The 68,839-nt window shown below is 42.8% G+C and overlaps 2 protein-coding genes across 2 annotated transcripts; both read right to left on the bottom strand.

Annotated features, from left to right (window-relative positions):
* Positions 1–21,805: 21,805 nt before the first annotated feature.
* On the bottom strand, positions 21,806–44,262 carry LOC128713302 (serine/threonine-protein kinase N). Its single transcript, XM_053808163.1, has 12 exons — positions 44,167–44,262; positions 42,786–43,107; positions 41,487–41,944; positions 26,464–27,523; positions 25,930–26,114; positions 24,580–25,035; positions 22,935–23,576; positions 22,670–22,859; positions 22,426–22,607; positions 22,245–22,352; positions 22,031–22,171; positions 21,806–21,949 (listed from the first exon to the last, which is right to left on the bottom strand). Exons 1-12 carry the CDS (start codon positions 44,260–44,262, stop codon positions 21,806–21,808), a joined length of 3,984 nt encoding a protein of 1,327 aa, XP_053664138.1.
* On the bottom strand, positions 28,576–31,709 carry LOC128711587 (uncharacterized). The gene is made up of 5 exons (XM_053806469.1): positions 31,248–31,709; positions 30,428–30,628; positions 30,173–30,349; positions 29,662–30,085; positions 28,576–29,600 (listed from the first exon to the last, which is right to left on the bottom strand). The coding sequence occupies exons 1-5, from the start codon at positions 31,707–31,709 to the stop codon at positions 28,576–28,578; spliced, it is 2,289 nt and encodes a 762-aa protein (XP_053662444.1).
* Positions 44,263–68,839: the final 24,577 nt, after the last annotated feature.

The following is a 68,839-nucleotide window of genomic DNA, read 5'->3' as shown; positions in this document are numbered from 1 at the left end:
GACCACCCCGGACACCCCTATACCTATAGGCCCTATGGCCCCCAACACCCCATGCACCTATAGGCCCTTTGGCCCCGACCACCCGGACACCCCTATACCTATAGGCCCTATGGCCCCCAACACCCCATGCACCTATAGGCCCTTTGGCCCCGACCACCCGGACACCCCTATACCTATAGGCCCTATGGCCCCCAACACCCCATGCACCTATAGGCCCTTTGGCCCCGACCACCCGGACACCCCTATACCTATAGGCCCTATGGCCCCCAACACCCCATGCACCTATAGGCCCTTTGGCCCCGACCACCCGGACACCCCTATACCTATAGGCCCTATGGCCCCCAACACCCCATGCACCTATAGGCCCTTTGGCCCCGACCACCCGGACACCCCTATACCTATAGGCCCTATGGCCCCCAACACCCCATGCACCTATAGGCCCTTTGGCCCCGACCACCCGGACACCCCTATACCTATAGGCCCTATGGCCCCCAACACCCCATGCACCTATAGGCCCTTTGGCCCCGACCACCCGGACACCCCTATACCTATAGGCCCTATGGCCCCCAACACCCCATGCACCTATAGGCCCTTTGGCCCCGACCACCCGGACACCCCTATACCTATAGGCCCTATGGCCCCCAACACCCCATGCACCTATAGGCCCTTTGGCCCCGACCACCCGGACACCCCTATACCTATAGGCCCTATGGCCCCCAACACCCCATGCACCTATAGGCCCTTTGGCCCCGACCACCCGGACACCCCTATACCTATAGGCCCTATGGCCCCCAACACCCCATGCACCTATAGGCCCTTTGGCCCCGACCACCCGGACACCCCTATACCTATAGGCCCTATGGCCCCCAACACCCCATGCACCTATAGGCCCTTTGGCCCCGACCACCCGGACACCCCTATACCTATAGGCCCTATGGCCCCCAACACCCCATGCACCTATAGGCCCTTTGGCCCCGACCACCCGGACACCCCTATACCTATAGGCCCTATGGCCCCCAACACCCCATGCACCTATAGGCCCTTTGGCCCCGACCACCCGGACACCCCTATACCTATAGGCCCTATGGCCCCCAACACCCCATGCACCTATAGGCCCTTTGGCCCCGACCACCCGGACACCCCTATACCTATAGGCCCTATGGCCCCCAACACCCCATGCACCTATAGGCCCTTTGGCCCCGACCACCCGGACACCCCTATACCTATAGGCCCTATGGCCCCCAACACCCCATGCACCTATAGGCCCTTTGGCCCCGACCACCCGGACACCCCTATACCTATAGGCCCTATGGCCCCCAACACCCCATGCACCTATAGGCCCTTTGGCCCCGACCACCCGGACACCCCTATACCTATAGGCCCTATGGCCCCCAACACCCCATGCACCTATAGGCCCTTTGGCCCCGACCACCCGGACACCCCTATACCTATAGGCCCTATGGCCCCCAACACCCCATGCACCTATAGGCCCTTTGGCCCCGACCACCCGGACACCCCTATACCTATAGGCCCTATGGCCCCCAACACCCCATGCACCTATAGGCCCTTTGGCCCCGACCACCCGGACACCCCTATACCTATAGGCCCTATGGCCCCCAACACCCCATGCACCTATAGGCCCTTTGGCCCCGACCACCCGGACACCCCTATACCTATAGGCCCTATGGCCCCCAACACCCCATGCACCTATAGGCCCTTTGGCCCCGACCACCCGGACACCCCTATACCTATAGGCCCTATGGCCCCCAACACCCCATGCACCTATAGGCCCTTTGGCCCCGACCACCCGGACACCCCTATACCTATAGGCCCTATGGCCCCCAACACCCCATGCACCTATAGGCCCTTTGGCCCCGACCACCCGGACACCCCTATACCTATAGGCCCTATGGCCCCCAACACCCCATGCACCTATAGGCCCTTTGGCCCCGACCACCCGGACACCCCTATACCTATAGGCCCTATGGCCCCCAACACCCCATGCACCTATAGGCCCTTTGGCCCCGACCACCCGGACACCCCTATACCTATAGGCCCTATGGCCCCCAACACCCCATGCACCTATAGGCCCTTTGGCCCCGACCACCCGGACACCCCTATACCTATAGGCCCTATGGCCCCCAACACCCCATGCACCTATAGGCCCTTTGGCCCCGACCACCCGGACACCCCTATACCTATAGGCCCTATGGCCCCCAACACCCCATGCACCTATAGGCCCTTTGGCCCCGACCACCCGGACACCCCTATACCTATAGGCCCTATGGCCCCCAACACCCCATGCACCTATAGGCCCTTTGGCCCCGACCACCCGGACACCCCTATACCTATAGGCCCTATGGCCCCCAACACCCCATGCACCTATAGGCCCTTTGGCCCCGACCACCCGGACACCCCTATACCTATAGGCCCTATGGCCCCCAACACCCCATGCACCTATAGGCCCTTTGGCCCCGACCACCCGGACACCCCTATACCTATAGGCCCTATGGCCCCCAACACCCCATGCACCTATAGGCCCTTTGGCCCCGACCACCCGGACACCCCTATACCTATAGGCCCTATGGCCCCCAACACCCCATGCACCTATAGGCCCTTTGGCCCCGACCACCCGGACACCCCTATACCTATAGGCCCTATGGCCCCCAACACCCCATGCACCTATAGGCCCTTTGGCCCCGACCACCCGGACACCCCTATACCTATAGGCCCTATGGCCCCCAACACCCCATGCACCTATAGGCCCTTTGGCCCCGACCACCCGGACACCCCTATACCTATAGGCCCTATGGCCCCCAACACCCCATGCACCTATAGGCCCTTTGGCCCCGACCACCCGGACACCCCTATACCTATAGGCCCTATGGCCCCCAACACCCCATGCACCTATAGGCCCTTTGGCCCCGACCACCCGGACACCCCTATACCTATAGGCCCTATGGCCCCCAACACCCCATGCACCTATAGGCCCTTTGGCCCCGACCACCCGGACACCCCTATACCTATAGGCCCTATGGCCCCCAACACCCCATGCACCTATAGGCCCTTTGGCCCCGACCACCCGGACACCCCTATACCTATAGGCCCTATGGCCCCCAACACCCCATGCACCTATAGGCCCTTTGGCCCCGACCACCCGGACACCCCTATACCTATAGGCCCTATGGCCCCCAACACCCCATGCACCTATAGGCCCTTTGGCCCCGACCACCCGGACACCCCTATACCTATAGGCCCTATGGCCCCCAACACCCCATGCACCTATAGGCCCTTTGGCCCCGACCACCCGGACACCCCTATACCTATAGGCCCTATGGCCCCCAACACCCCATGCACCTATAGGCCCTTTGGCCCCGACCACCCGGACACCCCTATACCTATAGGCCCTATGGCCCCCAACACCCCATGCACCTATAGGCCCTTTGGCCCCGACCACCCGGACACCCCTATACCTATAGGCCCTATGGCCCCCAACACCCCATGCACCTATAGGCCCTTTGGCCCCGACCACCCGGACACCCCTATACCTATAGGCCCTATGGCCCCCAACACCCCATGCACCTATAGGCCCTTTGGCCCCGACCACCCGGACACCCCTATACCTATAGGCCCTATGGCCCCCAACACCCCATGCACCTATAGGCCCTTTGGCCCCGACCACCCGGACACCCCTATACCTATAGGCCCTATGGCCCCCAACACCCCATGCACCTATAGGCCCTTTGGCCCCGACCACCCGGACACCCCTATACCTATAGGCCCTATGGCCCCCAACACCCCATGCACCTATAGGCCCTTTGGCCCCGACCACCCGGACACCCCTATACCTATAGGCCCTATGGCCCCCAACACCCCATGCACCTATAGGCCCTTTGGCCCCGACCACCCGGACACCCCTATACCTATAGGCCCTATGGCCCCCAACACCCCATGCACCTATAGGCCCTTTGGCCCCGACCACCCGGACACCCCTATACCTATAGGCCCTATGGCCCCCAACACCCCATGCACCTATAGGCCCTTTGGCCCCGACCACCCGGACACCCCTATACCTATAGGCCCTATGGCCCCCAACACCCCATGCACCTATAGGCCCTTTGGCCCCGACCACCCGGACACCCCTATACCTATAGGCCCTATGGCCCCCAACACCCCATGCACCTATAGGCCCTTTGGCCCCGACCACCCGGACACCCCTATACCTATAGGCCCTATGGCCCCCAACACCCCATGCACCTATAGGCCCTTTGGCCCCGACCACCCGGACACCCCTATACCTATAGGCCCTATGGCCCCCAACACCCCATGCACCTATAGGCCCTTTGGCCCCGACCACCCGGACACCCCTATACCTATAGGCCCTATGGCCCCCAACACCCCATGCACCTATAGGCCCTTTGGCCCCGACCACCCGGACACCCCTATACCTATAGGCCCTATGGCCCCCAACACCCCATGCACCTATAGGCCCTTTGGCCCCGACCACCCGGACACCCCTATACCTATAGGCCCTATGGCCCCCAACACCCCATGCACCTATAGGCCCTTTGGCCCCGACCACCCGGACACCCCTATACCTATAGGCCCTATGGCCCCCAACACCCCATGCACCTATAGGCCCTTTGGCCCCGACCACCCGGACACCCCTATACCTATAGGCCCTATGGCCCCCAACACCCCATGCACCTATAGGCCCTTTGGCCCCGACCACCCGGACACCCCTATACCTATAGGCCCTATGGCCCCCAACACCCCATGCACCTATAGGCCCTTTGGCCCCGACCACCCGGACACCCCTATACCTATAGGCCCTATGGCCCCCAACACCCCATGCACCTATAGGCCCTTTGGCCCCGACCACCCGGACACCCCTATACCTATAGGCCCTATGGCCCCCAACACCCCATGCACCTATAGGCCCTTTGGCCCCGACCACCCGGACACCCCTATACCTATAGGCCCTATGGCCCCCAACACCCCATGCACCTATAGGCCCTTTGGCCCCGACCACCCGGACACCCCTATACCTATAGGCCCTATGGCCCCCAACACCCCATGCACCTATAGGCCCTTTGGCCCCGACCACCCGGACACCCCTATACCTATAGGCCCTATGGCCCCCAACACCCCATGCACCTATAGGCCCTTTGGCCCCGACCACCCGGACACCCCTATACCTATAGGCCCTATGGCCCCCAACACCCCATGCACCTATAGGCCCTTTGGCCCCGACCACCCGGACACCCCTATACCTATAGGCCCTATGGCCCCCAACACCCCATGCACCTATAGGCCCTTTGGCCCCGACCACCCGGACACCCCTATACCTATAGGCCCTATGGCCCCCAACACCCCATGCACCTATAGGCCCTTTGGCCCCGACCACCCGGACACCCCTATACCTATAGGCCCTATGGCCCCCAACACCCCATGCACCTATAGGCCCTTTGGCCCCGACCACCCGGACACCCCTATACCTATAGGCCCTATGGCCCCCAACACCCCATGCACCTATAGGCCCTTTGGCCCCGACCACCCGGACACCCCTATACCTATAGGCCCTATGGCCCCCAACACCCCATGCACCTATAGGCCCTTTGGCCCCGACCACCCGGACACCCCTATACCTATAGGCCCTATGGCCCCCAACACCCCATGCACCTATAGGCCCTTTGGCCCCGACCACCCGGACACCCCTATACCTATAGGCCCTATGGCCCCCAACACCCCATGCACCTATAGGCCCTTTGGCCCCGACCACCCGGACACCCCTATACCTATAGGCCCTATGGCCCCCAACACCCCATGCACCTATAGGCCCTTTGGCCCCGACCACCCGGACACCCCTATACCTATAGGCCCTATGGCCCCCAACACCCCATGCACCTATAGGCCCTTTGGCCCCGACCACCCGGACACCCCTATACCTATAGGCCCTATGGCCCCCAACACCCCATGCACCTATAGGCCCTTTGGCCCCGACCACCCGGACACCCCTATACCTATAGGCCCTATGGCCCCCAACACCCCATGCACCTATAGGCCCTTTGGCCCCGACCACCCGGACACCCCTATACCTATAGGCCCTATGGCCCCCAACACCCCATGCACCTATAGGCCCTTTGGCCCCGACCACCCGGACACCCCTATACCTATAGGCCCTATGGCCCCCAACACCCCATGCACCTATACCTACTACCACCACTTAGTACCGCCCACTTCCTACCGACCACTTCCGACCCCATGCACCTATACCTACTACCACCACTTAGTACCGCCCACTTCCTACCGACCACTTCCGACCCCATGCACCTATACCTACTACCACCACTTAGTACCGCCCACTTCCTACCGACCACTTCCGACCCCATGCACCTATACCTACTACCACCACTTAGTACCGCCCACTTCCTACCGACCACTTCCGACCCCATGCACCTATACCTACTACTACCACTTAGTACCGCCCACTTCCTACCGACCTACTACCTACTACCTTATACCTACTACCACCACTTAGTACCGCCCACTTCCTACCGACCACTTCTTACCTACACTATTACCTAGCCACCACCCGCCCACGCATTACCTACCACCCGCCCATTACCTACCACCAACCACCTCCTACCGCCCACCACCTGCTTTCTACCTACCAGCCACCCACCCACCCATAATTTACCAGCCACCCACCCACCTGCTTTCTACCTATCACTAACCCACAACCTACCAGCCACCCACCCAACACCTCTTACCAGCCTACCTACTCTATCACCTAAAAACCACCCACCACCTACCACCCGCCCATTACCTACCACCTCCTACCGCCCACCACCTGCTTTCTACCTACCACTCACCCACAACCTACCAGCCACCCACCCACCTGCTTTCTACCTACCACTCACCCATTGCCAACCACCCACCCAACAGCTCTTACCTGCTACCCACTCCTAACAGCCACCCATTTCCTACCTATCACTCACTACCAGCTGCATGTCATCCACCGCCCATCCAACACCTCGCACTAGCTAGCTCACACTGATCCCACATCACATCGGTTTAGCTTAACTACATTTTGTGATCCCCTCGGGTAAAAATCGGTTGAGCTTAAGTACATTTTTTGATCCCCTCGGGTAAAAATTGGCTTAATTTTCCCGTGGGGATCTCAAAATCTACCTAAGCACAAGTTGAGCTTAAGTACATTTTTTGATCCCCTCGGGTAAAAATTGGCTTAATTTTCCCGTGGGGATCTCAAAATCTACCTAAGCACACGTTGAGCTTAAGTACATTTTTTGATCCCCTCGGGTTAAAATTGGCTCAATTTTCCCGTGGGGATCTCAAAATGTACTTAAGCAAAACGCGAACTGCTGTGGGATCAGTGTGAGCTAGCTAGTGAGAGGTGGTGGATGGCAGGTAGGTGGTAGTTGGAGGATGGGAGGAGGTGTTGGGTGGGTGGTATGAAGTGGGTGGGTGGGTGGTTTTGGTGGTGGTGTAGGTAGGAAGTGGGCGGTAGGCGGGTGTAGGTAGGAAGTGGGCGTGGGGTTGGTGGGTGGGTTTTGTTGGGCGGGCGGTGGTGTAGGTAGGAAATGGGCGTGGGGTTGGTGGGTGGGTGGTGGTGTAGGTAGGAAGTGGGCGGTAGGTGGTATGGGTGGGCGGGTGGTGGTGTAGGTAGGAAGTGGGCGGTAGGAGGTGATGGGTGGGTGGTAGGAGGTGCTGGGTGGTAGGTAGTGGGCGGTAGGAGGTGGTAGGTAGTGGGTGGGTGGGTGGTTGTAGGTAGGAAGTGGGCGGTAGGGGGTGATGGGTGGGTGGTAGGAGGTGCTGGGTGGTAGGTAGTGGGCGGTAGGAGGTGGTAGGTAGTGGGTGGGTGGGTGGTTGTAGGTAGGAAGTGGGCGGTAGGAGGTGATGGGTGGGTGGTAGGTGGTGATGGGTGGGTGGTAGGAGGTGGGCGGTAGGAGGTGGTAGGTAGTGGGTGGGTGGGTGGTAGGGTGGATGGGTGTAGGTAGGAAGTGGGCGGTAGGAGGTGATGGGTGGGTGGTAGGTGGTGATGGGTGGGTGGTAGGAGGTGCTGGGTGGTAGGTAGTGGGTGGGTTGGTGGTAGTGTAGGTAGGAAGTGGGCGGTAGGAGGTGATGGGTGAGTGGTAGGAGGTGCTGGGTGGTAGGTAGTGGGTGGTAGGAGGTGCTGGGTGGTAGGTAGTGGGTGGGTTGGTGGTAGTGTAGGTAGGAAATGGGCGGTAGGAGGTGGTAGGTAGTGGGTGGGTGGGTGGTAGGAGGTGCTGGGTGGTAGGTAGTGGGTGGGTGGTAGTGTAGGTAGGAAGTGGGCGGTAGGAGGTGGTAGGTGTTAGGTAATGGGCGGGTGGTAGGAGGTGCTGGGTGGTAGGTAATGGGTGGGCGGGTAGCGGTTAGGTGGTAGTGTAGGTAGGAAGTGGGTGGGTGGAGGTGTTGGGAGGGTGGTAGGTGGTGCTGGGTGGTAGGTAATGGGTGGGCGAGTGGTAGGGGGTGCTGGGTGGTAGGTAATGGGTGGGCGGGTGGTAGGAGGTGTTGGGTGGTAGGTAAAGGGTGGGCGGGTGGTAGGAGGTGTTGGGTGGTAGGTAAAGGGTGGGCGGGTGGTGGTTAGTTGGTAGTGTAGGTGTTGGGTGGGTGGTAGGTAATGGGAAGTGGGTGGTAGGAGGTGGTAGGTGTTAGTTAATGGGCGGGTGGTAGGAGGTGCTGGGTGGTAGATAATGGGTGGGCGGGTAGTGGTTAGTTGGTAGTGTTGGTAGGAAGTGGGCGGTAGGTAGGAGGTAGGGTGGGTGGTAAGTAATGGGTGATTGGTAGGTTGTGGGTGGGCGGCTGATAGGGGGTGGTGGGTGGTAGGTGGTGTTGGGTGGGTGATAAGTAATGGGTGACTGGTAGGTTGTGGGTGGGTGGTAGGTAATGGGTGACTGGTAGGTTGTGGGTGGGTGGCTGACACGGGGTGGTGGGTGGTAGGTAGGAGGTAGGGTGGGTGGTAGGTAATGGGTGACTGGTAGGTCGTGGGTGGGTGGCTGATAGGGGGTGGTGGGTGGTAGGAGGTAAGGTGGGTGGTAAGTAATGGGTGACTGGTAGGTTGTGGGTGGGTGGCTGATAGGGGGTGGTGGGTGGTAGGTAGGAGGTAGGGTGGGTGGTAAGTAATGGGTGACTGGTAGGTTGTGGGTGGGCGGATGATAGGGGGTGGTGGGTGGTAGGTGGTGTTGGGTGGGTGATAAGTAATGGGTGACTGGTAGGTGGTGTTGGGTGGGTGATAAGTAATGGGTGATTGGTAGGTTGTTGGTGGGCGGCTGATAGGGGGTGGTGGGTGGTAGGTGGTGTTGGGTGGGTGATAAGTAATGGGTGACTGGTAGGTTGTGGGTGGGTGGCTGATAGGGGGTGGTGGGTGGTAGGTGGTGTTGGGTGGGTGATAAGTAATGGGTGACTGGTAGGTTGTGGATGGGTGGTATGTGGTGTTGGGTGGGTGATAAGTAATGGGTGATTGGTAGGTTGTGGGTGGGTGGCTGATAGTGGGTGGTGGGTAGGAGGTAGGTGGTGTTGGGTAGGTGGTAAATAATGGGTGACTGGTAGGTAGGGTGGCTGATAGGGGGTAGTGGGTGGTAGGTAGGAGGTAGGGTGGATGGTAGGTAATGGGTGGCTGATAGGGGGTAGTGGGTGGTAGGTAGGAGGAAGGGTGGCTGGTAGGTAATGGGTGGGTGGCTAAAAGAGGGTGGAGGGTGAATGCGTCACTACCCAACCACCATCACACAAATAATTGTCTTTACTTTGACGACCGTGGAGTAGTGCCAAAATCACGACAGCGTCAGATGTTAGAAAAATAGCATGAAAATCATGACGGTGTCATAAGAATGAAGCTGATCGGTAGATCTTATTGTTGGTGGAAGAGATTTGATAAAGACGTAATAGAGTGGGTTTAGGCGTGTTTTACTTGTCAAAACCACAAACAATTCCGAAAGGAATAGTTACGTCGACTTGGCCTTCAGCCAGTCATGCTTTTCAGCGTCTTCATTTAGATTTGTTTCATTTTGCAGATTATACTTTTTTGATAATTGTTGACGCTTATTCCAAATTTATAGATATCAAGAAAGATGTCTCCTGAAAAAACGTGTACTGAGAGTGTGTTAGAAAAGTTAGAAGAAATTTATAATTATTTTGGTCTACCTACGGAAGTTTGTTCGGATTACGGTCCACCGTTCAATTCGTCGGGATAAGAAATTTATAATTATTTTGGTCTACCTACAGAAGTTTGTTCGGATAACGGTCCACCGTTCAATTCGTCGGGGTTTATCGAAGGATGCAAGGCAAATAATATCAAAGTGTTGAAATCACCGCCATATCATCCGCAGTCGAATGGATTAGCGGAGAGGGGAGTTCGGACGATCAAAAAAATGTTGAAGAAGAATTTGTTTGATGAACGATTGAGACCAATACCATTACAGCGCAAGTTAAATCGAATTTTATTTAATTATCGTAACACTCCATCTACTTCTACAAGTAAAACACCATCGTCTTTAATCTTTTGTTACGTACCACGAACACAATTAAACACGAGCAATCCCGTTAAACTATCTATCCAGAACGATAAAACATACGTAGACAAACCAACAAAATCTTCTCCAGTATCTGAACAAGTATGTTTCGTGTCTTATGAGAAAGGAGATAAAGTTTTGTCATCACGGAATCATCACGATGAATATGTTAAATGGATTCCTGCGTTAGTATTAGAAAAAAATAAGTTCCAATCGATGTTTAATAAATGTGCACGGTAATGTTAGAATGATTCATACGAATCAGATTCGGACATCTGATCTATCGGAAGAATTCCATCCGTCAGTACCCACGGTCAGTACGCCAGTAGGGAAAAATAAAACAACTGTAAACGTGACAGACAAACAAACGGTTAGTTCGAAAAGAAGACGAAGTGAATCTACATCTCCTAAACTAGGAATATCTAAAAGAATACGCGTCAGGGACAGAAAAAACTAACTGGTTATTTAGTTGCTTGTTAATGCAATACATATTGTTTTGTTAGGTTATCTAAAATCTCATTTAAAACTGGGAGAAGTATAATGTATTGTAACACAAGCACGCATACCAATCTTAATAAGATATATTGAAGTCACTAACACCACCATACCTTGTACTGTAAAAGGTGCTCCAGCATCTGCACGAGATCATTCTCGATCGTGAAATAATAAAGGTGACAGCTCCAGCATCTGCACGAGATCATTCTCGATCGTGAAATAATAAAGGTGACATCCCTAGAGGTTTGTGGCTCCAGTTCGTCATCTGATTCCATTCTACAAAAAAAAATTAAGAAAAATCATTTTAATTGCAGCTTACTACTGATCATAACAATTTAGGTGGTGAAACCGCTTCAGCCAGTCATGCTTTTCAGCTTCTTCATTTAGATTTGTTTCATTTTGAAGGTAATACTTTTTTGATACTTGTCGATGCTTATTCAAAATTTATAGATGTCAAACTTCTAAGAAAAACGTGTACTGAGAGTGTATTAGAAAAGCTAGAAGAAATGTATTCTTATTTTGGTCTACCTACGGAAGTTTGTTCGGATAACGGTCCACCGTTCAATTCGTCGGGGTTTCTCGAAGCACCGTAGCGATTAACGCAGTCCATTGTTATGTCTTTCACACACACGCACACGTTTTTCACTAGCAGGAAGCACAGCTGTTTAAAAGAAAAGTATTTTTTTTAATGCGAATCCGGGAAGGATTTCACTGCCCGCCGAATAACCCTGCGCGCAGGCTAACTGTCGCGTCGCACACTTTTGCTCGACATGAGCTCATGCTGCTTCTGGAAGAACGACGAAATAAGCCGGCGCTATTTTGCAAATGACCCCCCCTTGCTCAACACCACGTGTATCACACCACTTTTACACACACTACTAAATTCGCACTACCTTGACGCGCGGATTAACCGTCGGGGTTTCTCGAAGCACCGTAGCGATTAACGCAGTCCATTGTTATGTCTTTTACACACACGCACACGTTTTTCACTAGCAGGAAGCACAGCTGTTTAAAAGAAAAGTATTTTTTTAATGCGAATCCGGGAAGGATTTCACTGCCCGCCGAATAACCCTGCGCGCAGGCTAACTGTCGCGTCGCACACTTTTGCTCGACATGAGCTCATGCTGCTTCTGGAAGAACGACGAAATAAGCCGGCGCTATTTTGCAAATGACCCCCCCCTTGCTCAACACCACGTGTATCACACCACTTTTACACACACTACTAAATTCGCACTACCTTGACGCGCGGATTAACCGTCGGGGTTTCTCGAAGCACCGTAGCGATTAACGCAGTCCATTGTTATGTCTTTCACACACACGCACACGTTTTTCACTAGCAGGAAGCACAGCTGTTTAAAAGAAAAGTATTTTTTTAATGCGAATCCGGGAAGGATTTCACTGCCCGCCGAATAACCCTGCGCGCAGGCTAACTGTCGCGTCGCACACTTTTGCTCGACATGAGCTCATGCTGCTTCTGGAAGAACGACGAAATAAGCCGGCGCTATTTTGCAAATGACCCCCCCTTGCTCAACACCACGTGTATCACACCACTTTTACACACACTACTAAATTCGCACTACCTTGACGCGCGGATTAACCGTCGGGGTTTCTCGAAGCACCGTAGCGATTAACGCAGTCCATTGTTATGTCTTTCACACACACGCACACGTTTTTCACTAGCAGGAAGCACAGCTGTTTAAAAGAAAAGTATTTTTTTAATGCGAATCCGGGAAGGATTTCACTGCCCGCCGAATAACCCTGCGCGCAGGCTAACTGTCGCGTCGCACACTTTTGCTCGACATGAGCTCATGCTGCTTCTGGAAGAACGACGAAATAAGCCGGCGCTATTTTGCAAATGACCCCCCCTTGCTCAACACCACGTGTATCACACCACTTTTACACACACTACTAAATTCGCACTACCTTGACGCGCGGATTAACCGTCGGGGTTTCTCGAAGCACCGTAGCGATTAACGCAGTCCATTGTTATGTCTTTCACACACACGCACACGTTTTTCACTAGCAGGAAGCACAACTGTTTAAAAGAGAAGTATTTTTTTAATGCGAATCCGCGGAGGATTTCACTGCCCGCCCTGCGCGCAGGCTAACTGTCGCGTCGCACACTTTTGCTCGACATGAGCTCATGCTGCTTCTGGAAGAACGACGAAATAAGCCGGCGCTATTTTGCAAATGACCCCCCCTTGCTCAACACCACGTGTATCACACCACTTTTACATACACTACTAAATTCGCACTACCTTGACGCGCGGACTAACCGTTCCATCAGGCTGTTCGACGAAGACTGTGCCGAGCGCGGGACATTCGGCTTCTAATCTAATATTGTATCCAAACAAATGTGGCGAGAGTATTTTCTATCCGAACTACTACTACTGCTACTAACCGAGCGAGCGTTGCCATCTCTGTTCTTCCTCGCTACGCATACAATCGCATGATGCAAATTCACCGGTTGTCCCAAAGCTGGGCATTTCCTGTGAGCCCTTAAAAAAGGAACATATTTTGCAAGTTATTGAAAAACGTAGGTGCAAATATTTCATCACATTTTTGACGCTGCCTAAAACGAGCCGGCGACACACGGACGAAGCGTGTGCTCCTTTGTGTGTGCTGTCAGTGACCGACGTTGCTGCGAATTTCTCTCATGCTCCGTCTCGCTCGCGCTCGTTGGCACGAAGCCATACTCTTTTTTGGTGATTTTTCCCAAATAACGGTACCGATCCCGTTATCCATTGCATTTCCTGATAATTTCTGGCTCGAGGTGGATAAAAAAACGCGCATAGTACTACGTGTGAGAAAGAAAAGAATAACACGACGTTCGATTTGAATACGCGTGGCAAAAAGTTTGGTGGCATTATGCACGTACTAGGGCAGTAAGAGGCGAACACCCCCTTTTGAAAAAGTGTTGGTGGAATTATATGTAGCAAGTAGGCAAAAAGGTAGGTGCAAAAATTTCAACACATTTTTGGCGTTGCTTTGCGTCCTCCTATCAATGTCCGAAATTAGTACGAATTTCATCCCATGCTCCGTCTCGTTCGGTGGCATGAGGGCATCAGCTTTCTTACGAGGGCTCGAGGGCATATTTAATCCATTTTATTTCAATATTTTACGCCAAAATTTATTCGTGCAGTTAAGTAACGTTACCTGCTATTTTTCGGATGCAGTAAGTTAAGCTAGACGCCCAAATATGTGAAATATGTAATGTTAGTCTTCAAAAAGACTGGTACTATGGAATGAATCGAATCATTGGAATCATTGATAAGAGAATTTTGATGCAAAGAATTTTGACGCAAATGTGTGGTCCTGATAAGGACCGTTTTGTTGAGACGAGTGCAAAATGTGCGTTGGCTGGCGAGTTTAACCTCCGAAACCATACAGGGTGCGACCCTGACGCTTCAGCGCGTACACTACATCCATCGCGGTGACGGTTTTCGCTTGGCCTGTTCGGTATAGGTGACCGCATCTCGGATAACATTCTCCAGGAACACTTTCAGCACGCCACGCGTTTCTTCGTAGGGCGATGCATCGGGCTCAACGCAGTTCGCTTCACAATCGACCAACGAAAAACAACGAATCTCCAAACCATGCGTAGAAATTATTCATACAATAAACTTACCTTCATTGGTACGACCAGAGCCGCTTCACGCACTGCTGTCGCTGCTTCGACGATGAACCGCTGATGGCCGCAGATAGAAGTGTCGACCGTGCGCCCACGATGCGCAATTGCGGTTCACTTAGCACAGATTCCCAACCATTTCACTACACGTTGTTCTTTAACCCCCTCACCTTTTGAAAAAAGTGTTGGTGGAATTATGTGTAGCAAGTAGGCAAAAAGGTAGGTGTAAAAATTTCAACACATTTTTGGCGCTGCTTTGCGTCCTCCTATCAATGTCCGAAATTAGTACGAATTTCATCCCATGCTCCGTCTCGTTCGGTGGCAAGAGGGCATCAGCTTTCTCACGAGGGCTCGAGGGCATATTTAATCCATTTTATGTCCATATTTTATGCTAAAATTTATTCCTGCATTTAAGTAACGTTATCTGCTATTTTTCGGATGCAGTAAGTTAAGCTAGACGCCCAAATATGTGAAATATGTAATGTTAGTCTTCAAAAAGACTGGTACTATGGAATGAATCGAATCATTGGAATCATTGATAAGAGAATTTTGATGCAAAGAATTTTGACGCAAATGTGTGGTCCTGATAAGGACCGTTTTGTTGAGACGAGTGCAAAATGTGCGTTGGCTGGCGAGTTTAACCTCCGAAACCATACAGGGTGCGACCCTGACGCTTCAGCGCGTACACTACATCCATCGCGGTGACGGTTTTCGCTTGGCCTGTTCGGTATAGGTGACCGCATCTCGGATAACATTCTCCAGGAACACTTTCAGCACGCCACGCGTTTCTTCGTAGGGCGATGCATCGGGCTCAACGCAGTTCGCTTTACCATCGACCAACGAAAAACAACGAATCCCCAAACCATGCGTAGAAATGAATCATGCAATAAACTTACCTTCATTGGTACGACCAGAGCCGCTTCACGCACTGCTGTCGCTGCTTTGACGATGAACCGCTGATGGCCGCAAATTGAAGTGTCGACCGTGCGCCCACGATGCGCAACTGCGGTTCGCTTAGCACAGATTCCCAGCCATTTCACTACACGTTGTTCTTTAACGCACACATATGAAAGCCATACTTTTCTGACCTTTGCAACCGAGCGAAGCACCGAGCGCAGCACCGTCGCGATTAACGCAGTCCATTGTCCTTTCTTTCATACTCACGCACACGCGCATTTCACCCGTCCGAGCGACGTACCGCCGCAATCGGGTCAGTCCATAGTCCTACGAAGCACTTTTCACACACACCCGTTGCACCAGCAGCAGCAGCAACAACAACAACAAAAACTATGTATATAAAAAGAGTAGTTTTTGAGCATACCAATTTAGGTGGTGAAATCGGTGACTGGAAGGCATATTTTTAAGAGCGATGTAACGCGGATTGATCATTTGCAACATTTCAACGTGTCTCGTAGCAGCAAGCAACATGACGCCAAGAAGTATACTGTTTCGATGAAATGCATCGAATAAAATCTGCTTGTTGCTAACATCTAAGAAAGGCAGTGTGCTAAAGAAGTACTTCTATTGTTATAAAGACGACCTCTAACGATTAACAATGCCATGTACCAAAGCTTTATCGCGTTGGTTTAGGCCATATGAGCTATTTAGTTGAAATAATATCATACTGGTAAACGGAAACCACGCAGGAAATGTTGCTGAAGGAAGCCGGGAAGGTTTGCGAAATGTTTAACGTATTAGAATCCTAGAATTGGTAACACTAGAAACAAAGTAGAGAGACACTTGACTATCGAAACAAAGAAGAGAGACACTCGACCAACGAAAACTCACTTTTAAGAGCTTAAAGCTGAATTGAATAAAAAAAAAATCCTTCTGTGCTAGGCTCAGCGTAACGGACGCATCCGCCACGAACGCTACTACGTGGAATGTCTCAGTCGAATGGTTTTTGTTGCCTCCCATCGGACTGAATCGGTGACCCACCGGATGGTGAATAATGTGTGTAAATAATAACATTCATACTTCAATTCTAAGGTAAACTTCTTCCGGCCAACTGGATGCAACACTATCATCAACAATGCAACGGCAGGCGGTGCCTCATGTTGAGTATTGACGGCAAGAATGCGTCACTACTCAACCACCATCACACAAATAATTGTCTTTACTTTGACGACCATGTAGTAGTGCCAAAATCACTACCGCGTCAGATGTTAGAAAAATTGCATGAAAACCATGACGGTGTCATAAGAATGAAGCTGATCGATAGATCTTATTTTTGGTGGAAGGGATTTGATAAAGACGTAATTGAGTGGGTTAAAGCTTGTTCTACTTGTCAAAAAACATAAAAAATTCCGAAAGAAATAGTTACGTCTACTTGGCCTTCAGCCAGTCATGCTTTTCAGCGTCTTCATTTAGATTTGTTTCATTTTAAAGGTAATATTTTTTTATGGTAATTGTCGACGCTTATTCAAAATTTATATATGTCTAACTTCTAAGAAAAACGTGTACTGAGAGTGTGTTAGAAAAGCTAGAAGACATTTATTCTTACTTTGGTCTACCTACGGAAGTTTGTTCGGATAACGGTCCACCGTTCAATTCGTCGGGGTTTATCGAAGGATGCAAGGCAAATAATATCAAAGTGTTGAAATCACCGCCATATCATCCGCAGTCGAATGGATTAGCGGAGAGGGGAGTTCGGACGATCAAAAAAATGTTGAAGAAGAATTTGTTTGATGAACGATTGAGACCAATACCATTACAGCGCAAGTTAAATCGAATTTTATTTAATTATCGTAACACTCCATCTACTTCTACAAGTAAAACACCATCGTCTTTAATCTTTTGTTACGTACCACGAACACTATTAAACACGAGCAATCCCGTTAAACTATCCATCCAGAACGATGAAAAATACGTAGACAAACCAACAAAATCTTCTCCAGTATCTGAACAAGTATGTTTCGTGTCTTATGAGAAAGGAGATACAGTTTTGTCATCACGGAATCATCACGATGAATATGTTAAATGGATTCCTGCGTTAGTATTAGAAAAAAATAAGTTCCAATCGATGTTTAATAAATGTGCACGGTAATGTTAGAATGATTCATACGAATCAGATTCGGACATCTGATCTATCGGATGAATTCCATCCGTCAGTACCCACGGTCAGTACGCCAGTAGGGAAAGATAAAACAACTGTAAACGTGACAGACAAACAAACGGTTAGTTCGAAAAGAAGACGAAGTAAATCTACATCTCCTAAACTAAGAATATCTAAAAGAATACGCGATAGGGACAGAAAAAACTAACTGGTTATTTAGTTGCTTGTTAATGCAATACATATTGTTTTGTTAGGTTATCTAAAATCTCATTTAAAACTGGGAGAAGTATAATGTATTGTAACACAAGCACGCATACCAATCTTAATAAGATATATTGAAGTCACTAACACCACCATACCTTGTACTGTAAAAGGTGCTCCAGCATCTGCACGAGATCATTCTCGATCGTGAAATAATAAAGGTAACATCCCTAGAACATCACACACTCTACACGAAATATTGCACCGTTATAAACACAAGATGCATTGATTTTTTTTTTCTTCGATTCTGCATGCTGCATTAAAGCCCACACCAAAGAATGCGCTGCATGCTTAGAGTATAAAAAAAAACAACACGCACTCGAAAAAAAGCACCAGAATGAATGCACAAATCAGTATTCAAAACAAGGTTGATTGTGGGGAGTTTGATCCATAACTAGAAGATTCACCTCACTGATCATAAAGGTAACATCCCTAGAACATCACACACTCTACACGAAATATTGCACCGTTATAAACACAAGATGCATTGATTTTTTTTTCTTCGATTCTGCATGCTGCATTAAAGCCCACACCAAAGAATGCGCTGCATGCTTAGAGTATAAAAAAAAACAACACGCACTCGAAAAAAAGCACCAGAATGAATGCACAAATCAGTATTCAAAACAAGGTTGATTGTGGGGAGTTTGATCCATAACTAGAAGATTCACCTCACTGATCATAAAGGTAACATCCCTAGAACATCACACACTCTACACGAAATATTGCACCGTTATAAACACAAGATGCATTGATTTTTTTTTCTTCGATTCTGCATGCTGCATTAAAGCCCATACCAAAGAATGCGCTGCATGCTTAGAGTACAAAAAAAACAACACGCACTCGAAAAAAAAGCACCAGAATGAATGCACAAATCTGTATTCAAAACAAGGTTGATTGTGGGGAGTTTGATCCATAACTAGAAGATTCACCTCACTGATCATAAAGGTAACATCCCTAGAACATCACACACTCTACACGAAATATTGCACCGTTATAAACACAAGATGTATTGATTTTTTTTTCTTCGATTCTGCATGCTGCATTAAAGCCCACACCAAAGAATGCGCTGCATGCTTAGAGTACAAAAAAAACAACACGCACTCGAAAAAAAAGCACCAGAATGAATGCACAAATCTGTATTCAAAACAAGGTTGATTGTGGGGAGTTTGATCCATAACTAGAAGATTCACCTCACTGATACCAAAAAACCATTTTCGCACATTCCACGACATGCACTGAGGGTTTTTTCAATACCTCCATTATTAATGTGCTCGCCGAAGCAACCAGGGAATGTAGGGAAAATACAAACACCACGCACTTATTGCACGCAAAAGGCAGGCACAGACACTTTTCCACTTTTACAAACAACATTCGTTGGAAAATCGCACTGCATAAAGCAAATGAACAACATTTGCAAACTTTCGCGCTTCGTTCTCGCACATATATAAAATTAAACACATAAAATTAAGCACAAAAAACCAACGACACCTACGTAGGATCGTATGAGATGGGAACGTGTTTAAGCTTCCGCACCTTCACGGCTCGAGCTTGATGCACAACTAACGAAAAAGAAGATGTTGGAGAGGACGCGATGAAAACAATTCCAGGTAGCGCACAATCGTTTTCGCTCGCCACAGCCGTCGTCAGTTGGCACAGATAGACGACGTCCAAAAATTCCCAGGGGCTCCGTTATCATCGTAATTTCTTTCCACCGTTCTATAGGAAACACTAGGTGACCCGATGAAAAGCAATTACGGGGAAAGCGGTTGTGAGAACCCATGAAATATTTCGGATCGGTTCAGTGTGGGCCCCTAGCCAATAAAATGGAAAGTGTGGGGAGGGTTGGGGGAGGGGGGGGGGGGGGTCATTGCATCTAGCGCTATTGATAGGGGGAGTACGTTTGTAATGAGGGGTACGGTTCCAATGATTTGTTTGGTATTCTAGTGAGGAGATTGGTGGTGGTGGGGGGAAGGCACTTCTTCTCATTCTTTATCGTTACGTGCGCTTGTGTTCGTTCTCTTCACTTACTACTATTAATACACGCTTCTGCTCTTCCGTGCCCCCTAAATCACCCTCGAGGAAGACATCAATAACTTTCGCAATACTCGTACGGGGAAACCTGGGGACGGTGCAAGCAGAACAGTGCAGACGCTGTCGATGAGGAAGATGCAGGATGTATGGAGCAGCTCAACGAAAGGGCGATGAACCTATTCACTGATCCCTGATGTGGGGCCGTGGCTAGCAAGGAAGCATGGTGGGGTGAACTTCTTCCACGATGTTCTCACGGCGATGCCATGGATGATCCTGTCAAAACTCCAACAGCAGTGACGATATGATCAACTGTCAGGTAGCGCTTGAGTGTGTGGGTGTGTGAGCGTGTAAATGTTGATAGCGCGTATCCAAAGACAGACTGAGTGTCACAGCACTGCTCCTTCCATGAAATAATACCGCTAGGTGATTCCGTGGGAGGTGTATAAGGTTCCAAGGAGTTTTTTACTGGGTAAGAATCCCGTGTCGCCCGCAAGAGTGTCTTTTGAAAGATTTTAAACTAGTTGTGAATAAAAAAATAACACCCACACAGACATAGCCACAATAGATTCAATACTCTATTACTTCTATTGTGTATCTGTGTGTGAAACATAACGTACATCATGTTAAGCTGTGGGTAATTTTATTTTGTGTTGAACCCGCCGAGAAACGAGGGATGATTTTACACTTTGCTTTGTAGTAACGGAAACAGAAACACGTAACATTATTTGTTACTTATATAGGTCTACTTACGCACGACTTTACTATAACTTTAATTCGTCTATCTATCTTCGTTCATTAGCAACAATTTTGCAACATCTTGCGAATTATCTGTTGGCGCATTCTCTTCTCTTTGCGAATCTGTTTCTATTCTTACACGGGATTTGTTTTGCTATTGCTTCATAAAATATTTTGTTACTCACATATATGTGTTTACGAGTCATTTTTCAGTCTATTGGTATGTTGTTCTTTCTAACTTCGCTCGGGAGAATTCCTTGCTCATTATTAACGTATTCTCTCACTTTGTTCTCTCTACCTCGAAAGTTACATGAATGCCATTCGAACTGAATGCTGTGCGATCACGATAAAAAATGTTAAACTAAGGATAACGCACAACATGGAAACAAAAACATCCGAGTGGAATAGTTTATTCAATACGCGCTGTAAAATAAGTCAGTGTGTGTCTGTATTAGTAAACAAAACAACGCATCCTTTTTGCTTAGCGAACTCTTTTGCTGACCACTGCTATACCAAGTTTGACTTCATCTTACCGAACGAGGTATCCCGTTGATGTGTCTGTCTGTCGTGCCATTACTACTTTTCTTTCACAATTAAACTTTCTTCTGCACTTACTACTTTTCTTTCACAATTAAACTTGCTTGCAATTGTTAATTTAGTTTCTTCCCTAACTATCTAGCACTAACAGCATAAAACAGCAATTTGTGACTCTCTTTTTACGGATTAAAGGCACACATACAAACGCAATAATTCACGGATATTTTTATCCTTTCCTGTCTTAGAATCACAAACAGCCCTGCGATCTACTCTGTCCCGTGTGGCTTGCCTTTGCACAACAAATGTTAATACCTGTGCGAGAACTTATTCCACGTTGTACATCTAATCTCGTAGAAACAGATACACTTTGAGCCGATACATTTTAATCGTATCTGTTTGCGTTTTCCATCTAATGCATAAACTATTAACAAACGATACAATTGCCAAAAGCCGAAGGGTTTTGCCTCTATTTCGCCAGCTTGAAAGGCTCTTAGTTAGCTTACCCGGCTTTCAACACCAATCGGCCATATATGTGAAGTCCTTGAAGTAGGTTTGTTCGGTGTCAGTAAGAGCACGGGGATCTTTCGGCGGCGTTAGAGCTGGCTTTTCGGACGTAAACTCCTCATCAAAGTTGGAAACATCTTCCGGTGAGCGCTGAATGGTAGTAAAGGGGTGGTGATAAATATCATTTACTTTGGACGCGCTGTGGAAGTTTGGTTTGTATAGAGTACTTACAACCGTTGGCACAAACGGCGGTTTCACCTTTCTGAGCAATAGGTCGTCCCAGACGATGTTACGGAAGAAGGCTTGACGTTTAACATCTTCGGCATCACGCTCTGATGAACCGAGTCGGCGTTCTGGATTCTTGCGCAGCAACTATAGCAATAGAAGAAAACATCCATAAGCAATTAGATTTTTAGTACAATTCAATCCCAAATGTGTTACATACCCTTCTCATGATCGCGATTGCTTCCAGCGACAAGAACCGTGGATAGCGAACTTCATCGTTTACGATCGAATCGAACACTTCCTCCTCATCATCGCCCGGAAATGGTGACTACAAGAAACCACATTGATCAACAATGAATTACAGCAGCACTTCTATATTCCTTGGTTTTAGATTATCTTACCTCTCCTACGAGCATTTCGAAGATCAGCACACCCAAGCCCCACCAATCGACAGCACGGGTATAAGAAGTTTCGGTGAGCACTTCCGGTGCCAGGAATTCTGGCGTCCCGCAAAACGTACCCGTACGATCTCCGAATCCCATACCCTCTTTACACAGGCCAAAATCTGCGATCTTCACATAACCTACGAAACAAACATATGTGTTACCGGTACTGTAAATAGATTAATATGCTCTCAACACGCACCTTCCGTATCCAGCAGAAGATTGTCAAGCTTGAGATCACGGTATATAATTTTACTTTCGTGCAGATATTGCAAACCGAGCACAACACAGGCCGCATAGAAGACGGCTCGCGGTTCCGAGAATACGTCCGTGTGGATGTGCATCATCAGATCACCGCCGGCCGCATATTCCATCACGAAGCAGACGTGTTGCTGCAGAAGAAAAAGAAGGAAATGTCATTCTACTTGCTTTCAGAAGCGGATGCATTGCCGCTACCGCGTACTTACATCTGTCTGGAAGCAAGAGAACAGGTTCACCAGGAATGGATGACGCATTGTGTTTGCGACTTCGAAAATGCGTTTCTCGCTCAACAACGATTCTACCTCGTCGCGCGCAATTATATCACCCTTCTTCAGCGCCTTGATGGCGAAATATTCACCCGTATTTTTGTACTGCGCCAGTATTACCTTGCCAAAGTGGCCGCGACCGAGTACGCTCAGCAGTTGGAAACTGTCCATGGACATAACTGCGCCGGATTGTGCTTGTGACTGTCGGCGGCTTTCGTACGCACTGTCCCGGTACTGGAGGGTGCGGACTGCTGGACCCGCGCGACGATTCACCGGGGGCCCCGCAAAGCCCGCTGCCATCGCTCCAACGCCTCCAACATCTACAATACTGGCAGAACTAGAAGCTTGTCCAACATGTTGCGGCAGTGGCGACGATACTGACGGTAGCTGCTGTTGTTGCTGTTGTTTCAACAAAAGCTGCTTTTGCTGGTAGATTTGTTGTTGCTGTTGAACTTGAAGTGCGGCTGCGGTAGCAAGGGAAGCCTGTTGGGTTGCCAACGTTGCCGATGGATGGTGATGATGGGGTGGCAGAGGCGGTGGCTCCACGTTTCCACCGATCGTAAGCTGTTCAAACGGCAGTATCTGTGTGGATAAAAAAGCAATAAGAACAGAAAAGTATTTAAAGTAGACGAAAAAAGCTCAATGCATCCCGTGTCCGAAAGGCAGTTGAAAAAGTAAGCAGTATAAAAGTATAAGTAGTATAAAATAACATTAAACAAAATACAAAAAGCTTGTCCCAAAGTAGGGCAGCAGTAGGTCGGCAGAAGTGATTTCACAAAAAAACTATAAATAGAGAAAAGCAGCATATAAACCAAAAGTGTAAAATTCCACAATCAGCACAGCGAACAAAACGTAGAGTAACAAACAGTAGCAGCTGAAATATGTATGTGTATAAATATGTATATGGCAAAACCGGTAAGGTAATTTAAATTAAAATCGAAGAACAATAAAAAAAACAAGTACAACGAAAATGAAATAGTTTTTTTTTAAATCAAAACACATCCAGTTTAAAAAAACAATATTAATAAATTGCAATCCAATGTCAATCCAATCAATATTCAATTATTGCTCGATTGAGCTTTGCACGAGTTCTTCAGTATTAGTTACAGATAAGAAAACATTGCTTGAATAATAAAATGGAACATCGTCACGCGATTTCGATTTCTCAAGAAATGTTAGAATTCATGTACTTCTGATAGTTAAATTTGAAAGTAAATTAAACAAAAAAAGGTTAAAAGGTACATGTGAGTTGTTTTTATGCGTATGCAAAAAATAGAACAAATTTAAGAAAGAAGTTTAACGTACAAAACATGTTAAATCAAGGTTATATGTTAAAAGAATATGTGCTACTCTTTAAAACTCTGTTACTTAACATATTAATTGATTCAGCATGCGTAATGGATAGAAAGAATGAAAATGTGAGTCTGGACAAAAAGCACATCTAGAAACAAGTGATTACGACAACAAGACAAAAAAAATCAATGTCGATTAAAACAAAAACACACACAAAAATGGTTGCAGGTACATGTTTCTGGTGTTTGCGAGGAGAAAGCGGAGTGCGCGATGTACGCTTGCAGTCTCTGACCTCAATAATATTGTCGTATATAACGTCGTCCTGGAACGGTGCACACTGCGGCTGATGACTTGACGCAGGTGATGGCGGTTCCTCCACGATCGGACTGCTTGTCGACGATATGTTGCTGTAATAACTGTCGCGATTGTACCCACCATAAATAATCGGTGGTGGCATCGACAACACGGGCCGTAGCAAATCACCAGACAGGGACTTCTGTAATATAACTGGTATCACGGCCGGGTGGCTATCGCCGAAGGAACGCAGCGTTGGCGGCGGAGTCGAAGGCAACGGTGGCATATCGTCGTCAGCGACATCGTTACGGGTGGTATGGTTGCTATCACTAATGTTTATCGCAACTACCTGCGACTCCTGCTTTTGTTGCTGCTGCTGTTTATCGTACAAACTAACACCAATAAGACTATCGTGCTGGTGAAGGAAATCGAATTTGCTTAATGCGTACTCCAGCTGTGCATAAGGAAAGAGAAAAAAATCCGCACGAGTGGAAAACGAACAGATTGCGAGGGGGAGGAGGGGGGAGAAAGAAATACAGAAAGAATATAAAATAAATAGATAAAGTGTATGCTGCGATGGGTAAAACGACGCGGCTAGTGTCGAAGATGTCACTGTAAGCGTGTGTGCTTTTCCCCGGGTATAGTGTGATCCTCCTTTAGTACAACTTCCCAGCACTGTGCTATCCGTTAACGCAATTTAACACAATAAGGGTTGGGAGCTTTCACTACTAACCCGATTCTGTTCCTTCCAATGCTTCACAAACAGGGGAATTTCCAACTCACGAACAGTAGGTTCCTTGACGACGGAAAAGACCACAGGTCTACTACGCATCAATTGCCGATCGGGATTATAAAGTGCGTTTCTTCGCTTCAATTGCATCTTCGCGTTGGAACACTTCCGACCGATTCTCACTTTTATTCTCTAACTCTAACTTTTTCACAATTCAAGAAACCCAGCGCGTGGGAAGCAAGCTCTTGCTACACTACTGGTACTGCTTCAAAAAATACAGAATACAATGACGAAACGTCAAAAGACTCTCCTCCGAACCGGTCGGTTTTACAGCATGATGGTCGGTAGGTGATAAGAGATAAAAGCTAAATCCTCAGGCCACTGAAACATGGCCTACGGTACTAGAAAATATAACACACAAACGAACGCACAAACACACAACGATAAGCGGTAAGCCATAGGGGTTGGGAGATTGGGGAGGCGATCGTTGTACCGGGAAGGAAATTTCTACAATAGTAGACTTCCACAAGCTTTTACGCCACGAAGGACAAGTTCAACGGTAGATACCCGGAAAACGATCACGATAACACTAGGCGTAGGCGAGGTGTTGTTGCTTACCTCGGGGTCGATTTTTGGTGGTGTCGCTTGCCGTGGTAATGGTGTCGGCTGCTTTTTCTGTCGAAAGCTGGATGGTGTGCTGATAGATTGAGGTGAAGGAATGGGACGTCCCACCGTTGGTGTTCCCTGGTTTTGTAGCGAGTGGGACGATGGACTTTCTGGCAGTACGCCGACACCGTGGATACCTAAAAGAAAAAGGTAAAACGTTATTACTAGTTTGTTTGCCGTTGGAAGTTTGAAGTGGAAAAATAATAATGACAGTATGTGAGATTACTAAGCTAAATCTAATCTCTAGATTGCACGACTATAAACATGGCTCAAAAACAGCACATTGTGTTGTAGGAATATCATATGAATCAATATCAGAAAAAAATGCATTAATTTCATATGTGCTAAAATCATGCAACTGTTGGTATCAATGTTTCTTAGAAGTCTATCTTTGTTGCATGGAACGCCATTACCAAGTGGAATGGCAACAACAGCTTCCAATAATGTTGCGTGCATTGCAATTGGTACTGCACGCGGTAAACTTACCGAGAGGACGACCACCTCCTAGTCCAATTACGTTATGATCCGCCGATTCTCCCAATGTTTCCACAGGATCGTCCTGCAGTGGATCGTACGACAATATGACCGATCCCGGTGTGGAAAGGGTTGTCACTGAAGATCCCGACGTCTGGTTTGCTAACATAGCCGAAACAGCTGTTGTCGTTCCCGGCGAGGGTGTGCTGGTAAGTATACCAGGTCCAGACGATGTCGGTGTACTGCCCGAAGTGTTGCGCTTCAGCAGTCGACCCCAGGTGGCAACGTTGATGTTCATTTGCTTGGCGCGCGGAATGTTCTTCACCTGCTGCTTGTTGAAGATCATGCGCTGACGTTGCAGTTTCGGCTTGCGGGAGATCATCGGATTGAGGAACTTGATCTCGGCAAACAGCACACCTTGCGGTTCAAGCTGTAACGCCATACCGTGCCGAATGTCGTCGATAAACTCTTCTAGACGTAAGAATTTGAACGCACATAGCGAGCGCCAGTCGCGCCAATACACGCCAATTTCTAGTTCACGCGATCTATCCAAGTCGATGCTGAACCGCTGATCCCAAGCCTGCTGTGAACAAGGGCGCCACGATGTCTGTCCTACGGTGATGTTATCTAGCTTGATCACCGCCATAATTTCCGATGACGTTTCGTCCTTGACACTGTAACTCTTCGAAGAACTGCGGCTAGTGACACCCTTGACGAAACTTTTCAGATCACCCGGACTGGATGAACCAGCATCCTTGTCACGACGCGATCGACCAGGCACGTCTTCCAACAAATCCTGACAGCCCATTAGTCGTACTTCCAGTTTACCGGTGACGGTGGCGCACCGACTAAATGATTGATGACTCTGTGCCGGTCGACCCTGTGCACTTCCACGGAAGGAGTTACGCATCGTGTACTGCACGGGGCCAGGGCTGGATGCTTGTACATTTTGAAGTTCCGCTTTTAGCTGTTGTGCCGTGTGACAATCTGGTGGAAGTTCTAGTCGTCGTAGATCTAATGCCTTCCGCAGCAGGTCTAGCTTACGAGATGAATCCGATAAGCGACCTTGAGCCTTATTATTGGGAGAAAAAAACAAATGAAGTGGAAAGGTTAATGAAATATACCATACGAAAATTTTTAAGCAATAAATAATACAAACAATCCCTTAATGCATTGTTTACCTACAAAGATATGACATGGTTCGAATCCGTAGCAAAAACCATTAATCGATGTTTTGAACTAAACGAAATTGATTGGACATTTTGTTGTAAGTATTACAAATATAGCCGGTAGATAATTTTAAATGAATAAATAACAATCTTTTTCTGATTTAGCTTTTTCTTTATCTCCGCTACTTTATTACACGTCTGTGGTCCTGGATGGTCTACGACAATAGCAGTTTCTCTCCTACTGTCATCTGAGTTATTTTTTATTGCCATCAACGATCAACTGTCCTTTGACGTTGCCCACTGTCCAACATTCGCCTACACAAACAAACCCTTAACGCATCGTTTACCTACAATGGTATGACATCGTTCGAATACGCAGCAAATACCGTTAATTGATGTTTTGAACTAAACGAAATTGATTGAGCATTTTGATGTAAGTATTTCATTTATTTTCAGAAACATTCCTCCAGGGAGTTTACTTTGTGTTGAACATTTTCACCATAGCAGATAGGGGTAAAATGAAGATAATGAAATGTTGCTAACGTTAAATTTTCCATATGGGCCGATGTTTTGTATTACATCGACATCGATACTGTTCTAACAAAAAGCTGCTAAGAAAAGTGTTAATATGAAACGAAACCCTCGTTTCATGCACAGCTCAGCCGAATCGCATCGATAAAGAAAACGGATTGCATTATTTAAGCGTTCGACTTCGGGTAAGATTATACCGGGTGTGGTAATTGTGGGAGTATTGATAGCCGAAAATATTCCCAAGACGGTCGGATGAAATTGTTATTCTGGCGAAATTTAATAAAAGACTAATCATTACAATTAAAATTTTGTATCTTTCTCTACAAAACAAAAAGTAACCTCTAATCTACAGTTGACAGACACGCTGAAGAAGATTACACGTAGGATTAGTGTTTGAAATGCACTGAAAATGCATTCCGGTAGGTTACGTTTCGTGGACATAGGTGTTTCTCTGGTGAAACTGTCGACGCATATCGACGATACCGTTTGGTGCGCTTGTACCGTCCATAGAAAGTGCACGTTCACGCAAGACACTAACGCTACCACCCGAGTCACGCTCCAGTACCCAACGCCGGCAGTGCTCACAGGGACACTCGGGGTTACGAACCGGTCCCATGTGAGTGCCGGGTTTGCGGCGACTCGTAATGAGACTGCCGAAGCGCCTTGCAATCGCCAGGTACTCATTGGTGTAACCTTCTACTGGGGAAAACTCTCGTTTATATTGCAGCGTTGCAGCAAGAACGGCTTGTTGCTGTAACAGAATTGACTGGTTCGGCTTTTCCGACGCCCGTTGGGAAGCGCTCTTTACTGTTGAAGGACTTGAGTCACTGTACTCGTTCAGGGACGGATTGGAGGCGTTCGGATGTGGTGCCTCATCATACACGAAGCTGTGATCCGACTCAGTAAGATTGTGCTCTGATTCCGGACTATGGCAAGATGACGATGGTAACTTAGAATTTTGTATTTGAAGGAGTTTCCTTTCTAACGATGGTGATTTCCAGTGATGCTGCTTCCAAACCCGTTCCATTTCGTGGATACGATACCGATCCTCACTATTGTCGTATTCAAAACTATCCGACTGGGTGGCGGTGGTACCACTACGGTTCAGCTTGCTATGCATTTCACTATCCTCTTTGTCCTCGTAGAACCCACCACAGGCAAATGCACTTGAGAGACTACTCCCGGTAACGTCCCGACGTGTTGATCTATCAGCGGAGAGGGCATAATTGGAGCTGATTGCATCGTCGCTTATATCCCGTCGAAAGTATGTACTAAATGCACCATGGATATGCTCCTCGTTCTGTTGCTGAGGCACTTCACCTAGATGCTTGCTGAAAAGGATTTTTTTTGATTCACTAATCTCGTCGGTCGCTGTGTTTCTCCTGGAGCGCCCATGCCGTGCAGAGCCAATTCGCTTCAGACTGCCGATGGTAGAAAGCGTGTTTTGATCTACAACAAATATATACACATGTACAATACTACTAGCTACACTAGATGCAACCTATATTACCGATAGTTTGCTGCATCAAACGCCTGGGCACTTCATGCTTTCCGGCACGCTTGTGACGCACCCTTATCTCTTCCGACTCATACACGGTAGGATGCGATGGGTCGATGTTTGAGTATGCCGCCGCCTTCAGTTCCATCATGTGGCTTGTGTCAAACCGGCTGCCGGATGAGACAGACGAATTGGACGAAGCAGCTGACGGCGCCCCTGACGATGATAGCGATTTAGTTCCCTCGTTGAAGGAACAGCACGAACCACAATCGGATTCAGATTCCGCGTCTGAACCGGTGCAGTACACGTCAATATGTACCGTGCGTGGTTTCTTTTTGGTCACCGAAGTATCCCGCACGCTTGATTGCTGGGATCGTATCGTATTACTTGGTGAGACAAGTGAATCGATGAGCGGGGAGATCGATTTGAGAACATGCTGAAACATTGAACGAACGAGTAGAAGAGCTATCACTGTCGTCCAAAACCATTACATTGATTACCATGCATGCAACAGATTACTAACCGAATCTAACCTATCTTCACGTCTCCTCGGAGGCGGCGAAAGAAGACACCCATCAGTGGTAGTTTTTTGGGTCACCCCTTGGTGCTTGACAAACCCCGTAGCGCCATTCTTATCCTCTTTCTTGTTTGTCTCCCAGTCACTCGTTTGGCAACTCACATCTTTGGAATTGCTGGCAGACTTTTTTTCAGAACGACATAAAAATTGTGCAACTTAATCTTATTTCTTCCAACAAGCTGAAAAAACGGCGTTCAATACCTTTTCGGGAAAATTGGTACATTTGTCTACTACAATGTTGTTGGTAGATTCGCACTTGTTGACTGTGATAGGCAGTGTGTCGGTCGTCGGTACAAGATCAGTACAGGCAGTCAGAACGATGCTGCAGGTGCTGGTACACTTGGGAAACAGTTGAACCGCATTTTCTGAACACGGTGGTGGAGGTCCTACGCCAGTTGGAGTCTAAGTGTATATGCAATACAGTATATAGGGGATCCAGTGTTATGAAATAGAGTTGATTAAAAATTGCATCCAGTCGTTTTTGTAGCAAGAAGAGTGCAACCAACAAGTATCGGTATATAAACTCAAAAACGATTCCAATTATAGAGATTGTGACATGAGAGTTCCCTAAGAAAAACATAGTTCGAATATTACTTCACCGTTCAACTAAACTTTGGATGAAACTAATTAACTAAAAAATAGATCTAATCTGGAAAATTTTGATAATAACAAGTAAGCGGATAAATATTTATAAAGCACAATTTTTTTTACAAAAAAAACTGTGAGTTATTGTTTCTAAAGAGAGCTCCATTGAGGGTAAAAACATTGTAAAAAAGAGAAATTCTTACTTAATGTTCTTGCAGCTTCTTGCGTACATGAATAGAATGCAGTTATATTATCATCACACCGTTTTTCGGGGACAACACACAACAAAACATCATGCGAAGAAAAAGAGCGATGTTTTGCATCGAAATATCCACTGGAATATGGCGAACATATATCCACTCAACCATGCACAACGATGGAAAAATGATAATTTCAAAGCAAGTATCTCATAAACACGCAGTTTCTTCTGTCTCACCTTAGCGAGCGTGACCGGTGTGGAAGGTGATGATGGATCGGTGTTAAAAATAACGCTACTCTTACCACCAACCGGTACAGCAGAGCACATGCTGGTCTGTTTCTGCTGCAAGGGATGGTCAGTCGTGCTAAATTTATAAACAACTTTTACTGGACTCCCAACTGCGCTGGACGAGGAAGCTGGTGGGGTAGGAGTAGGCGAGATGATAAAATTTTGCGGAGCGGTAACATTCAAATCGACCCCAGCTTCCTGAGCACCCGGAGGGGAAATGTTGTATTCTGAAGTTGATGCTTGGCCCTCGCTGCATCCTTCGGCTGTTGAAGTCGGAGGAACATCCGAAGGGAGTCTGCTGTTGTTTGTCGAAATGAATGTAGCGGGAGCAATTGAGGAAAGCGTGAGTTGTGCATGAACTGTCCATTCGGCAGTGATTTCCGAGGGTGGCTGTGGTCCGGGGGCGGACATGCCGTGCGTGATGACAAAACACGAAGAAACACCGGTCAGTCTTCGTCGTCGTCGTCGTCGTTGTTGTTGCTACTGCTGAAATATAGTACACGAACAACCCCTTTTACATCTGCCACCCTGTTCCTTCTTTTGGTTAAACGTTTGTTTGCTTTTCTTACAACAGGCGTTCTAGTTGGCAATCTTCCATTCCAACTGCACCGGAGAATCAAACCGAACTACGATCAAGCCGATACAGGCGGCAATACAAAACGCACAAACACCGACGTGGCTTTGCAAACCATCATAAACGGGAAAATTGTGAGCAAAATAACAGTAGAAAAAATACAAAAAAAAAACAGTAGTAAAACACTGTGTCTGCCTGAGCGTGCGTGCGTGCTGATTTCTTCCTTTCCGCCTTTGCTTTGTAGTTTTATTGCTTTACTCCCTTTTGCCAGTAGCGTACACTGCTAATGAACGGGATATATAAATAGAGGAGAATCGTGTGAATTAACAACGAACTGGGATGGTGATCGGAATGACGATGGGTTTGGAGCTCACTGTTGATTACACTTACCCGTGACTGAGCTGAGACAAGTTTGAACCACACCCGACAAAACACGGTCTACCGTCGTCGCAGATTGTGACACAATTGGTTACCGTCGAATTTTACGTTTTAGATTTTCCTGGGGATTTTGATTGAGATTAAATGCTGGTAGTAAATTTGCACACACCAATTGACGACACTCTTCATGTGATCGTAGTTGCTTTATCATACAACACTGACACATAATTCACTTGCACATTGAAATACTGGGCGTCTCCATTAAAACAATTCCTTCGAACACGTGACGCAATGGGTCCTTCCAATTAATTTTTCGTTTCACACGGAGCATCGGCGTTCTGTCGATTGATACACGTTTGATACTTAAAAAGAACATCACTTTTTAGGAACAAAACTAGCACTTTCATCACGATCTATTACCGAACACCAAACAAGTAAATGGTGTTGCTTGACGCGTATAGAACAATCTGATACACGATTGCTCGTTTACGGAATGGCAGACTTTATTTCTTTAACGGTACAACCACATATCGGAAACTCGTTACTACTTCACAGCTACTACGGCACTGGTATAAACATACACACCCATCCCGATCTTAGGGCGCTTTGCGGTAAAATTCTCGGTTCGTTCAGAGCGCCGAAGCCGCGCCAGTTAACAACAAGCTGGCTAATTTCGTTTTTCGTTGTTTCGTAACAAAAGTTTCGGTTTTGGTTGGTATTCAAACGATCGTAGCACTAGTAGAAAAAAGATGGATAGTTTGGAAGAAACGCACAAAAAGTCATCGAGTCAAACAGACGGACCGCTGATCGAAACGATCGTACCGAATGGACTAACCTGCTGTCAAATGGACAGATAGCAAACAATTTTCACTCAGAATAATTCAAGAATCTGATATTGCCAGAGAGTAGCAGAATCGGTTATGAGAGAGGGTTTTTTCGTAACTGTGTAATGCTAATGTCTGACCGACAGGGGTGAAAGCAGGCCGAAATGATGACGAAACATAAGAGTCTATACGACATGAACTTTTGTTTATCGAATTGTGACATTTACCGCGTCTTGATGGTCTTCATGCAAAGGAATACAATTGTATTGTATTGTTTGAAAATTTAGAGAGATTTTGAAATGTTGGAGTTTCTTTCATCTCTGGCTAAAGGAATACAATTAATAAACCAGCTTTTATATTTTTGTAAAGCATTTGCCATTTCCTATTAAACTACTAGCAGCAACCACTTGCTAAGAATAAAAAAATGTCATAAATGAGAATATACAAAAAAATAAATACGAAAAAAATTGTATAAGTGCATAAACTAATCACTGCAGAATGAAACGGTGCCATACAAAGATATAATTGGGTCATGGAGAGATGGTGACGTGATCCATCATCCGGTGAGACACCTCAAGATTCCTGATATTATCGCTTTAGGCTTTTGTTTTCCTTCCGTTACAATATTGTCTTAGAATTCAACTTTTCAAGGAGTTTGGAGAATACACAATTGTAAATATCTTCATGAATAAATCCATTTTTTGTATCCATTGGGCCAAGAAGACGTACAATAAATATAATGCCGGGCAAATTATCTTACACTTTTCATTGTACAACAGTCTTTTCAATCGTTTTAGAACACGCCGTAGACCAACTATGAGAACTCAACGGTTACATTGCTTATTATTCCGAGATTTAAAAATAGATGTCGAGATTTAAACGAAAATTGAATTCACTTGAGTAATTTCTCGACCGAACCTCTGCAAAATAAACAATAACACTATAAAGACAGGGTTTATTAGTCCAGTTCAACCACGTATCACTATCTACCAACAGCGTAAAACGATTCTCACGAATCATACGAACAATTCGGACTCGTAAACCCTATTCAAGCCTGGAACACTGGATTCCAACTTTGTAGAATCCCAAGTCGGCTTCAAAAAGACGAAATTGTATAAAGAAATATAAAAATGGCATAAAATAATTAGGAACTAAAATAACCTAGAGAAGAATAATTAAAAACCACCCATGTAACGAATTTGACTATTTTATAGATAGTCTACTGATCTTCATGGTGAAAAGGTTAATGTTACCATATAACTAACCAAGGGATATATTCGTCAGAGAGAATTATTTTTCCCTCTCACGTTTGGTGTGATGTACCGGAGGACTAAAATAGGAGTTACATTCAACAACTCACATACCTTAAAGAACCTTTTTTTTAGTATAACCTTCTCTATTTATCCTTTACCATCGTCCTAAATCCCAAAAGATGAAAGTGGCCCTAGAGGTCCAAAATCTCTTAACATAAAAACAACAGCAACAACTTGACTGACTTGTGCTGATGCTAACAGAGAAAATTAATCGGTGTCCACAAGGATGGAACAGAGACCAAAAGTCGAAAAACTCTTACTATTTCAAAATTTTACAACATCATCGATTATACAGTACAACTTATTTAAAAAAACGCAAGTAAAACGAGAGCTAAAAGTTCTATTTCCACGTTTGCTATCTCAGCTAAACGACGGGTGATAAAAAAAAGAACGACGCCGACGATCTAAAAACAACTGACTTGTATGCTTACATAAACAGGCAATCGTGTCGTCACATCCCATTTCCCTTCCGTAACAAGAATATGCGCAGAGAGTGAGATTGAAACGTAACCTCGAACGAATAAATATTATCAGTTTAGTAAAGACAGTCCCTGAGATATACTAATATAGCGGGCTGCTATACTACACGCGAGATCGGCGTATCTCGAAATTCCGCGTATGCCGAATCTGCGAGTTCACCGTCATGCTTGAATATTGTGCTGTAAATTTATTTAGATGTCAAATTTTAAAAACCTCGTATCTAAGAATCTGCGTATTAGAAATACCATTAATATCTCGTGAACCTATACATGTTTTGTACATATTTGGGAAGAAAAATGGATTATCCCAGCGGCGTGGAAAATGCCAACGACTATCATTAAATACTAAGAGCGATCTTAGTATACGTGTATGCATGAGGGAAGGGTGATAGTTGTTTAGCACTGATTGACAGATTACGTAACATGGATCGAAAAAACATGTACATTCATTAACGTAACATGTGTGTTCGTCGTGAAGTCATTGGTCGATGTAAATACAACAGTAAGACACACTAAAAATGAAGAAGAGCGTTACTGCGGTCGGTAGTAAAATCTCCTATTTTATTTTATAACCGAAATGCGGATTCGGGCATTAAAACTACTGGAAATTATGCTCGGTTCATAAAACAAAACACATGATTGCATCAATGAACAATAATATACATTGCACAACGATTTAATAACGGCCAGTAGCAAATAATACAGCTAATCGTTTATGTATTAACTTTTTTTGTATTAATTCGTTTTTTTTGTATAAACACGTTTTTTTGAGATACCATTCATGAGGCGGAGGTATCTCTTCCCAAGCTGATGAATGGTGGAATCGCTTCTATTTTAAACAACTCAATGTAGAATATTGGCAGTGGAATTATTTGGATTTTGTTGAAAAGTTGTAATCAAGGCATTCGAGACATGTTGCCATGAGGATGGCAATGCTTTGTATTTGCTTTTGCTACACTAGGCTAACTAACCTTCGATGGCGATATGCGCCGACGATGACGTTTGTGGTGTTGACGTTGTTGTTTGCGATTCGTTGGATTTTCGTCTTCCACTTGGTTATTATGTTGATGATGGTGATGATGATGACCGTAACTGTACTTTTTCGTTCGACTCCTTGTGTGGCCTTCTTGTACTTCATTCAATTTACCAGGACGACATCGTTCGACGTCTTCCATTGCCTTTCTTACTACTAATTGATCCGTCTAGCAGTTAGATGTAACTAGTACATATACACACAAGAAAGAGTCTTGACGATCGCGCCATCTTGCTTCTAGCTTAATCCACGGACCACTAGCACCATCCTGTTACTTGTGACCGATCAGTACGCCACAGGAGTACAACTCACTTGCACACAGCATTGGTCAGTGTTTTGTGATTTTTTTGCATTTTCTACCACCAAGAGAACCCTCAGAAGAAGTTTCTCATTTCGACCTACGAATGAAGCGTCAAAAATAAATCTCATCAACCGAAATATGAGCTTCTAAAGGGGTGTTCGTTGCGTCGGATAGCACAGGGAAGTGAAAATGCGAATTGCGATACGAACACGATAAACACGAGACCAGAAAAACAACTGCGTATAAGCAGGACAAGGAGGAGTGACATCATATCAACTCGGGAGGAAAACGAGACACAACATAACTAAAACCCAAAAGAACAAACACACATGCACGATGGGTGGTACAACTCTACTTGCATGTGTAAAAAATATGTCAGTGTGTTTGTGTGAAGACACTACTTCAACTGCTAGATGTTATTCAGTTCACTGGTGCGGCATCGGATGTTACGTACTCTGATGTCAGATATTATTTGGATGTGTGCCAAACATGACACATTTACAGCGGTGTTCTACCCTGTGCGTGTTTTCTTGATTAAGTATGTTTACTATCCGCAGCTATAACAAGTATTTGCGATACGAGTCCGTCCGTCGACTTATGAAAGAGAACATTAAGCTGATAGAAGGTTGCTACTCCTAATGTGAACAAACGTGTGCCATTCATTCTATCGGTGCTAAAATACTGAAATGAAGTAAATCTCCGTCATACCCGGGATCGGGACAGCTCTATTGAACGTTTCGTTTAAAACCATTGCTCATCATTAGTTGGAGCATCATTAAATATTTCGCGATCGTGCCTGCTAGTGTGTAGTGAATGTGATACAGTATTACTCTCTCTCTCTCTCTCTCTCTCTCTCTCTCTCTCTCTCTCTCTCTCTCTTTCTTTCTACAATACGAGTGAGTTGACAAGAAAAAAAAGTGGAATAATGATGAAACTGACCTTCAATACCGCTCTGATGGTGACCATGATGTTGCTGATCAGTCACGCTGAGTCAGCAAAAATTGTATGCGTCTTTCCGACTGCGAGTAAATCTCATGTTTTAGGAGCTCAAGCGCTACTCAAAGAACTGGTTCTCCGTGGACATGAGGTAAGTTCTATCATGCACTGACAAAACGAACCATGCAAATAAAACGAATTATAATGCTTGATGTTTTGCATCGTGTCTTATCAACCAAAAGGTCACAATGGTTAGTGCGTTTCCTCTAAAGAGGCCACCGAAGAACTATCGAGATGTATACGTGCCAATTGAGGACGCCTTTTCTACAATCATGGAGGATTTTATGCAAGGCGGAAGTCGGAATATGGTGAAGTTGCTCCCCAAGATTATTCGAGCGGCGCAAGATTCATCCAATGTTACCATTAATGCACCGGAATTTCTTAGCCTTGCTCAAAAGGAGCAGTTTGATTTGGCAATCATAGGCTTTTTCATGAATAGCTTTATAATCGGCGTCGGTGAGTTGTTCCGTTGTCCTACGGTACTTTACTTCTCTGCTTCCGGATCGGGGTTAACTAACGTCGTAGGCAACCCAGCCGAGGTTGCCGCCGTACCGCACATGTTACTAGGATTACGAAATCCAATGACATTTCTTGATCGTGTGGCCAACACTATAATTCATGGAATGGAGAAGATAATGCTCATGTATATAAGGCACAAGGAACTGTCCTATTATAAGTATGAACTTAAATTTAAAAAAAAAATCCTGCCTTCAATAACACCCTCATTGTTTTTGTAGATCGAATTTCCCCGTCGAAAAAGGGTTTCGCAGTTACGATGAGGCAATGCGAAATGTGTCGCTCGTTATGCTCAACACTTACTTCACGCAATACGTACCACGACCTTACCTTCCCAACATGGTTGAGGTAGGTGGCATTCAAATAAACGCCAGACCCGAAGCAATGCCGCAAGATTTGCAGCTATTCCTTGACGACGCCGGCCGTGATGGAGCTATTTTTATCAGCTTTGGATCTAATCTACGCAGTTCGAACATGCGACAGGATAAGCTGGATGCTATTTTAACGATGATTCGTGGATTAAAGCAACGCGTCATCTGGAAGTGGGACCAGGATGAAATGCCAAATCGACCATCAAATGTGTTCATCGGCAAGTGGTTGCCTCAGGGTGCGATTTTGGCACATAAGAACCTAAAACTATTTATCACGCATGGAGGTTTAGGCAGCATTACTGAAGCGATGTATTGCGGTGTACCGGTCGTCGGTATTCCCATGTTTGGTGATCAGGACGGTAATGTAGCTCAGGTCGTTAAGGAAGGGTGGGGTCTTTCGGTAAGCTTCGATGATCTAACCGAGCCGTTACTAAGTGGTGCTGTACAGGAGGTGCTCCGTGATCCAAAGTACCGTGACCACATTCAGGAACGTTCCATACTGTACAAAGATCGTCCGATGGGAGCGCTCGAAACCGGAGTCTTTTGGATTGAGTACATTATTCGCCATCGTGGGGCGCCACATCTACATTATCAAGGTGCAGATCTGAACATTTTCCAGTCGGCACTGCTGGATGTATACGCATTTTTGTTTGTTGTGCTTTATCTCGTCTATAAATTGGTTATAATCGTAGGACGAATTGTGAAAAATAGTTTGTTTGCTGCATCGGTCCAGAAAACAACGAAAAAACAGAAGATGGCTTAGTTTTATAATGGTAGCTGCATTAAACTCTTTAAGAGATCGATTTATTACTACAACACATTTTTCAAAACTGGAATAACTTAACCTCTCTAATTTAAATAATATAATTTACTAATCAAATGTATGGTGATGTAAAAAATAAATGACGAAATGAAGTGCAATATGATGCATGATTAGAGTGGTCAGCTGTTTTTTTTCCTATTGTGTTTGACCCTGTGTTCAAATCATCTTATCTTTTCTTTGGATAGTAATTGATAAACAACCGAATTGACAAATGATGAAATTGCATGTTTCTACGCGAGTACTGATGATGGATGAAGTTGCTCACTAGGATTGACGTACGTTCTCTTGAAAACACACACATAGACTTCAAACTGTGAACACAATTAACAATATGTGGAGATAAAAATCTTTCTACCACAACCCCTTTCTATAAATGTATCAGTGTAAACGAAGCTATTCCATTGCAAGTTCCATTCATGGAACGGTTTGTCGATTCTTTTCACAACTACCATCTCGTCGACGTTCGGACACTCCATTAAAACGTCAGATGAATGAGCATTTTTCAGTTGCATGAGAACTGTCCACGAAGACTGTAGTGAGAATGAAGTTCGTACAGGGCGTTATGATCGCTTGGGTGGTACTGTGCTGCTGTTTTGCGCAGTTAGCAGCATATCGAATCTTGTGCATTTTTCCAAGCTCCGGCAGATCGCATGTGCTTGTCGGGCAGGCATTACTAAAAGGATTGGCAGAACGAGGGCATGATGTGAGTATGATTGTCCAAGAAGCGACACTTAACTAACGTTTTCGTTCCTGCAGGTTACAATGGTGAGCCCGTTTAAACTCTCCAAACCGGTCCCTAATTATCGGGAGATTGTGGTACATAAAATCGATCTGGGGGATATGACTAGGGACTTCCTGCAAAAGAACGAAGGTAACTCGATGGCCAGTATGGTGTACCTTTTCCAGAGTCAATTCCGTACTGCAGAAATGGCGTTGGAAGACGCCAAGGTTCAAGCACTTAAGCACGAGCATTTCGATTTGGTGATCGTTGGTTATTTTGTGGCCGATTTTGTCCTGGGACTGGGGCCGCATTTTAACGCACCGACGGTGGTATTGTTCTCAGCCGGTATGACGAAAATGACAGCCGACTTTGTGGGCAATCCGAGAGCCATAGCAACAGTTCCGCATCTTATGATCGGCGGAAAAGGCAGGATGGAATTTTTAGGTCGTGTAAAAAATTTCCTCTTCGCCGGTTTCGAAAACGTACTCACCATGGTATCAGAATATGTACAGACTTCATACTACGAACGTCACTTCCCGCCAGATCGTTACCCACCGTTCCAGGAAGTGCGTCGTAATGTTTCGCTCGTCTTACTTAATACACACTTCTCGCTGAACACACCACGCCCGTACTTGCCAAATATGGTGGAGGTTGGTGGGTTACAAATCAAGTCTAAACCAGACCCTCTCCCCGAAAACATTCGTGAGTGGCTTGACGGAGCAGAGCATGGTGTCGTCTACTTTTGTCTTGGTTCTAATCTTAAATCGGCTGACCTTCCCCAGGCGAAGCTGAATGCAATTTTGAAGACCTTTGCTCAACTCAAACAACGCGTCCTGTGGAAGTGGGAAAACGATCGTATTCCGAATGCTCCTTCGAATGTACTTTCGAAAGCGTGGCTGCCGCAGGATGATGTTCTAGCGCATCGAAAAGTCAAGTTGTTTATCTCCCACGGTGGCCTTGGTGGTATAGCTGAGGCCAAGTACCATGGTGTGCCTGTTTTGGGTATTCCCATATTCGCGGAGCAGTTCCAAAACATTCAATCCATGGTAGAAGAAGGCGTTGCAATGAAGTTAGATTACCAGGAGCTAGACGAGCAATCATTTTCACGGGTTATCAACATTATGCTGCGGGATCATAAATTCGCGGAACGAGCAAAAATTCTTTCTGACCTCTACCGAGACAGACCGCTGAGCGCCATGCATCTTGCTTGCTATTGGGTGGAGTATGTTGCCCGACACAGAGGAGCACCTCAGCTACACTATCCGGGTGTGGATATGAATTTTTTCCAGCGCGAATCTCTGGATGTGCTCGTTTTCCTCTTAGCGATCTCTTATGCAATCACAAAAGTGTTTAAACTGATAATAAGATTAGCAAGCCGAAAGATGTTTAAATCGTCGTGTAAGACCAAGGTTCAATAAAAACCAAAGTTGTGGTACAACCAGTAAGACTTGAATATTTGACTCTAATACATCAGATATGAAAATTCACGTCACACAAGATAAAAATGGGTTCCGGATTGTTCTTGAAACGCTGATAAGCTTTAAGCTGTTCAATTGAATCAAATCACAAATTTAATCAACATCTTTTACACTTGACAGATGAGATAGGTTGTAGACTCGTATGCTTGCATAAAAGCTAAATAAAAATCGACAGCGCAATTCGTCATCTTCAGATACACACGAATGGTATATTTGGTAGCGGAGCCAGATCCAAACGACAGGGTAGGTACAAAACCACATCCGAACCGTCATCACAGACTGACTATACGGCTACGTGGTAAAATGAGTTAAGTAAGCCACAAACGGCAGACATGACCTAGTAGGTCGTTAAGCGAAGAAGAATAAAAAAATGATACATACCTCTTGTAGTGCCTTTTTATCAATCGTCTTGGTACTCTGGAGCGTACGAATAACGTTCTTCGCTCCATCCACGACGGCCGCTTCGATACGAAGCCGATGACGCAGCTCCTCAATTCGATCATCCAGTGACGTTTCAAGTTCTTGAGGTTGTCTGATCGCTGTCGTTGATTCGCCCCCATTTTCTTCCGAAACTTTGCAACTTAGTTTGTTTTGACGCACTTTCAAGATCTTTAGTCGTAGGTATTCTATTTTTGCTTTCGAGTCTGCCAACATCTGATGTGCCTCGGCTAGCAATTTCTTATCGCGACCATGATGACCACTAGAGATCGATTGGATCATGTTTTCGGCACCATTCTTTACCTTCGTTTCAATGCTAAGCTGCTTCTCGAGTGAGATGAGTAGCTTATCGTTAGCTGTTAATTCTGGCCCACTCGGAATAACGGTGGACAAAATGGGATCTGAAAGAAAACAATATGTCATACGTTAGTAGTCATGGCAATACATACAATCCGTACATAGAAAATCACTGTACTTGAATTGACTGTATAAATTTGATTATTGAAATAATCCTTTTTTTTGTTTTCGTTAATTTTTTTTTACATTTTTAGAACGCGGGAAACATGGCTTAACATGGTTCAGACCAGCTCGCAAAATGGTTTGTTTTGACATTTGTAGAGCAACTGACCGAAGCTTTCATTTGGAAAACAATATAACTCTTTTCTCTTACATTTAACTTGGTTTGCCATTTGTGTAGAAAGCTGAAAGCGGAAAAGGCTGGAAACATCAAAACGCATACACAAAAAAACTGGTTTAGAGTATGATTCCGACCAGTAACAGCACGCATAAAGAATATTAGCTTAAAAAAATTATATTAATAAAAAATCAATATTCATTCACCATACGATCAACAGATACAACAGGTACTGTTCGTTAATAAAAGACGTATAGTGTAAGACTTCTGTAGATGAGTCAGGTATTCGGAAAAGCCTGGAAACATCAAAACGCATACACAAAAAACTGGTTTAGAGTATGATTCCGACCAGTAACAGCACGCATAAAGAATATTAGCTTAAAAAAAATTATATTAATAAAAAATCAATATTCATTCACCATACGATCAACAGATACAACAGGTACTGTTTGTAAATAAAAGACGTATAGTGTAAGACTTCTGTAGATGAGTCAGGTATTCCTCAACACTCAATTTATTCAAGAGTGCCTGAGGTTTTGCGTTTTGAGGGAATTCTCATCGCATTCTCAGTTAATAATTAAAAACACTGCACCATTTTGCATACTTACCATAGCCCCCATTATTGCAGACACTGTTCCCCTGAGTGAGGATTATTTGACTTTCCAGTTCGTGCAGCTCTGACTTAAGTTCGGCCAGTTTGTTGTTGCTTTTCTTAACAATTGAAGCAACATCGGAGAGCGAACGGCGATCCGTGGCGACTTCACGCAACTTCTCGGCACCCTCCTTTATCTTAAGTTCTTTGCGGATCTCACGACGAATGGCCTCTTTAATCTCCTCGAGGCGATCGGGTAATAGATGGTCGGACACATTGTCCGGCAAGCCGTACTTGTGGCTTAGCTCGTACAGTACAGGATGTTTGATGTAGTCGCCCTGTGAATGTCAAAAGAAGTACAAATGAACGTGGTTAGACATTTTAATTTGTAAAAGAAAGGACGTCAATAAATCAATTCAATGTATGATGTCTCTATATAAAGCATGGTAGTCTATACTTGCCCTGAAATATCTACGTGTGCATTAACCATACCAAGCTTTTTGGCATGATAGTGAGCACATGAATTTAATAACAATAACTACGAAAAAGGTAAATAGTTCATTGATGCTTCGAAATAGAGATGTGCATAATGGTCAAAATGAATGAATTAATTAAAACTTATTAATGAATCAGTTAACTCGAATCTCGACAAACAGTGGATTTAATTTATTTGTGATATAACTTGCTCGCAGAGTTAATGAATGCTGTTGTCCTTGTTGTACCTGTCCATTAAAAGCCATACGGCATAGACGCACTGCATGCCGAAAAACCCTGTAAAAATTAACCAGGTATAGGTGAGTTGCAAGGTCTGTGTAGGAACGAGGTCTAGTAATATAGAGCGATTTGGTAAGTAGCCAAAAGTTCGTTGCAGGTGATTTGACGTTAGGACGCCCTTTTCCATTCAAGCACACGTGCCCTATTTGCAAGATATTTACGAACAAACGCCGGTGGAAATACTATGAACAACAACTGAAGTTACCCTTACCTACCACATTTCCATATTCATGTCGTGAGAAGCATTTGAATTGAATTTTATCACAGCAATTTGAATCACCTTTCGCGATCGTTGAAATACTGATGCTTTCCAATACTGACGTTACTACCTAGCTAGGGATTCTATTTTACTTTCGAATAAAGAATCAACCGTAAGAAGCATTACAGACGATGTGGAGTAAGGAAATGGAACATATTTTGGTCCAACATTTCTTGCATAAAGCGATATCGGATCGTCATTCACGGCGTCGTCTCTATCAAGAATTAGCTACACCGGAAAGCATTTCGATAGATAGGTAACCGCAAACATGAATCGGGAAAAGATTAGAACTGGCATTGAGGGCTATGCAGGCACCTTACTGGTGAGTGTGTGTTTGCAATGTCTGGGCGAGTTCTTCCGTTACCTGTTCAACGACGGCCGCACTGACGCATGTGCTGAATACGCGACTTCGTCGCCGTTTCCGATAGCGGTTCTTGTATTCCATTATGTACAACGCCATGGCTTTACTGCCGACCCAGTGGTAGGGGAAGCGAAGTTTACTGAACTACTTGCAGGGTTGATGCACAAAACACGAAGCAAGAAGCACCGCAAGACCTCCGCTAGTTAGTGTTTGCAGTTTATGTTGCTGCTTGATTTACTCTTTGTTACGTGTTCCCACCAACCCCACTATAGCAACTTTGTCGTTGTTTTTAAAGCACACTGTAGATACATCGACGCTGTACGTGAGTTTCTCATTCGCTTTGCCTAGTAAGTCACACATTTTAACATGTACACAACGATGTAACAAACAGCCTTCATAAGATCGACCGAAGAAAAACAATCCGGCGGAAGGTAACGGTGGTTTGGTCGTTAGATGTGGAATGGGAAAACTGTACTGATTGCGAAATTTACTACTTCTATCGAAATTAAATCACTTAAGATGGACCACTGACGATGCGTCAAACCGGAACCAGTACACAATTACTCACACATATACACCTGTTTCCACCTACGTTCGAATCTCGTGCCTCTTGCTTCGAACCGCATGCTTTGATCCGCATGCCATCTCGTTCGGATGCGTGCCGCTACGGTTCGATCATGCGCCGCTACGTTCGAATCATGTGCCACTACGGTTGGATTTTTGTATTCTATCTAACAATCGAATATAGAAAAGATCTAGCAATCATAGTTTAATTGAGCAACCATATTACCGTCATATAGAAAGAAACGTAAGGCCGACTCTACACGGGCCGCGGATTACGCTTATAACTTTCGTTGTCAATATTGAACTTCAACATCGGCTTTCAAACCTTTGCCAGCTGTTCTGCAGAGTTGTTCGTCTTGAACAAAGCTGCGTTTCCGCGGCAGCGCCTGTTTGACAACCAAGCGCGGAGATTTGACAACCGAGCGCGTCGAGGTGACAACCAAGTTATATGCGTTTTCAGTACTCCAGATTAATCCGAAGTTGACTACAGATTTCTTCTTGAGTTGAATTCAGTTTTTTGGAGTCTGAAACGAAGTAGATTGATGAATCCACTTCGAAGTACAGGCAATCCCCGAGATACGCTTTTATAGTGGACCGCTATAACTCGGGAAAAATTGGCTTATCGCCAATTTCCGCGTAAGTCGAATCGAATCCGGAGTAAAATCGTTTATACTTCAAAGTTAGACAGTTGACCTCCTTCTCTGCACTTAATTTATTCAGTAGAACGGGCTACTTTTTCATAGAATAAATTAAAATAAACTAAAAACAAATGTTTTATATGATAAAGTAAGCTAATTTAAACCAAGTTTACACCTTTTTGCTACAATTTTGTGTTATAAAAAACAGCATCGTACGCAGGAATAACATGGGAGTATGTGTGCAAAACTTCTTGTACACGTGGAGGTGTAAAAATAGCATTTGGGCTGAGCCGGTTTCAAAGATGTTGAGAGATGGGTTAGTAAAAGTTTTCGGACAATTCGCTGTGTAAAACAAACTTCCAAAATCTGAAGAGTACACCCGGGACAAGGTGACCTTTCACTGTTTGGAAAAGGAAATGTCTTCAAACGAATGTGAATTGTATCTTAGGTTAGGACCTTTCACTGTTTGGAAAAGGAAATGTCTTCAAACGAATGTGAATTGTATCTTAGATTATGCTACCTTTTTAGTTGAAAGCAATACGGCCTGGCCGTCCTTGTGGAAAAAATACAAACTTCTAAAATCTAAAAGAAATTTCAAACATATTATTCACATTAAATAAACTTAAAGATGTTTTGAAGTGTTTTTAACTCAAATTATGAAAATTTCCATCGTTTTATTGAGAATGCTTAGGTACAACCCCACAAGAGAATGCTATTGCAGGTGGGTATCTTTATCGAGCATTGTTATCTTATCATGCGCGCCATTACCAAACATTACCTGTCCGGTTAGGAACAATCTTATTTGCTACTACGAGCGAGCACAAGGCTTTTCCCAATGAGATGGATGGATGGAGGAATGCACAACCGTACCAATGAATTTCTGTACTTTGAATTTATGGTAGCGTAAAAATCAATCGATTTATCAAAGAATATAATTCCACAATACACTACACATATTGTCCCACATAACAAGCAAATGAACATGGAAAGCATGAAGTAAAACAGTGCAGCACACCTTTGTTTTTACATGGCGGAACTTTGGAAACGGCACAGATAACTTATACTTTAAAGACCGCAAGAACATGATATGTCTAAACTTCTCATTCACATAAAACACAAAGCATTGGTACTATTTTATCGTCTCTATTGAAACCGAGCTTCCCGAATGGTATCAGAACTAAAACTGAACTAAATGTCAGTGCAGACAGAACATTTAGTAAGCACATGTAATTGTGAATAAAAACACAAACAACACAGCACTTAGTATAGTTAAGGAATATTAATTATAATTTGGTGGAACTCACCAGATAGTTTGTTAGAAATAATCAGTTTTATATGCAGGTTGACCAGAAAGCGCCATTAGTTAAGGATGACCTAAATAGACTTGGTGAAATGGGTAAACCAATGATATTCTTATACGGCGCTATACATAATGTTAGAGTCTTTACAGTTAAACTACTCACAACATATTTGCCAGTAATATGCTTTATGGCGGAGAAAGTAAGGTAGGATTCGCTTAAACCTAAAAACGATTCATGTTCGAAAGGTTGCTCGAACCCAGTGACGGAGTTAGTTCATTGGAGACCCTGATAGTTAGCAGTGAGGTAATTAACGACGATAATATAATGCATAAAATTATAATGCAATATAATGAAATACGTGAAATGCGTATGTACATACTCTCACGTTGGCTTAGTTCGCTCTCTGGAGAAAGTCAAGACTTAGCTAAGGACCTCATCGGCTCGGGGCTACATACAGCTCGAGCCCCCCACAACCACTTAATTTGCTTACCGTTAATATATGCAGGCCATATTCGCCATTGATCTAAGCCCATAATTTCAAAAGCTTCCAATTACCGCAGACAGGCTACTCCCAATCAAACTTGCTTAGTCAGGCTGTATCATTCGCTCGTGTGTTGGGGAGGCAGTGTGAAGACGTCCCAGAAATCATCAAATAAAACAGTTGTTTTATGCTATTCATGCAATTAAAATGGTTTTAAAACAATTTTACAAAAAAAAAAACAAAAATTGTTAATCTGCTATCAAGCAAGGTGTCAAACGCTTTTTTAACACGTTCTTCGAAAAAGGAAAGCAATTTAAAAACTTGGGTTGTTGTAAAAAACTGGGAGAAATGTGTTTACCAAGCCATGGAGAGTATACGAATGTTGCTTACATTCTGCTTCAAACCAAAAATTTGTGCGAATGCACAGAAATAGTACCGTATTTTAGCGTATATAATAACCCCCTTTCATAAATTGAAATGAAGTCAAATTCAGGGGATCGTTATACCCGGGTAGTAACTCTTCGAATCTGGCAATAAGGCTGATGTAATTTATGCCGATAGTGATGATGAGGATGACAATATTGATGATGCGCTTTAAACACCAGTGAGCACGAGATGGAACAATAATGTGAATTATTATGTTACTTAAGCATTGTAATAATAAAATTTATTACATTGGATAAATTTAGAAATACAAAACTTATTTTCCATGTGTAAATATATTGACGAATTCATGAGGGGTCATTATACAAGCTAAAATACGTTAATTGGAATTCCGTATCGACCGAAAAGTCGTCGTTCGCTTGCTAGAACCGCATATGGAGCAGTGCAATTTTTCACCATCATGACTTAAGCTGTTGCTTTAATCTCTCATGTCCTGGTACTCACGCTACTGAAAAAGAGCACAAACCATTGGGGTGAAAATGGAAAGAATTTGTAACTGGATCCATAAATGTAACGGTGTTGGAATAACTAATACCTACGTGTGACCCAGTTGGATGTGTTGGACCTGAATGAAGCGTTTCGTTCATAGTAAAACATACACTCACATACGGGGTCATATAGAAACGTCAAACCAACAGACTTTTCTCCCTTGTCGGAAACGTTGGATGGTTGACATCGAGGGTATGTCTGTTTGTTGCGACAATCCAATTATTATATATTTTCCTATGCCATACGGGCCCATCCACCATAAGGACGTTCACTCACGCGAGCTCAACTCTACTCAACTCAACTCAGGTGATGGGTATCCAAGAACAAGGGATCCATTCAAACCAATTTGTCCATGGATGGATGGTTTTAATATTCAGATATACAGCGTTGCGGCAAACACAGTTAGGTTGGCTATCACTGCGGCGGCAGTAGTTTTCATTTTCAGCTAAACGGCATTCAAAAGTGCTCTCTAGTTGTAGTGATGATTTTGTTCAAGAAATATATTCTTTTTTCTATGTACTGCTGCTAATTACACTGTATTTATACTCTATGAGAACTCACAATTATTGAAATAATTTTACATATTTAACATTCTTCAAATATACTCAAATACATTAATTAAATACGTCTTTATAAGCCTTGTAAGTAACAGAAAACCGTAGAAAATATAAATATTAGGCGTTATAACGTGTATAAATCTGTGTTCATCTAGCATACACAATTGATGCATACACTTCTAGCTTCATCAATAACCAATTTTCTGTACCAATTAAAGCAGCTAACCTGATATTGAATATTTCACAGTTTTGGCGCACTAGACACCAGCACTTCGACACATATATGCCAACATATCATGCTATAACTATGGCTGCTATAAAAGATTTCTCCGGCACCGAGAAGCCGTTCTCAGGCACGAGAAAGGTAACAGCAAGAAACAGTTCAGTGGATTTGTATTATAAGCATGATAATGAACATACTGTGGTCACTTACTACATTCCTTTACGAAAAACGACAATGAAAAGAAAAAAAAACAACAAATTGCGTAGAAATTCTTCCCACCACACTTTAGTGTTCATGCGGGTCTATTTGGGCTGGGAAAAATCTCACCTGAATCGTTGAGAAACCGACAACGGAGAAAACAAAATACACTCAGCAACAAAGCCAAACCTGTAGCAAAAGACAGGAAAAAGCTAACTTTACATGAAGAGCATAGGGGAGCTGCAACCAAAGTAATCGATCAACCTTTCACTGCTCTGTTGTGATTTTGAGGAACCCCACACAAAAACCGCTATGATCTGATAGTGTATATTTGTTTCGTGCTACTTCCGGCCATGGAACGAAAAAAACCAACAAATGCGATAGAAGTGGCTGCATAAGACGCTCTCACACTGAGATGAGAGAAGGTGTCTGTGTTTGTGTGGTTGTGCACAATAAAACTACTGGAACTTTGTACTTTTCCCAATTTCTGCCAATAATGCTGTGCGGACAAGTTTGACCCCATTCGGTCCATTAACTTTTCCAGAACCGATATTTCCGATTAGTCAGTTCATTTCGGGAACAAATTCATTACTTTAGGCGTAACAGTGTTGAAATGACGGATGAAAAAGGAGTCCATTACTAAAACGGTCCCTTCACACTTAACTATGCATTAATAACATTATTACACTACTCCTGCACAGAATCACAAGTACACGAACAACTACAATTTGTAGATGAAACAGCAACACAACAGCAGTTTTTAAGAACCCCATTCTTCTTATCATTTGCCATTTTCACACATGATCTCGTAGCCCAGTGTATATACTCACTAGATCGTGACAACTTAGCATCCGCACTCACGAATACAAAGTTACTATCTTATTTGGGAAAGGTATTCCATGTAATTACCAAATTACTGATTTTAAATACTCCCACCTCAATTTCATACCAGTACTGAAACAGACGATTCAATTTGTAATACGTTCGCTATTTGGTAGCCATAAGAAACAACAAAATGCAGCATAAACTTTCCACAAATAACTCCATTTTGACTATTCGCAATGTTGTAGAAAGAAGTTTCTGAAATCATTACCTATTCACTATGGTCGCACAAAACCGGAGAGTAAAAATAGTGACGTGTTTGTAAGAAGCGACTCCTACAGCAGGCGGTTGTATGTAACGCATAAATGATATGAAAATGATAGAAGAAGGGGTGTGGATGGTTGTGAATGATATTTTCATTTGAAACGCTCACTTGAATATTTACTGAATACACCTTCGATTAAACAATACAAACTCGGCAAAGTATATCCCGGGGGTCTACAGACATTGAACATTGAGCAAGAATTGTCAAATCGTATGGAAAATATGTGAGATGAACAAACACTTTCCATACGATTTGACAGCTTGATCAATGTTCAATGACTGTAGACCGCCGGCTTGATTTGGGGAGACTAGAGGACTTGAGCTTGATTCCCTCCCACCATAGCCCTCGAAAGACGAGGGTCGCAAATGTTGTCAAAAAAAACAATACATTGAAATATCCGACAGCGTTCCTCTGACTATCATATGCTTACACCATTCGAAAAACCATTGCGGTGGCGTCCCAAAGGAAAGGAAAAACTGAGTATTGAATTATACATCATATTCATCATATTCAGGAGAATACTCTTCTCTTCTGCTAACAGGATGCGATATGATGTGTAATAAAACAAATAAACGCTTTCCGTATATGTGCTCGTGCCGTGTGAATCAAACCACACCGAAAAAGAAGAACCACAACAAGACACTTACCATCGAAAGCAGAAACCAAAACAAATTTTACAATGTTCCACAAAGGCACAAAAAATGTCCATAAGTCGTCAAAAGTGACCGCCTTTTATATACGACTACTTTCATCTGCTACGCTCGTTTGCATTGTTTCAGAGGCAAATATTTGGCGCCGGCTGTATTGTGTATACAGTCAGCATCGGCTTAAATTTTTGGTGTACGCACCAACCATCTATTATTTTCGTATCATGTGCATGTTCCCATCAAATAAATAATTTATTGCGTATTTTGAATGGATCCGACAATAATAACCATCACAAAAACAACAACTACAATTTTGAGGTTCTTGTTCATTAAACTCGAAAGTAAAATGCAGAAGCACAGCACTTTGTTCTCCACCAATATTTTTTATGAACTTTGCTATGGAGCAGGAAGATCAGTGCAACAATCCCAAAAACTATAGCTTTCGGCACTGGATTGCAATAATGATCTTCAAGAATCGTGAAGGTTGTTTTTGATGCTTCCTGTTGGCGCATGGGACACAGATATTTATTTTGATGGAACGGGTTTTGGTCACTATTTTTTTTGGAGCTAGGTTATTTTTTGGATTTAACGCGGTTAAAGGTTTTTTTTTTAATTTTGAATCTGTATGCCCTACAGTGGCACAGACGCTTAATTACTATTTGCCAGTAATCCCGGTATTGATGTACAACAACACAATCACTAAATATCAAAAACTAATATCACGATTTCAAATATATTCCAGCACAATGCAAGCGTCAAAAATCGTAAACCATCGTATTACAATGCAGAGCATGCGGAGTGGAGCCTATCTACACGTAATAACGCAATCCAGAAGCGCGCACATCGGAACTGCTCCGAACGTCACGGAAGTTCAATTGATACAAAAGCCCCACTGCACAATGTTTTGTGCTCGTTGATCGATCCAACATACACAACCGACAGCGTTGAAGTGCACTTTCGAGAGAGTAATGCTACTATTAGTGTGAGAAATAAAGAGAGCTTTTTGGGATTGAGCAAGCAAGCAACAGAAATTACGTGTTCAATGCTACGTTACATGAGAAAAATAGCTCACTCTATTATGTTGCTTTAGGTTTCGACCTGTGGCACTATACATCTTGCTTTCTAATTGTTACTTACTATTACTTCTTTCGTCGTTGTGTCTAGCCATGGCGTTTAGTTCCGTCTTTTTGTGTTTTATTCACAACTTTCGCTTTCCAACTTATTTACCCTATCTTGGTGTAAAAAAAATCATATACCCCGGGTCCAAAGGAAATTATTTTTCAACATCAACTCCTTGTCTTGTTTGCTTAATTGTTGCTTACCTCGGTGGGCTTAACCGGCTTAACCAGACTATTACAATACCGCCACATGAAGCGCCCAACATAACTGCCCCACACACTGTACTGATGTACAACGCGATGTTTAAGTGCAACAACTAGTAACGTATATTTTTGTTGCAATTCTTCATATCAAGATGGTGTTTATCAAACGAAAAGAACTTCTGTTTACTCCAGCTGACGTCCGATCTTCACCATTTTATATGACGCAAATAACTAAAAGAGAACAAACAACATGTCCGCACTGATTGTAAAAGAAATGTACTGCTCAAAAGGAGAAAAGGACAGAAAACAAGTAAGCTTATTGGTACATATGGTAACCATTACTCAATTTTGCAGACTAGCAATTTGATGATGCAATTTGTGCAGACTAGCTAATCTGCCCGGTTGCAGGGCTAAGCAACAGAATTACAATGTTTACGCAAACTCCATGATATAGGAAAAAAAGGGTTTTTTTCAATAATGAACGGTGTTAATTTAACTTTAATTAGTTCAATAAGTTATTACATTTCTGCCCGTCCTTGATTCTTTTTTTTTTCGTTAGAACGGCCTGGCCGTATAGACTTATTTTAACCACGTAGCCGGATAGTCAGTCCTTGCTACGGGAGATTGGCCCGGATGGGATTTTGGTCCGGTCCGTTCGTGTGAAGACCGGCTCCGCTACCATCACGCCGCCGGGCCGCCCCGGCCTTGATTCTCATATATAGAAAACTGTTTGGCAAAGTACAATTCATATCACATATAGCTGTTGTTGTTGTTATGTGTTTCAACAGACCTTGAGCCTTAGGGTCTTCGTTCGTCTCTTAGTCTAATATAGCCATTCGTCTAGTCTAGACATCTAACGTAGTATTTTAGTATTTAGTCACTGTAGTTGATCAGTCCTGAGCCTTGATCGGTTATCTCGATTGAAATATATCATAAAAATATACGACACTTCCTTTTTCCTTTCAACTTCCACCTGGACTGTGATGAACATATGCAACGTGTCCTTTTAACATGAGTACTTCGAATTACTTTTAACATGATTACTTCAAATTACACTTAAGCTGTTCTTAACAATCTTGCGTCAAATTATACCCCATGCTGGAACCAATCCAGGAATAAATGTCCAGTATGCGGGTAAATACATAAAAAAAAGCCAGAATCACGCAGGATTAATGGATTGCTGAAGCACAGACGACCGGTTAACAAATAATAATTAGCATTACTAAAACTCATCTCGTCCTGCAAAAAAATCCATACATGGACGGTAACAATTCTGCATTTGCAAACCCGAAATATCCGGTGAAGTACAATGATTAAGATGATGGTGGAAGCCAATTGGGCTTGGCTGCGCAACGCAACTTAACTTTCGACTACATATCCAGCTTTAGCTGTAAAAACTTTTTTTTAAACCATTGAATAATTTATCAGATAAGTCGTCATATACGCTAAAACACGGCATTTCAAAATTGGAATGCAAATCACATCTCCCGATACATAGAGAAGCTGCATGAATTCAGTAGGAGTCCTATTTTTTTACATTTGATCCAAGATAAAGTGATTGCTTCTATCGAAGTCGGAGCTGGGGAAGTTGAAAACTAACCGGAAAACGTGTAATCGATTGAAAATCTGATCTGATCCGAACTGTTAAACATCAAACGTCGAAATACAATTTTCTTTCAATGTGAGATATCGTTGCTTTTATTCGTATCACACGCGTCTCAAAAAAAACGCTAAATATTTCCAGCTTAACAATTTCTGAAAATGCTTCGGTCGCCGTCATGCAAATGCAAATGGACCTCACGTTATCTCGTTTCATTCATCTAGGATTGGATTATTTGTATACCTTGCAGCAGAATCATCTCTACCCGAAGAAGATAAGTGTATGAAATTCATTATCCAAAAAAAGCGGAGAGGTAGAGACGTAACAGGCGCTCAATGTTCACCGTTAACGCAATTTTTGTTGCTGCTTCCTTCATCATTTCCCTTACTACCGGGTGTTTATCTGAATTGATGATTACAAACCTACAAAGATAAGAAAACAAAAAAGTGATGAATAAACATACAATGCAACAACATTCACGTTGGGTGTTACGAATAACAAGAAAATGCTAAATGTAAGACACTCAGAAAATTTCATAATGCTTTATTCGAATTATCATAAATTTTGGTACTAGCAAGATCACGGAAAGTGCATGATTGTGACATACGAAACTCTTAGCAGGTTTGGTGACTCTGCATGAACCTACCTTAGGAGGGTGGTTTTTGACACCACCGACTACACACGGGCCGAAGCCGCCGTGGTACCGCGACGGCTGCGAATAATTTGTATGCCACCTCGAGGGTACTCGGTTGACAAATCTCCGCGCCTGGCTGACAAACAGGCGATCCGCGGAAACGCAGCTTTGTTCAAGACAAACAACTCTGCGGAACAAAAGGCGTGGAACATTTGACAACCTGCCGCGGAAGATTTGAAAGCCGACCCAAACCGAGCTGAGACGAGCCATGCCGAAGTTAAATATTGCGTCGAAAGTTATACGCGTTTTCCGCGGTCCCGCCGTGACTGAGGCGCGTTTGGAGTCGGTCTAATATCTTTTATTTTATTTAAAATGCCGTTCAGACGTACGTAGAAACACGCACGACACAGCGCGATCGCTGTCAAATGTCGCACGACGTCCCTCCCAAACGTGCAATGCAGGAAAAATGGAAGCGCGACACTGTCATCGAGCCGTTACGGAAAACTTTAAAATTGAATAACTTTTTAATGCGTGATCCAATTTGGATGAAATATTCTAGTGAAAATTGGGATAATTTTTAAATTGAAATTCTCTTTTCCTTAACACGTTTAAAATGTGTATACAATTTTTTTAGATGTTTTTTTTTCAATAAACAATAATCATTTATCAATTATTATATTCTATATAAAATTAAAAATAAATTAATTTATTATTTCGGTTGCCTGAACAACTATTTACTAGCATTGAAATCGGAAATCTACAATTTCAAACAATCTAAAAACTCTGCCATTTTTTCCTGAAATCATGTTCGCTCATGTTCATGTTTTCTGTTTTTTAAGCAACTCCGTGCAATTAAGTAATGTTCATTACTGGTGTTAAAACCACTTTACCAACGGCTTAAATGCCGGAAAAAGCAAAAAAAGGCTCTTCATAGTAGAAAATATGGAACAGAAAAATATGATTATTTTGTGTTGGATACATAAATTTAGTATTTGACACAACATTTTCTAGAATAAATTACATTGTTATTGGGAACAAACAAAGAATAGCCAATCTAAACAAAAAAAATTACAAAAATCAACGGTCAAAATCCACCCGCTACAGTCCCACTTTCGAAAAGCGTTTTTTTTACAAATTGGAAACATTAATTTGAAACTTTTAACCGGTTTGAGAAACACTGTACATCTAGCGCTCTTGGTGCACACCCAAGGCTATTGTAGGGGAAAAGGTTTAATATTAGCGATTTTCCACTAATATTAATTATATATTAATCTTCATACTACAGAATTATTTGTTGAATATATCAATCAATCAATCAAGAATCAAATAATTATTTGTTGAATATATCATTCATTTCATTGCTGGGTAATTGATACCAGCATATCTATTGAAAAATAAAAATATTGCAAAATATGCTTGAATTAAATGTCCAAACGCATTGTGGTTAGCATCATTCTTGGTGTGGTTGGCCGATTGTATGACCTGAAACCAAATTGTCGCGGTGCTAAATATGAACGAAAGGTTGTTACTGTACCAAGTGCAGATGGTTCTTTTCGTGTATAAAACAACAATTAATAAAAGGCATGATTTCGTTGTAACTGAATCTGCACACGAGTTCATCCTTGGGAGTGCCAATATCTTAAGATGCAGCTATCTTAAGATCGAGTTTAAAGGGACATTTCACGGACGATTGTGGCTAATCGATATCGATAGATAATGATAGTGGAAAATGATATGAAATTTAATCATCTTCAAAAACTGTTTTATTTATGCCTTTTCACTACTCAATACTAGATGTAAACGATACAGTTTTGCTTGGTAGCAACTTTGCATTCACGAATAGCTTTAACGAGATAAACCGTCCCCAAGGGACATTCTCTTTTATGCTTCATTAGTTATTATCATTCCTTCCAATTAAAGTGCGAAATTTTGTGTAAATGTACAATAAGAAAAACATAAAAATAAATAATTTTAATCAGAAAGAGAAACACCGTTGCAATTCCGCCGGCTATTTAGCCGGTGTGGGATTTTGCAGGCTGTCAAACGCCCCCTCCCCTGTCAAACACACCTTCTAGTTTTTCGTCCTCTTGCTTGTCAAAATACTCTACATTCCACCACCTTGTCTCCCACAATAACCTTGGTGTGCACGCTCGAATCCTTTCCGTCTCCCTTTGTGCTTCATCGAAGCGATCCTACTCCAGCGTTAACCCGGCGCGGTTGCTGAACTAGAGCGACCGTGGAGTGCGATTTAGAAAATGTTCCCATCTCTTCTTACATGAACGATATAAATCGAAGCCGATGGATTAGTAAAGATTACCAAAAATATCTAGTTAACATACTAAAACAATGATAGACACAAGCATGTGGGAACGGGAATAAACTTTACCACCAGAACACTACAATAGCTCAAAATTTTGCAATGTTTTATATAGCAAGAAATACAAACACTCAAATCAATTTGCATGATAAGGCGTGTAATAACAAGCGGTGGATTTTTAGTGGTTGGAACGGTAGATAAAGCATTTTTACCATGCGTAAATGGAACAATTATCAATTGATTGTGGTAGTCTGTAATCGAAGTTCAATGAATCAATTGTTCAACTAGACGCAGAAAGAAACGCAGATTTAGCGAACTAAGTTAAGTAAAATATTGTTACGTCTAACGATGAAAATTTGGCTTCCATCGATCATCGAAAGATATGTTACTGTTGTTTGAATAGGTATTCGAATTTTGTCTGTAATACGCGGAAACCTGCGAATCGAATACCAAAGTTTACAATGTTGAAAACGTATTTCTGCACACAGCGATCATACGGAATAATGGCGTTATGCATCTCATCTGCATGTGTTTGACCATGCAGTGGTCAAGATTTGCAGTGGTCAAGATTGACAAGGTCAGTATAATGAAAGAAATAGAACAAAAATTTCCATTACATAATTTAATCGCTTGTTTTATAGTTAACTAGCTTCATATCACGCTATCGGATGAAATATGCGATTAATCTAAAACGAAAAATAAAATACAGGCGCTAAAACGGTGGACATTTTGGTATATGGAATGGCACCCATAAGCTTCTTTTAGTTCCTAGTAGTCAAGTGACGTTCCGATTGATAGTTGCAAGCTGATAATGATTCCGCCATCGAATACAGGGTAATAAACGTTCCCTATCCGGCATCGATCGTTACGACTGACGACGATGAGAACACGCACACTCACAGAAACTTTTTTCCGTATAATTTTGATCGTGGGTATTAACGCCCGTAGGAAATGTCCAATACAGGGTCAAGATTAATCAAAACGTCGTCTGTTATCGTATCGAAAAAGGTCATGACGATTGTGATAACAATTAGGACACATCGAAAGCTGCCGACTTGTCGGAACCAGTGAACGTCGTGTCCAACAAGCGACTTTTCGCATTCGAATTCTTATCTCCTTCGTAATATTATACTGCGGCTCTGAATCACTCATCCGGACGGGTGTGTGTTTTTTGGGGTGAGTAAAAATGTAACGTTAAATTCTCTTAGGAAGTGTGTGTGGAAGTGGAAGTGTGTGAGGAAGTGTTCTATAATTCCTCGTCTACGTCCAAGTCACAATCCCAGCAATAGTGGAAATATTAGCGTATTCCCCTGCAATTTTGAATAATTTGTTTTTTGCTCCATTCTGGGGAGAGTACGCGTTGGTGTTTCAGTAGAAATCACTTTGCCTGGGAATCGTCTTGCAATTAAAACAAGTTCATCGATGACAAATTTGGTGTGCCTGGTGTTCTGGAAGTACAGCTGTCGTCTCGTTTCCCGCTTGTAGATAGTTTATTTCCAGTCTACATCAAGAAAACGATTGATCGGTTTTCGCGTTTTCTACTTTGGTCTGCCTGGCGTTAGAGTGTATAGGTTTTACTTTACTGCGTATAATTTAATTCTCATACAATTTCGCAACGGAAAAAAACGAACACCATCATCTATGTCAAGAAGAGAGGGAACGGTATTAAAACCTGTTTTATCTCAAAAGATTCTAACCGAAGAGCAAAAAGCAATCATAAAAAGCGACTTCGTAACTGTCTTACCTTTGCTACAACCTACATGCTATATATTCCTATATTCCCATATATTAGGTATATGTGTAAGCGTAAGCGTTAATACATTTGAAGAACGAAAGGCCTGAGGATTTAAAAACACATATACCACATCGTTCTTCAAATGTATCAGCGCTTACCATATAATTATCGTCCTACTTTTTTTGCTTTGATTGTCTTCACATCCTAGAGAGCACCGTGATGTTTGAAATAACAGATATAGCGGTAAATTTTTATACCTTTTGTGATCACTGAAACTATTTCCCATATTTGCAAAGAGTTGATTCCCTGATAGGCCTGTTAATATTTCAAAACTTTACAAAAATGAAATACATAGATTAAATAGAAATATTTAATTATTTGTCCGACGTTAAAATTCAAATAATATAATTTTTAATTCAAAAAATTATCATTTATTAATTAAATGATCTGGTGAAAATCAATAACCATCGATAGTTGTTTTTTTAAAACATGTCTGATTAGTTCATATTTTTCAATATAAGACAAAATAAATGTATTTGAAAACGTAGTTGAATCGTAAGAATATAACGTATAAAACAATATACGCCTAAATTTAACCCGTCCGTTACCCTTGCATGTGCAAAAATCTCATTTCTGCTTGTCCGAAGAAATAAACAAAATAATAATAATAAAAAAAAGTTCACGCAGTAGCAAACAGTGGTCTGTCCATATGTGCCTCTCGTTGGAATTATTTAAATTTGTCACAATTTAGAAGTTCTGCGGGAAGTAACGACTGACGTTATGGTAAAATCACCTTTCGAATCAATAGTAAAAATACATGCAGTATCACTTGTTTTTTTTTTTTATTCAACAAGAACGGCCAGGCCGTATTGCTCATACAGCATCACTTTTTGCTTATTCAAAATCGTAATCGTATTCAATGTAAAGAGACTACGAAAATAAATCAAACGAGTAAATTTTAGCGTGTATAACGACCCCCTTTTAGTTCAAAAATTACCAAAGTTAGATTAAGGGGGTCGTTATACATGGGTGGTAACTTTTCAAATATGACACTGAGGATGTTCCAACTTATGCAGATAGTTATGACGAGGATGATAACATTGACGATTGCAACATTGAACACCAGAGAATACAAAATGGAATAATAATGTGAATTGTAATGTTAATTATGAAATGTTATTATAATATGTTTAACATTGGGTAAAATTAGTAGGAATATCTTTTTTTCATAAGCATTATATATTCCATCAGGGGGATCGTTATACACGGAGGGTCGTTATACATACGGTACGGTAAAAATATATACGGTAATACGGTAGATATATTATACCTCTTGGCCGATCTGAATTCCCCCGTGGCATTTTGGTTAAATGGGCGGTTTGAATATTACAATTAAAGGTACATCCGGAAAATGTCAAACAGGTACCCTGGGAAGCATTTAACTCAACATGACACAACAACACAAACCTTCCAAACATATTCCGTGGCCAGTTCCAATTTTTCCTCGAACTCTCGAACTTACTATGAGTTGTTGACATTTGAACCAAAACGAAAAGGCCCCAAAACAACCCGTGGAGAACCTTTTTTTTGTTGGTCCGACAGTTATTGTACTGGTTGAGAACTGGTAGAAAAAAGCTACCTCTTCTCCAACGCACAAAAAATAACGTCTTATGTATCTATCAATTTCCGGGCATAACTATTTTAGCTAATGTTAGTCATACTTTGGATTTTTTTGTGCAACAAGTAGTGCGGCACGCTGTGAGTAGAGAGCAGATAAAATATGTCCGATCGTACCTGATAATATGAATCCGCCATTTTGAGATGAGTGTTGTTTCCGAGGCGCTACGGATACTCCGTCACGTTCGCTCTTCAATCGATCACTTGATTTCTCTCTCGCTTTATGAGAGAATTCCACCGCACTGTACGCACAAAAACACACTTGAACTGAACCGTTTTGCAAATATGATCCGCATTAGTGGTTAGATACGTTTTTTTTTTTTCTTTTACTCAACTAACATGACGTACATATACACACCTAACTTACTGTAACACATACGCACGATTGCAATAAAATACAAAAAAGGGTCGATTAGAATTCACTTCTTTTTGTTTTCGGTTACATGATCAAGCGCGATCGCGATAGTATCCACTCTTCTTTCACGCACACACTGTTTCGTTCTGCTTAATCGTTTCTTACAACGGTAGCAAAGTGTAAACGTCACACTGAATCGCTCGAGGAGAACATCGAGGCCAAGTCTAACATAGCGGAATTCTTTTGACGCGATCCCCCATATCCAAAGGTACCACGATATGGAAAGTCCAATTTCCGGATCCGAATCGTGGGTACCAACACACTTTTTAGTTTTTCTTCATACCTGCACAATTGGACAACACCAAAGTTCACAACGACTACAACAAACCTCTACACGCTACCGTACATTCCATTATTTGCACACACACACAAACACACATTCACGTACTCCAATGGGTTTTAATGCACATCGGGGCGGTTTGGGTGAAGATTGCGTTGCTACTCTGAGTGAAAGACCGCCAGCTTTTCAGCTGCATTTCCTAAGCGCTAGCCACCGCGACACACCCTACCACAATAATGTGTTTACAACTGGCTTCTCAAACAGCTGCCATTGATTTCTTATGCTGTAAAGTAATCTTTTAATAGCGGTCCGACAAACAAGACGTTTGTTTCGTTCGAAACAACAGTGAGCCTTTACCGCGGAATGGTTGAGTGCGAGCGCGTGTAGGTGAATGTGTGTGATACACACCGATCCATTCGAGAACAGACGACGGCGACGAAGCTCTAACTGCGAATGAAAGGCGATAATACACCACGGGAGTCTTCGTCTTCCCGTGATTGTTTCTATCACTGTTCCAGTAGTATCCTATCTTAAAGGAATTTGGAAAAGAACAAAGATTGAGCGATCACACGCGAAGACAAACAACAAAAATTGAAAATCGACAAAAGGAACGCGTTCTGTGAGGAAAACAAATGTATGGTCGAAGATTTCGAATTCCTCTAGCGTCGTCATTTGACAGCTGGCAGACAGTTGCATATTGTACGACAGGTTCGTGCGTACACCAGGTTGGCTCATAATGAAACTTCAGTTGGTCACATTGGTATAGCTGTAAAAGGACGGATGTTTCGTTCGGAGTTTTTTTTTTCTTAAATATACATTACAATAAATTGTGTGTGTTTCGAAATCCAACATTAACTATCGTTCCGGTATACCATTGTTCCTCGCATTCTCGATTTATTTTAAACAAACTAGTACTGCACACTACATATATTCACCTTGAAACATTCGTTAAAAAAATTTCAACCGCACTTGAATCGCTTTAACCAACCAAAAACATTAACGTTGTTCAAAAACCGCCTATCTGGGTAGGCCATAAATTTAATATGGCAGCATTTTTGCATGTTGTAAAGTTTATATATTTTACTCTCCTAGAGGAAACGAATTAAAATTTCGGTAAAAGATTTTTGTAGTCCCCTCTATAGGGTTTGAAGCTTCCCTGGACATATTTGTTGCACTATGGGCTCGAGTTGGTCATTGATAGGCAGCGCGCTGTCAGTTCTCGAACAAGACAAACCAGACCACACGACAAACAAACAAACAACCCCGTGTACATTCGACAGTGTGATTTCAAACCGACCGGTAGTGATATTTGTGAATAACTATAAGAATAAAGGCTTACTGACAACGGAGCAAGGTATTTGAAAAAAAAACAAATTATTACTCATATTGGTCAAAGGGAAGGAACGGAAAAAAGAAAACAGGAGTAGTGTAAGGACAAAAACTAACAAATGATGGGGGTCGAAGACCCCGGGGGCGGATCGGCCTTCGGTTCATACTATGAGCCCTTAGGAACGATATCGCCGAGAAGGACAAACAAAAAAAGAAGAGTCAGAGGAGAACGGATCGAGATAGGAGAGGGGAATATGGACGAAGAAATCTTTCTTGTGATAGAAAGCAAGGACTCCATAAAAAAATCTAAACGCTGTTAACCCTTTTCTGGTGCAGAAGGGCCTAGAAGCCACACTAGGAGAAAATCCCAAAAAAGTCTCTATGATTAGAGACGGAAACCTACTAGTATTAGTAAAAAATAGGAATCAAGCAAAAACACTAACAAAGATGAAGCTAAATATAGGCATGCCCGTGGAAGTGAGAGAGCATGATAGACTAAACTCATCAAAGGGAGTGATAAAATGCGACGCCATCGCTAGTATCAGCGATAAAGAGCTGCTCGAGGGCCTCAAGGACGAAAAGGTAAAAGAGGCATACATAGTAAAAAGGAAAAATAAGGACGGCAAATACGAACATACCAATACCGCCATATTTACCTTTAACTGCGTAAACATACCTAGAAAAATCAACGTAGCGTATTACTAGGACGTAAAAGTTGAGCAGTACTACCCGAAACCGTTAAGGTGCATGACCTGTCTCAGACTAGGACTTTCAAAAAAATTCTGCAGGGGAAACAAAAAATACGCAACGTGCGCAGAGGCATATCACGAAGAACAAAGCAATTGTAATAAAAAACCGAAATGCCTTGAATGCGGAGAAGAACATAGTACTTTAGACAGACAATGCCCAATTTACCTCGACGAAGTAGAAATTAAAAAACTACAAATCAAACAAAGATTAACGATGAAAGAAGAGAGAGAAATTAGAAGACAACAGACCCCAGCTATCCCAAGAAATTACATAAAGAAAACCTTTGCACAGACATTACAAAATCAAGCCACAGAAAATAATACAAACAAAAAAACAGAAGAAATGACGGAAAACACAATAACACAGAAAAAAACAGAGAAAGAAAGCAGAAACACAACATCAGATAACGAAAAAATCAAAAAAATACAGACAAGCACAACATTAAACACAGAACCAAACTCAAACATAAACACAGACAATAAGAAAAAAACAAAGAACAAAGAAACAACTACATAAAATAACGAAAACCACGAAGATCTCACCGACACCGACTCAAAACTGATTAGTAGTGATAAGGAATTCGCCGGATTCTCCAGTGAGGAGGTGGACAAAGACAAAAGAATTAATCTTAAACAAAACCAAATAGTAGCAGAACTTTTAAAAGCAAGGAAGGAAAATGGAGAATAAAAATGATAAAGATAGAAAAACAAAAATCAAAAGCCTGCAAAACAACGTACAAAGTATCAACAATTGCAAAGAGGAATTGCATGATATATTAAAAAGAGGACAATTCACAATAGCATGCCTACAGGAGACATGGCTGAAGGAAGAAAAAACATTTACAATACCAGGATTCAACATAGTGAGAATAGATACAGAGGATGGATACGGAGGGAGCTGCATACTCGTAAAAAACAATTAAGATATGCTAAAATCCAAAATTTTAAAAGTTCCAATTTTATTCAAGTTGCTGGAATTGAGCTAATAGAAACCAAATTAAAGATAATATTGATCTACATTTCAAACAAAGCAAACAACGAAGAAGTAAAAAACGTAAAAGCCCAGCTTGCAACAAGCTGTACAGAGAAGACAATAGTAGTAGGAGACTTTAATAGTCATCACACATATTGGGATGACGAAAAAACGGACAACTGGGGAAAGCTCATAATGGAAGAGTCAGAAACCTCAAACCTAATAATAACAAATAACGAAACAACCACCAACATTCCCATCGATAGAAACAAAAGAGGAACATAAATTGATTTGACAATAGTAACACAAGATATATATATGGACATAAACAAGAAAATAACAGAAGAACACATAGTGAATAGCCAACACAAAATGATATATACAAACATTGATCAAGAAACCGAAATAAAAGAGAGAATAATATACAAAAAAGCCAAAATATTAGAACAAATAGCAAAACTAAACTGAGATAACGGACAAAGCTTCAGCCAAATAAGGACAAGAATAAACAAGATCATTAAAAAGAATAAGGTCAAATTGAAACATATACCTAAATCATGGTGGAACGTCGACATTAGAAAAGCATGGATGAAAAAAATGAAGCCAGAACAAACTAAGAACGTTAGAAAACTTGATAAAAATGAAGAAACAGCAGCCAAACTAAAATTAGAGATTCGTAAAAGCAAGAAGATAGAATTAGAAAAAAACAATAAATGTAATAAATCAAAACTCATCTACCAAAGAACTGTGGGATATAATGAAAAGAATGAAAGGGAACAATAATTCAACAAAAGAAGAAAACATAATACATAATAACGAAAAACTAGCAAAAAAATTACTTGATCAGACGTTTGGAAAAAGAATTCCTGCCAGAATTTGTAAATGAAGAAAAATTAATAGAGCCGGAACTATGGGAAAACATAATCAACAAAAAAAGAAAACAGCCCCAGGAGTAGATAACATTACATATGAAATGCTAAAACATTTAGATGCAAACTTCACGAAATACATAATAGACGAGATCAATAAAATGTGGCAACAAGGGAAAATAAAAAAAAAAAACAATACAAAACGATAAATGCAATAGCAATTCCAAAACCTGGGAAAGACCCAGAAAAAATCGAAAACTATAGAATAATTGCACTTTTATTAACAATAATAAAAATCAGCAATACGGCGGTCCTGGAGAAATTAAATAACCACTGCACAATCTACAAAATTATCCCTGGAACCTCCTTTGGATTCAGGAAAAAAAGATCTATTCAAACGTGCACAAATTATCTAATTAATTTAATCATGGAAAACAAAAATAAAAAATTAAAAACAGGAATTATATTTCTAGATTTAGAGATTGCGAACAATCAAATAAAACTAATAGAATCGGTTAACAATTTAATTGAAGCAAATACTCCCACACAAATAGTGAAATGGATCGCACAATTTAAAAAAAATAGGACAGTAGAACTCATTAGTAACAATAAGAAGATAAAAAAAACTAGTCACTGATAGATTACCACAAGGGGACGTGCTATCACCAACGTTATTCAACATCTATACAAGAAAGCTACACCAAATAATAAGCAAGATCAAAAATACAAAGCTAGTGCAATACGCAGATGACTTTCCAATTGTGACAACAGGGAGAAATGATGTAGAACTACAACAAAAACTTCAAATATTTCAATAAAAAAATAAATAATATAATAATCAAATAAATAATATAATAATAATTGAGGCTTATTCGAAGCTGAAGCTTCAGCAATAAATCTAAAAATCAATAAAGAAAAAACAAAGCTAATGATAATGGGGAAAAATAAAAACATATGCCTAAAGCTAAATGATAACAGTGTAGAAAATGTAAATACTTACAAATACCTAGGAACGGTTACTGACAAAAAACTCAATTTCAACAAACACATAGAACACATGAAAAACAAAGCGATAGAAAGACTAAATATATTTAAAACATTATGCGCAAAAGCTAATAGTATATCACACCAAAAAGCCAGAACAATATACCGATCTACCATTAGTAGCCTAATAGAAAGAGGATCCTCATTTACAATCAACAACAGTAACACAAACAGCAACAAATTAAATACAGTCACACTCACAGCCTTAAGGGAATGCTCGGGATGTACAAAAACCACTCCAACGAACTCACTACATGCGGTGGATGCAGAAATACCACTGAAAATTAGAAGAAGATATATAGCAGGAAAAGAAATAACCCAAGCCTACACATTTTCTCCAGCAGTTCGAAAACAAATTGAAGAAATTTCCAAAACAAACCAGAGGAAAAGAAAGACAACTAACCAAGAAGAAGTAATCAGGGAACATAAAAACTGGCTTAGCAAAATATCCATAGCAAAAATTAATGACATTGAAGAATATGTTAAAATTAACACGAAAATGAAAGAGAAAATAGACAACAAAAAAATGAAAAACAAAGAGGCACTAAAACAAATGACGTTAGAAATGATAGACGAAAATGTAAAGAATAAACCAAGTATTTATACTGACGGAAGTGTCGCAAAAGGAAAAAGTGGAATAGGTATCTATATAAAAGATAAAAACAAAACCTGGTACTATAACTTTAAAACAGCAAATCATGCAACAATAAGCACGATTGAACTTATAGCAATAGAAAAAGCAATTGAAATAGCTAATCAACTAAAACTAAGAAATATTGCTATCTTAAGAGACGGCCTAACAAGCTGCACAATACTGAAGAATGCGAAAAAGGAATTGGAAATAGAAGACATAGCGAAAAATATACATGAACTAGGTAGCCAAATTAAAGCCGAGATATGGTGGATCCCGGCACATGTGGGTATCAGTGGAAACGAATGGGCAGACCGACTTGCAAAACAAGGAGCAAACAGTGATTCAGTACTAGGAAATAAAATAAGATACATAGATATATTCCAAAGACTTAAAAATAATATGATAAAGGAAACCAAAGAATGGTACGAAAAGCAATGCGAAAAGAAAGGGACGACATTTTTTGAATTCCAAAAAACTTTTGAACCCGAACCGTGGGAGACAGCTGTCAACATAACGACCAAAGAAATGAAAATAACTAACAGATTACTAACAGGCCATTTCCTCTCACCATTTTGGCTCAACAAAATGAAGATAGCAGAATCAGGAATCTGTGAGACATGCAATGCACCGAACACGGGACGACATATGTGTATTCGACTGCAAAACATACGAACTAAACAGAAACGAGATATCATTAGAAAAACTAAAAGAAAATTGGGAAGAAAAAACTGGAAAGGAAATCAAAAAGACCATTAAATTTATACAAACCAACGAAATTAAATTTTAAAGAAAAGAACAAGAGAAAATAAACAGGAAAATGACAGAACAGGAAAACAAAATGTAATGACCATATGATGAAATTGTCAGGTATTAATGCCTTGAGCTAGAGTGAGTAAGCCTCTGATTGTGTTCACAAACTGCTGGTCGGTAAAAAACACAGGAGGATACATCCTCACTTGCAAAAGAAGAAGAAGAAGAAAAAACCCGTGTAATCGTATGCAGGTGTACTGTCAACTTGTATCGAACCTCCCACACAAACACGACAGAAAACAAACCAGTTTGGTTTTGTCTGGGATGTCTGATTCCCACTTCGAAAATATGTATACCTTAGGAATCCGTTTAGAACAAGCACAGTGGACGTAGCCCATACAAATAAAAGTAAAATAAATAAATATAGGATGTCATGTTTCCATTTTTTCGCTCACAAAATCGTTTTATATCAAACTAAAGTTGATATTACACATAGTTTTGGACATATTTGGTAATTTAACAATGTTTTATTAATTATTGTAGAATGAAAACGAAGAACCAATCATGTATAATCATGTATACCCATACCCATCATTTGAGTAGTATTGGTGTTAAAATAGTATTTTTTACTGTAATATGATGTTTTCTCATGGGTCGAACTTGTTCCTTTCATTTGTAGAATGTCATAGTCATGCAAACAAACTTTGAAAAAATATTCCTCCGGAAGTACGGAGTTTTAGGATCACATTTTTTGGTTTTCTTTACGTGTATGCATCCTCTTTAGTACAAAAATACTGGGGGTACCAATATCTAAAAAATAAAAAATTAAAATGATCCCATTCGCTGTCCACTGTGGACTGTTTGATACAGCGACAGTTCGGCACGACTGTTGACAGTGCACCTTTAGAACATTGTCGTGTTTGCTGTGTTTGTTTGGCGCTTCGTAGCGCGATGCCATACGGATTTTGAATCAAGGTTAGTACAAAAGAACCGAGTCAGCAAAACAATCTGCAGGAATCCAGAATAGAAATAGATTTTGACAATTTCTTCGTTTCAAAACACGACAAAAAGGAACACAAATGTGGTGCAAATTTGATACAAAACGAAAACAGATTAAAATGAAGAAACATCTAACCTGAGAACGGTGTCAGCTAATATGACCGATACAATCTCACCGTGCATCACTATCGCTCTCTTGAAAGAGAGTAGCATAGCAAAAGAGAGAAGAAAAAAACACAAATGGAGTTATTGTTTGTTTCGGCAGGTGTATAAAATTATTAGCGAGCGCTTTACTTCAGCTGAACTTGAATAACGTGAAGTGTAAAAGCATTTAAAAGTGTGTCAAGCGTGTCGAGAACTTTAAACAGTTCGGATCTAATCAAAAACCAAATGTGGGTGTGCTGGTGTAAGCAGTCGAGCAGCTAAAGTGAGCAGGTTGCGGATGCGGTGCGCGTGAGATTGCGTGTTCTAGCACAAATTCCGTAGTCATATTATGTGTTCTTAATGATACAGTGTACATTTAGGAATAGCTAATAGTGCAGCATCATGATATAGTGCAGCATAGTGCAATAGAGTCGCATTAAAGTTTGATCCTAAATATTCTTTTTCTGTGATTATGTAAAGATAACTGAGCAGCAAAAGCAAGTGCTTAGTGGTTGA

Source organism: Anopheles marshallii, chromosome 3, assembly GCF_943734725.1.
Source record: "Anopheles marshallii chromosome 3, idAnoMarsDA_429_01, whole genome shotgun sequence".
In the NCBI taxonomy this organism is placed as follows: Eukaryota; Metazoa; Arthropoda; class Insecta; order Diptera; family Culicidae; genus Anopheles; species Anopheles marshallii.
Note: the sequence above shows the minus strand (reverse complement) of the source record. Positions and strands in the feature narration are given on the sequence as shown.

Excerpts from the sequence above, each read along its gene's own strand:
- LOC128711587 (XM_053806469.1), bottom strand. The coding sequence starts at position 31,709 with ATGTCCGCCCCCGGACCACAGCCACCCTCGGAAATCACTGCCGAATGG. Across the intron at positions 30,350-30,427 it reads GTACCAATTTTCCCGAAAAG|TCTGCCAGCAATTCCAAAGA; the intron begins GTATTGAACGCC and ends TCTGAAAAAAAG. Across the intron at positions 29,601-29,661 it reads TTTGATGCAGCAAACTATCG|ATCAAAACACGCTTTCTACC; the intron begins GTAATATAGGTT and ends TATTTGTTGTAG.
- LOC128713302 (XM_053808163.1), bottom strand. The coding sequence starts at position 44,262 with ATGGCGTTGTACATAATGGAATACAAGAACCGCTATCGGAAACGGCGA. Across the intron at positions 23,577-24,579 it reads TATACGACAATATTATTGAG|ATACTGCCGTTTGAACAGCT; the intron begins GTCAGAGACTGC and ends TTATCCACACAG. Across the intron at positions 21,950-22,030 it reads CGCCGTTTGTGCCAACGGTT|CGCTCACCGGAAGATGTTTC; the intron begins GTAAGTACTCTA and ends ACTACCATTCAG.